Source organism: Castanea sativa, chromosome 2, assembly GCF_040712315.1.
Source record: "Castanea sativa cultivar Marrone di Chiusa Pesio chromosome 2, ASM4071231v1".
Taxonomy (NCBI): Eukaryota; Viridiplantae; Streptophyta; class Magnoliopsida; order Fagales; family Fagaceae; genus Castanea; species Castanea sativa.
The window spans coordinates 26,267,788-26,339,876 of NC_134014.1; the positions used below are offsets into that span (position 1 = coordinate 26,267,788).

At 36.4% G+C, this 72,089-nt stretch overlaps 2 protein-coding genes, 1 long non-coding RNA gene and 1 other non-coding gene across 4 annotated transcripts; 2 read left to right on the top strand and 2 right to left on the bottom strand.

Moving 5' to 3' along the window:
• Positions 1-8,328: 8,328 nt before the first annotated feature.
• Positions 8,329-8,838, bottom strand: LOC142624273 (uncharacterized). The gene is made up of 3 exons (XR_012842303.1): positions 8,768-8,838; positions 8,589-8,669; positions 8,329-8,390 (listed from the first exon to the last, which is right to left on the bottom strand). It is a non-coding gene; the product is annotated as an uncharacterized LOC142624273 (long non-coding RNA).
• A 9,701-nt stretch (positions 8,839-18,539) lies between these two features.
• Positions 18,540-31,750, top strand: LOC142623135 (3'-5' exonuclease-like). The gene is made up of 5 exons (XM_075796532.1): positions 18,540-18,977; positions 23,196-23,326; positions 23,449-23,610; positions 31,103-31,213; positions 31,307-31,750. The coding sequence occupies exons 1-5, from the start codon at positions 18,599-18,601 to the stop codon at positions 31,382-31,384; spliced, it is 861 nt and encodes a 286-aa protein (XP_075652647.1). The 5' UTR covers positions 18,540-18,598; the 3' UTR covers positions 31,385-31,750.
• A 10,608-nt stretch (positions 31,751-42,358) lies between these two features.
• Positions 42,359-42,467, bottom strand: LOC142626599 (small nucleolar RNA R71). Its single transcript, XR_012842586.1, has one exon. It is a non-coding gene; the product is annotated as a small nucleolar RNA R71 (small nucleolar RNA).
• Positions 42,468-42,524: 57 nt separating this feature from the next.
• Positions 42,525-44,522, top strand: LOC142625130 (uncharacterized). Its single transcript, XM_075798831.1, has one exon. It carries the CDS (start codon positions 42,525-42,527, stop codon positions 44,520-44,522), a length of 1,998 nt encoding a protein of 665 aa, XP_075654946.1.
• Positions 44,523-72,089: the final 27,567 nt, after the last annotated feature.

The following is a 72,089-nucleotide window of genomic DNA, read 5'->3' on the forward strand; positions in this document are numbered from 1 at the left end:
GGAGCCGCGTGCAGGATGGCAAGAGGATATCCAACAAACAACTAGAAGCTTACAAGTTGCGCTTCCGGATGCTCAATATGAGTATTCTACACATGTAGAGGATGATGATGTTCATGCCGATGGAGATGATGATGATGATGACGACGACGACTATGTTGATGAGACTACTGCCGTTAACAATGATGATGACGATGATGATGACGACGACGACTATGTTGATGAGACTACTGTCGTTAACAATGATGATGACGATGATGATGATGATGATGACGACGACTATGTTGATGAGAATCTTGCCATTAACGGTGAAGATTTTGCCGATAAAGATGACTATGAAGACATGATTGAGAGAGGGGACTTTCGGGACTTTGGGGACTTTGAGAGGGACATTGATGACGATGAGACATTGGACGGCGGTGAACCTGATGCAGACAATGTTATTAGTGTCCAAAACATTACAAACACAATCCCTGCCTACGCACCTCCTGCGTTGTCATTCTCTGCAAATACTTGGGAAAATATGGTTGATCCTTCGCATATTGAGATGCCATTTGTGTCTACTTGGAGAGAGGGGATGAATTTGTGCAAAGGGTTGACTTTTGCGAGTAAAGTGGAGGTGAAGCGCGTATTAACAATTTGTGCCCTCAAGGAAAACAAAAACTTTAAGATCACTAGGTCGATGAGGAAAAATTTTTGTGCGAAATGCGTGCATGAGTCGTGCAAGTGGTATGTCTACGCAGTTATGAAGCCCGAGCTCCAAAATCTATGGATGGTCACCGTGTATGTGGGTCCTCACACGTGTATACCGACTGGGGTGCGAAATGATGGTAGAATGATGAGTTGTAATTTTATTGCAGCAGAAATCCATAACAAGTTACTTGAGGATCACACCACTCAAATTAAGCATCTCAGATCTCTGATAGAGGCGAAATATAATGGCCATAAGCCTTCTTACTACAAGGTATGGGATGCGAAACAAAAGGCGATTGCGCTTATGTTTGGAGATTGGGAAGAATCTTACCAAAGGCTGCAAAAGTTGCTAATGGCGTATATTGATCAGGACCCGACTACCCAGTTTTGCTATCGTGTCACACCCACCGATGAAGATCACACCGTATTGTTGCATTATGTGTTTTGGTCTTTCGGTCCATGCATATCAGGATTCAAATACGCAAGCCGGTTATCGCATTGATGGGACCCATCCGTATGGTAAATATCGGGGAAAGTTGTTGGTCGCAATGGCAACCGATGCTAACAACAAGGTATTCCCTCTCGCCTTTGCCGTTGTGGATTGTGAGTCGGGGTCCGGTTGAAGGTGGTTTTTACGATGCCTCGTAGAAACGATTGGCCACCTGATACCCGACGACGACATTTGCATAATTTCGACCGACATCTCGGTATCAAAAACGCCATTGCAAACTGGCCTAAAAGGGATGATGGAAAAGCAAAGGTATTTCATAGATATTGTCTTCGACATGTTGCTAGCAACTTCAACACCCATTTTCAGAACTCGACTCTAAAGTCAGCGGCGTTGAAAGCGGGATATGCTAGTCAGGTAGTTAAATTTGCTACCATAATGGACTCCATTAAGCAGGTGGAAATTGAGGCCATTAGGAAGAAGAAGAAGGTGACGGGGAGGGATGGTAAGGAAAAGAATCAAGATTATCTTCCATACACATACCTAATGAGCGAGGATGTGGACATGTGGACCCGGTCATACGATGGTGGGAGACGTTTTGGAGCAATGACAACCAATATATCGAGTGTTTCAATGGTGTGCCGAAAGGTGCACGGGGCCTTCCGATGGCCGCGTTGGTTGAGTTCACTTGGAGCAAACTTGTTCAATATTTCCACGACCGGCGCAAAGAATACCATTATGAGTTGTCAGAGGGTAAGAAATGGAGTGAATATGCCTTATCCACGTGGGATGGAAATAAGCGTAAATCTGAGAAACACTATCTCAAGCCATTTAGCAATGAAGAGCTGATATTTCAAGTAGTTACCCAACTCAACGTGTCTAGCGCAGGAGGGGGAAACCACAGTTACGAAGTTCGGTTACGGGAAAAAACATGCAGTTGTGGGAAATGGCAAAATATAGGGATCCCGTGTTCACATGCAATTAGAGTATGTGACTATTTACATATTGATTCGACCACGTATATTCACCCATGTTATGGTTTGAACCATGCCCTTAACACTTATGAGCATGCATTTGTGGTTCCTAAGTCACAGTCATTATGGAGGGATCCCATGGGGCCAAAGTGGTTGCCTAATCCGGCATTGTTGCGGGCCAAAGGTCGACCGGTGAAGTCACGAATAAGAAATGAGATGGATGGAGTGAGGAATAAGGATCAAGAACCGGGATGGCGGAGGGAGGACGCAGATTTGATAGAGAGTCAACCGAATCTCACATGTGGACTGTGTCATGCTTCCGGGCATAACCGCAGAAAATGTCCGCAATCCCGCGGTGCTTCCACAAGCGGCCATGTTCCACACTAGGTAGGTTGGCAAAAATTTATGCATCGGTTAAATAATTGTTGTTCATTCGATGTTTACCTAATGTTTACTATCTTGTCTCCTAACGTAAATACTCTACGTTTTTCAGGCATCCTTCCATGGACGACGTTGTATTGGCTCTATGTGAACTTTTTGATTGTTGTTGAATGTACTTGTAATTCTCTATCCAATGTACCTCTATGAAGATTGTGATTTGAGTAGTATGGTTAGAATTGCAAATTAAGCGTGGTTGGACATGTTTAGAATGGTGATATATTGAGAATGACTTTTGTTGTGATTTGAGTGCATTTACATTGTAAAATGATGCCTGAAACAGAGCATTTTCTGCTGGGAAAAAAAAAATTTGCCCAGTAAAAATCGAGTTTTAGACACTCGAGTTTTGAGACAGGGCATGCCTCTCTACCTCTCTGCCTGAAACAGAGCAGTTGGGGAAAAAAATATTTGCCCAGTGGAACTCGAGTCTCTAAAACTCGAGTTCCTTTGGTTACGAGCTCCTTTAATACTGGAGTTATAATGGAAAATAAAATCGGTCCATTTGGTCTGATTTGGTCTTACTTGGTCTGATTTGGTCTAATTTGGTCTAATTTGGTCTGATTTGTTCTAATTTGGTCTGATTTGGTCTGATTTGGTCTGATTTGGTCTAATTTGGTCTAATTCGGTCTAATTTGGTCTTACTTGGTCTGATTTGGTCTGATTTGGTCTTATTTGGTCTGATTTGGTCTGATTTGGTCTGATTTGGATATTTTGGTCTAATTATTTGGTCTGATTTGGTCTGATTTGGATAATTTGGTCTGATTTGGTCTAATTTGGTCTGATTTGGTCTAATTTGGTCCATTCAGTCCACTTTGTTCCATTTTGGTCAGGAAGATCCATCTTTGTGTACTTACATATATAATTGGAGACAACAAGTTTAGGTTCAGAGCCCTTATTCAAAATCTAAATTTATTAAAACAAATTCTCAAGTTTGGGGGTCAGCTGTCCACCATTGCTACACTGATATTCATAGTGCTACATGTGCTGCTCAATAACTCGGCACTGTTGAACCCTATCTAGTCATATCATTCACACTCACGTCAATACACAGATCTGCATCATTTTGCAATGCACTGTTTTCAAGGATGCAGAAGACCCCTGAAAAGTTTATGATGCATTTAACACAACTCGGTATTGTCTTGTCAAGTTCATGTCAGATGAAACACATGCATGCTAAATACTCTTCACATGAATACTGTTCAGCTGAATAGTCATGGCGGTACACCGCAACTATCGCCGAATAAGAGAATCTCACCGTGACATTGGGAACATTTGAACAAAAAATTCGTGTAGTGGTTTTCCACTCGTATTGACATGACAAGCCCGAATATATTAAATTTTATTATTGAATACACGAGTGGAATGAGGTTATAAATGTACCACAATTCTTTTCTTATTCCTACACCACTAACTTTGTAGGTTGAGTAAGCTATGAGTCGCAACGCCTCAACATCATCTCGTACACGTAGAAACAAGTTTCAATCTACTTCAACAAATGAATCATCACAAGTTCCAGCAGATCAACAACTACAAACATACACAGACCACTATGGAGGGAAATGGGTTGGAAAGAAGAGAGATTTCGTTAATATGCCAATATACACGTACGAGAGTCTTGGAAGCGTTGGCCACATCATGGTCGGCAAACCTACAAAACTAAGTACAGATACCACCGCAATGGAGTTCACCGTAGCAGAACCACCATGGTCAAACCTATACGAGAAGAGGTGTGAGTTGGAGGTGTATTGTCGATGGCACGGGTTACGAGTTCCTAAGGCACGCTCAGCCGAGTTACCTAGAGATGAACCTGCCAACATACTTGCTCGCCTTGAACAAGAGAACAATCAAATGCAAAGGCGGCTAGACCGTTTTCATGCAGTCCAAAAAGCTAGGAAGCATCTAAAGGGGAAGGCGCAAGAGCGAGCCATGAAGTCTATTAATGAAATTACTGCGTTAGATGATGAAAGTGACATTTCAGACTTCTCAGATTCAAGCAATGATGACTTCCAAAAATTTCTACCTACGAACATTCAACGTTGTTGTTGATGTCTACACGTTTTGTGAACCTACTTGTATTAGTGTTGTTGTTGTTGTTGTTGTTGATGTTTACTTGCTCATTTTTTCCCTGCTGTTCGTTGTTGGTATGTTATGAAAAGGTGTACTTGTATTAGTGTTTGCAAGAATTATAAGTGCTTGGTGAAAATTATGGTCTAAACCGCACAACTGTGATGCATCAACACACAAGACGGCCAGCAAAACTTATATTAGATCAGCAACATTCATAGGCATTTTGCACATCTGAGAGAGAAAGGAGAGTTAAAAGAGTAAGGTTAGGGATCACAAAACATAAACTTACAACAATTAACAATTTGATGTGTGTAGTTTTCAGTGTTCTCCTTTTGATCATGTCACAAACTCTGCCTGGAGTTCCAGACACCACCTGATGGCCTAATTCTAGCTTTCTGATATCATCACCCACACTCTTGCCTCCAATGCATGCATGTACTTTAATACTTATGAAATTACCCATTGCCAATATCACCTTCTCTCGTCCGAGATGCCAATTCTCTTGTTGGTGACAAGATCAAGGCCTGAACCCTGTTTAATTTTAGACATTTAAAAAATAATAATAAACCAATATGATCATAAACCAGCTGTAACAGAAAAATGAAACCAAAACATAGAAGCATCCCAATAGCTCCTAGCTATAGAGGTAAGTCATCATGAAACACATGATAATGCTTAGAATGGTCCATTAAGTGATATTTTGTTTACCTCAAGAAGTCACATGTCCTGATCATTAATCGATTAAAATAGTGAAGATTGTAAATCCTTTCCATGGTCTAATCTAAACTTAATGACAGTGCAAATATGGACATTGTTTTTTTCTTATTTCTGTGGGGGTAGCCTGGTTGCTACAGGGACTGAGGGAAGTGTGCAATTTACACGCAAGCTTCTTTGCATTACAGACCTCTTGTATTGAAATTATTTTCCTGAATTCAATCATAGAGACTCTTTCTCTCTCTTGGCTAAAGCAGAGGATGTCTTGATTGAACTTAAATATAGTCCACTAAAATACAACATAATCCAGAAATTATTGCACTCGCATTATAGGCAACAGATGGAATGGGACACTCTGGTCATGTAGGTAATCAATTGTGCAAATGGATCTGAACAAAACTTTTAAAAACCACCACTTTAGAGTTGTAGTTGCATCGATAATTTTCGAGTTCCAAGAACTTGAAATTGTATATGTCAAATTTCTCTTATCGTTTGGCAGCGAATATATGAGATAACTTGCAATTACGAACAAATCCTAATATTAGGCAATGTGATTTCTTAATAAAAAAGAGGAAGAGAACAAAAAAATCAATTTGGTTTGGCTTGTTATTTCTGTCAAGTTTGCTAATCAAACATGATGGTTAAAATTTGCTTTTGAATTTTATTGCCTTGTCAATAGACCTTAAATTGTCAAAAATTTATTATTATTCAGACAAGTGATGAACTTCAAAAATTTTAACATCAATATACAACCATGGTCTCCCTTGAAAAAGTTATATGATTTCACCACTGAGCACAAGCTTTAGAAGAAAGAGCATCTTGTTATTAATTTATTGGACAGTTCACAATAAGTTCTGGAATAGAAACTCTTAAGTATTAACATAAATTATTACACTTTAGAAGTTGGCATTGCCAGATTAGCTGCAGTGCCGCTTTGCAAATCCTTCCATTGCTGAGTGACTGTTTTGATTTGGGTGAAAAAATTAACACCAGCCTTGCCTGAAAATTAAATAATAAAAAAATCAATTAAATACAAGTAACCACTACAGTGAAAGAAAAAAAAAATGTAGTTACAGATCAAAGGAAGGAAGATATTTTACCATAGAAATTGAGATCGCCTGCAAAAGATGCCTTACAACCGCAAATGAGAAGAACGGCAAAGGAACTGGGATAGGAACATTGATGCCAACTCGAGTCAAAACAAAAAAAGTTGAGAATTATGTATTCCACTTAAAGCAATCGGCATGGCAAAACTATAGTTTAAGAAACCAATACAGCCCAACAAAGAATTTATCTAAACTAATGCTAATTCAACCCACATATCTCTCTTCTTTTTTTATTAGTAAGTTATACACACAGTATAGGTTACAAACTACCAAATAAGCTAACTACAGGGTAAATAAGATCCGCTCTTGTATGAAAAATGAGCAACCGAGATGGAAGCACACTTCGGTTTTGATTTTGTTGTGGACGAGCTGGAAGTAAACTACAAAATGTGCCCGGTACATATACAAATCGAATAGTAGATGACGGGAATTGTTTGTAACTACTTACATGATGAGGGAGGCAAGCTAAAAGATTTACAATTAACATAAATTAGAACCCCCCCCGCTCCTTGGACTTACCGCCTATTTTCATTCTCAATGTCCTCTGCAAGTCCTCTCTCCAAAGGCTCGCGATCTACAAAATGAGAAGAGGTATAAGTGATCATATTGAACAGAATCATATGTGATTGTCCATGGCAACAAAATCAACTGAAATGGATCTCCTACCATGGTTATTTTGTTCTTTTTGTTTGGTGTTTCAGCAAAACATTTCATTGATGAAGATTCCACTACGGTTTCACAGAATGAAACAACGGGATCTGCTACCTAGATTTCAATTTAAGCACAAGAAGAAAAGGAATCGGCACGAAGTACACTCCTCAAAACATCAGAACATAAGAATTGATGTTATTGAAGTTAAGAAAGAAACACGAAAAAATAATTACCTTGACTTCTACTTCGAATAGAGCTCCCTAAGGTCCTTCATGATTGAATCCAAGTACAGCTCTCCGGTACCTAAAATAGTGTGCTCACCAGACTCCTCAACTTTGGTAATGGCTAGAGGATAGCTCTTGCTGATCTTCCTAAGACCCTCCACCATTTTAGGCAACTCACTTGGATTCAAAGGCTCGGTAGCTGTTTTCACCACCGGAAGAGTGTTGAACCGGAGAGGCCGGAATATGTAGACATCCTCATAACGTGCAACATCCTCATCACAAAGTGTTGCAGTTTTCATTATGGATGCATCCACACCTTCAATGAGAACCCAAGAACCAGCGAGAGCCTCGGCTATGGGTGTCCTATCTCGAGCTTGATAAACCCATAATTTTGTTACTTCTTTTACTGTCATGTCCTCCTCGTCATCCGGGGAATATCCTTCTCCTAATACTCGTACCGTCCGCCTGTCCTTATCCTACCACTATAAACCGTACCAAACGCATCAAAGACACTACAGTCCGACTTGGGATACAGCTTGGTCACATTGACCATCCTGCCGTACCACTTGCGAAACAAACATTTCCAGCAGCTGGATCTATAACTGGGACATTCCCGGCGTTAGAAGCAGCAGCATCTATGTTGGTATTAATGACTTCCAGAGTATGCCTTAGCTTATGGTAAGCATCCTTTGGGGGCAGCTTAGGTTCTCGTTATCACCGTCAACCTAGAACAAATTTTTTGATGTAAGAACTCAAAGGAGTAATGGAAGTTCATTACTCAATTATAAAATGACTAATACACAACAGATAGGCACTCAAAGAGAGAGGGAGCGAGAGAGTTACCTTGTTGATTACAACTACAATAGGTAGGCGATCTTGGATTGCATGGCGTATAGCCCTCTCTGTATTTACCTGTATATCACATAATATTATTAAGCACATTTAAATACCTTAAATACTGAGGCAGCCTGGCTCCAAGATGGTAAAACATTAAACTCGGTTATATTTGAACAGTGTTACCTTCACCTCTCCATGCTGCATCACATCCTCTAGCTGCAGCAGTTGCAGCACGCATTTCCTGGAAATGGATTGCTAGATACTAAAAACTTCTGTAAATTTATAGATAAGAACTCAAGATAAAAATTCTAAAAAAATGTTTCATTGTATCACATAAAAGGAACCAAAATAGTCTTTGCCAGATTATAATAAGACTGGCTTTATACTACTATATTAGATTCTAATATTTAAAGGAAATGTTAATGTGATGTATCATTACCCTAGCATCCACTTCATCTGAAGTTTCTTGAACAAAGGGGTGCTCAAGAAGAGTGGGCCAAGTTAGTCGGTTTTGTGGTACCTGTTTTTCATGAATTGAAAAATCATCTTAGAACTTTGACATCAATGGGAGTTAAAAACTATTAATCAAGAGTTCATTCACTTGAACCATAAAACAACCTTATTAAGCAAACCCCTCAAAAAGCTTTTGAAATTTTGACTCATATTGTCTGGATATTTAACTGGATCCTGGAATACGGCATTGAACATTAGCTTGTACCTTTATACAGCATAACAAATCTAAACTAACAACAAACTCACATGATGTTTGAGCAAATGTACCTTAACAATATGCCGGATGAGTGCATAAACGAATTTGTATAAAATGGGGGCTGTCCAACAAACAATTCGTACCCGTAGTGTCCATGACAAAATAGTTTCAATTCAAGAAGAACATGAAGGGAAAAGGAAGAGATAATGCTATAAATACCGAAGCAGTAATTGTTAAATTTGAGATTAGTCAATGTTATACTTATTTTTTATTTTTCCGGAAAGGCAACATGCTCTTTTATAGAGCAATATAAATTTTCTATATTCAAATAAGTCAATAATAGGGATTTTCACATAAGATCTATAATCAAGATGAAATTCCAAATGAATCGAGATAATAATAATAATAATAATAATAATTACCGCCAAAGAATGAAATTTAAGGATGTCTATAAAAGGAAGACTTCAAAGTATGCTAGAGTAAAAGTAAACAATGGGCTTGGGGAACACAAAACTACTCTACGTGGACTTTGCAACGACATCAATGTCTAAGCAAAAAACTATCAACAAATGTCCTTCTACAGCATTGGAACAATCCACCATGCAACTTAAAATAGATTATTCCCAATTCAGCACTTAAATTTATAATGACCATTCTTTCCTTTCTTTTCTTTTTTTTAATAGGTAATAAGAATAATATTAATCAAGATGAAAAAAAGAAGAAAGCAAATACAAGGTGTTCATGATGGTGAACACAAGAAAAAGCAACAAACAATAACAAGGAAGAAAACTTAAGGTGCAATTCTAAGAGAAGAAAGAAACTCAATGATAGAAGAACAATTCAAGGAGCCCCAACACCTAGACCAATCAAAAAGAGTCTTTTCGCATAGAGCTTGTAACTGAACCAGTGAATGAGGATCCTAAAGAATGAGCAAATTAGACACTATAAAGCTTCTGATTGCAATTCTTCAATTTCTTAGCCAAAATATTCTGTTTTGAATAAAATTTTCCTATCATTAAATAGAGTAAAGAGGCTCTCTTTGGCAGGCAAAAGAAGAAAGTGGTGTCATTAGTCTCTATTTGCAGTCCACGCATTAAGGTCTACAATTTCGTATCCACAACCAAAGCCTATGCCTGGACGGAAAGTAATAAATTTAATGAAAAGAAATGTTGAGTATCTTATGAAGATTGAACAATCCAGAATTTAATATGTTACATATTTATTAGTTATTGGACTAAAATTCATATTTTAAAGAAAAAAACAAAAGGAAAAAAATAGGGTGTCATGCAAAATCCCCTAAATAATAAATCAACATAAAGTTTAAATTTGAAAATATGATGAAAGCCGACAAGGGACTCATTTGGTCACCTTGTTCCATGTTATAGGTGTTTACTTGAACCCTACTTATCAAAAAAAAAAAAGGTGTTTACTTGAGCCCAAAGCCCGTGTGTGATTAAATGTGTTTCCTTTTGGTCAATGCAACACAAAACAAGGGTGCTTCATACCCCTTTTCCAGCCCAAGTGCAACTAAATGAGTCAAAACTCGAAGTAAACTAAAATAAAGAATAGAATGCAAGCAATCAATCAAATTAGAAATTCCAAAGTACAATCAATGAGATTTAACATACAGAATAACTCCAAGGGACCATAAATCAGCCGTGTGGTTGTAAGGCTGTTCCCGTACCAGTTCCGGAGCCATATACAGTGGAGTGCCTGAATAATATAGATAGAAGTTGTATTAGAACGCCTTAATTCCTCAAGGATATCATAGCATCTCAATAAAAGTTCACAAAATAGAAAGGTAACCAGAAATTTAATGCGAAGATTGGACAAACCTTTTATGGATCTCAAAACAACAGTATTCGTGGACATTGCACGTGCAAACCCAAAATCACAAAGCAGAGATAAATGAAAAATTTATAAGCCATGAACAACCACAAGAAATTACAAGAATTAAACATTTAATACAAAGCAGGACACGATATCAAATCATCAGACCAAATCTTTGGTGAAAGAATCAATATGTAATAACAGTCTCAAGAGAGTAAAGAGATAAAACCAATGAAAAATAATAGCCTACAAATAGACATAGCAATATCCCACCCCATGGATGGAAAGAACCAACAAATTAGTACATAGGTAATCAAATCCAAGATATTTTTCATTTATTGGCAAGTTACACGTGCAGCCTCTAAGTTTTGACAATACCTAGATATTAGTATAATACAATTCAAGTATCGTGCAAAAGCTACAGAAAAAAAATAGCAATGTAATTGGAGTATTGGACCAGAAGAAAAAAAATACATACAATCAATTAGTTAAATTTTGATTTAGTGAAGCCAATCCAAACAAATAACACAGAGACCTGATGGTAATTTATTCAGTTAAACCTAGTAAGGTTCTCTAAATTCAAAAAATAGACAATATTTGAAAATTTTAAACAGATTATAAACCTTCTAAACATTGTTTTTCAATAATCAACCTTCTATGCATTCAGTTAACAGATTTAATAAATAGATGCTCTTAAACATGTAGTGATGTTATCTCGACCGCTCAACCTTAACCACGTACCCAAAGCACCAATGAGAATGTTTTGTGGCTTCATATCACGATGGATGATACGGTTTGAGTGCAAGTAGTGCAACGCTCTCACCTGTAAATTCCACAAAATAAAGTTTCAATTGAAATAAGAAATACCCAAGTTGAACATAATAGTAAACCAAAGACTGGAAAAGAAAACAATCAATTAAGTCAGATGCAATAATCATGGGATCAAATTACCAACTGCTTTGCAATTGCTTGGACTTGTTCTTCTGGAAGGCACTTATCATCCTCAAGAATCTCAAATAGTTCACCCTGCATGAAAATCCAACGGCAACTCATGAATCTCAACATGCTCCACAATGTGTCTATATATATTTCCAAGATCATTTAATAGTTACATTAATATAAAGAATGAATTTTTGTTTTTGAGAGATCAAGAAGGATATGGTTACTTGTGCAAATTCTGTGACAATAAAGGACATTTAAATACCTTAAATAGTTACTGGTTACTTGTCCACTTAAGAATGCTTTTAAAACATTCGAATCCTAATCACTCTTCTTTTGGGCTAACTTACATAGTTACTCCCATAATGACAAGTAAAAAAAAGAAAGTGTTAAATGTAAGTAACAAGTAAAAACTCACCTTTCCCAGACTTGCCTACAATGGAAGCAACAAGAACAACCTATATCACAGATAAAAGGTGATTTAGAAGCACTATCACAAACAATTCAACAAGTAAAGAAATCAAAAAATTCCTAAAAAGCATGTGGCAAAAATGAATTAAAAAGCAACCAAGCTTGGAATTAAATTTTACTGTAACTCATTGCCTCACATTATCCACATCCACATCCACCACATTGCAGGTATTGCTTCTTTTTCAAGATTCACCAATTTTGCGTTTTTTAACCCTTATGTAATGTTTGGGCGCGGGGGGAGGAGGCTGTGGGGGCATCATCCTTAGGCTCATCATCGTGCTGCAAAGACATTAGATGCATACAATCAATATTCGGTGTAATGATAAGAATAAAGTGAACCACAAGATATATCATTACATTGTTGGTAATGTTATCATACCATAGAGCCGCCTTTGTGTCCTATTTTGTGTCCACCCGCCCCACAAGTGGGTGCTCTTCTAGTACGTTGTGGTCTACCTCGTGGGGGTGAGGGCTGCCGAGGGGGATGCTCGTCCGGTACATCGTTGTCAATCCCAACCGGAGGCCCTAAAGGGTCGGATGAGGAAGAGGTAGGTGGGTAATGATGCTCGTATAGCTAGGAGTGGGGATCATTGTCATGGGCAAAGTGGGTGCATTGGAGCTGGTGGGTGGGTATGAGGGTGTCTCGTGGTGCGTAGGAGGGGTCATATGAAAATCAAAACCAAGATCAAAACTAGGCTGCGAAGGAGGGGTGGGTGAAGGGACCTCGAGCCGAGGAGATGCATCCGGGATGGGTGGAGGAACCTCGTGTGGAGGAGATGCGTGTGGGATGGGTGCAGGTACCTCGGGACTAGTTACAACCCGAGGGGTTGTTGCACGCCGACCACGGCCCCTACTCCGCACTTGTGCTTGGGCTTGCCGTAGCAGCCGACCACGGCCCCTAGCCGCACTTGTGCTTGGGCTTGCAAGCACCTTGACCACGGGTCGATGTACTTCGGGGTGCCGGGTTTGTGCTTGGGGTTGCAATAGCCGTTGACTCGCCTCATGCCCATTGTTTGCCTCGCCCATTTGCCGCAAGACCACCACCAAGCCCAGCCCACATTATTTAGGACACGTCGGACATGGTTGTGTGCTCGGCCGCCTACAGAAGCATCTCCAACAGTGCTAAATGACTTTCAATCTAAAACGGAGAAAGAACCAGTACAATCAGATTTGATCAACTCAAATACTCAACTAAGAACAAAAAGTGTTATTAGAAAACTATATGTAATAAAAAGTCATTTTAATTGGAGGTCAGTCAGATCAAACCAGATTTATTTGAAAAAAGAAATCAATTGATTCTACGTTCCTACATGTACTGAAGAAAAAACAAAGTAGGCAATAAAATCTAATTTAACACATTACCGTTATATCTAATTTAGCGCTGTTGCGGTCGACATACTTTCGAGTGACCGAACGGTACCAGCGGTAATAATCATGATTGCGAGGCATCTCACCAATCTGAGGAGGTGCATGGCAAACTCGTTGTTGTCTTGTATCCCATGTAAGGATATACGGTCCATGCTCCTCCCTCCAATTCTTTTCCACCTTCCCACGTAAGTCTATTCTATGCAGTCTATCATCGTACACAACATGGTCGGGCCGCTCTTGCGCCAACCCAAACTGTCGAAGGACACGATCTGGGTGGTGTGTCTCTACTATGCAAAAACACACCAGTGGCACCCTTGCCGTCCACGTATCCCTCCTCGCGACGCGAAGTCGTGAAGGTGGCCGAAGTCCGCCTCATATGGCTGCCATATAATCTACAAGAGAAACAAAATACAATTATCATAGCATCTTAAAATGTGAAACAAAGGAGAATACATAGATAAAAGGAAAAACAAAAATTAAAATAGAAGATATGTTAAAGCAATGATTTCAACATATTCTTAAGGAAAATTAACATAACGTCTACGTAAATTTTGTATACTATTACCTGGTCCGGCTGCATTCTAACTAATTGCTCACGATAATGGATCAACGCCGTGCCGGATGGCCTACTCTTCGGGCTTGGCACCCGCACCCACCTACACTTACGATCGAATAACAAAAGATATTACCACTTAGTTACTAAGAATAGTACATTGCATAACACACACTAAGTATCAGGAAAATACTTACTTAAATGCAAGTGGAGCTTTTGGCCATGGGCCATAATCGCATCCAGGTGGAGGCTCTATCCTCGGGCACAAGAATGGCAACCTCGCCCATGCCCAATACCGAACCAATTGCAACGCCCCACCAATCTGCGATGCCTCTTTATCACTTGCCCGGCACAACTCCCTATACAACCATGCCGTGCAACCACTACCCCAACTATACTTTGGCGGATCATGAAGGTTCCGCAGGAACTCCAAGAACATCGATGCACCCTATCTCCCGACTTGTCCATGAAAATCTTATCCCCTAGTAGCGCTAAAATATAGCACCGGGCATACCGATGTACTTGCTCCTCCGTTGCATCATGAGGCGGTGGCTCGCAATGCGCTCAACAAGGCGACTAATGAGAATTCTTTGCCCCACCAAAGTTTTGTTGTCATTCTCCGGAACGCCAAAACCAAGCAACTCCACGCACGCTTGCCTCCAATTCCCATCCACCACGTAGTCGGCCCAACCAAGACCTCACCGTCTATAGGAAGTCCAAAAATGACCTCCACATCTTCTAGGGTGATTGACATCTCACCATGTGGAAGATGGAACGTATGAGTCTCCGGCCGCCATCGCTCAACTAGGGCCGATATTAGGCACTGATCTATCTCTCTCGGAAGGGACCCTAAACAATCCTTCTAACCCCACCAACTTGATAATATCAATCACCCGATTATCTTGCATCGTTATCTTTGCCATCTCCTTAGCGCGACCACGGCATGTAAGTGAGCCCGAGTCCCGTAAAATGGATAAAAATTATAGCGGTCGTTAGAATTAGATATACAACTTTCAAAGAACTTGCTAAAAGTCAAAGACAACGTAAAAATTAAAGCAGCTTGTTAAAACTAGATATTTCACCTCGCCATTCCAAATGTCCTCTCGATCGATGATTTCGTTGTCGCGTCAACAATGAAGGATCTTCTCGGACCAGGGCGCACAATCTCTCGGCTCCTCATCGATCCTGTGCTCCATACCGCAAAGAGTGCAACAATATTCCACAGAATTAAGTCTTCATAAATAACTCTAAGGTAACATTATTTGATGCCTCCTACAATAATTAAAAAGATACTAAGATGCTTCAAGTGATTGAATTCTAATGGTAATAAGTTATTTGAAGTGGGTGTCCAAAGTATGATAATTAGGTGGAATATTGTGATCTTAAGCGAGAGAAGCTTGTCTAGTGCCGACCAAAAACCACTTTCTATCCCCCGAAACATTTTTAATAAAAGGCATTCCAAGTAAAATAGTATTTTAACGGTATGTAAATATTGTCAGCTCATGACCCATTTTCCAAACAAATCAGACCACCATCAAATTCTACATAATAAGCTTCTCATACTTACTAAGGGAAATGGGGACGGTAGGAGGACGGATGGTCATAAGGTGCACATGTAGTGTATATCACTCGCCTAGTTACTAAAGGGAAAGAGAAACAAAACACTAACCGTAAATTCTCGTGACAGTCAAAGTGATGCTAATGAGTGAATCTATCTACTAATAGACATGGCAAAACAAATTTCCAGATCGACAAGAAATTTTTTTAGGGAAGCAATAAATCCGCTTACTACTTATATCAACCTACTTGGGTAGTAATGTGGAGTGAGACCACATGGTGCGTAGTGAAACTGCTTCATATCGAATAAAGCTTGACATTAAAGTGATTTGTCCAAGTGAATCTTTAAGCCATGATTATTTGATGGCTGAAACTAAAGTTTCAAAGAACAATTTAATGTCAATCGAGTTTGAAAAATGGTAGCCTTTACCGGGATCTAATTCTAAACTCGGTCTAAACCAACACATACCGCATAAATGTGAACAAATTTGGCGCTTGAACCGACAAATCTAACCAATTTTTTACATTTACTTTTTCATTAGCTAATGAACTAGTTCGTCCCCAAACCAATGACCTACATAGCAAGTATGAATATTGCTACTACACTTCCCCGCAAAATAAGATACTCAAAAACCCAAAATTTATCTCACTAAGGTATTTCTTTTAAGGATATAGAATCTTCAACCAAAAACTACAAACAATGACTTCAAAAAAATTGCGGGGCCTCTTAAAACTAGACCTAATTTCTCACACCTATTAATTCAAATATAAATCCGATCAAGATTGGTAGGAAGACTAAATTGTGACTGTCCCTTATGACAAGGTTATGACAGTGGTTATTAATAAGAAATAAATTATTAGTGGAAAAATGTTAATAGCTTTAAATAAAGGGATGTTCACATTGTGATCGATGTAAATTAGCAGCAGATCTAACCCAATTGTAGTCGAATTAAAAATAATATTACATGGTTTAGGGTGTTTAGCCGTGTAGTAATTGTATATTTCATTATGTTTTTCGTACATCTTATTGCCGCTATTTTGTATTTGGTTGGCATCTACCGAATTTATTTTTGGCATATGACCAATGCCATTAAATCTCTATACGTAGGAGAATAGAACTTGTGATTTAGGATATCAAAGCATCTCTAAGTTCCAAGTTTGATTTTAATTTATAAAATAAAAAATTTGAAACCGATGCAACATAATATAGAGAAGAACAAAACAAGTAATGAATTGGTCCAGATGCAAGAGATCTTCACCTTACCGTCTAATTGAATCAATACCGGTTATTTCACTTTAAAAATTAAATTATCTTAAGTTTAACAAATTTCAAGACTATAAGCAAGTAAGCAACCAAAATTCATCTTCATTATTATTTTCGCAATATTAAGAACGGCCTTGTCAAAGCACATAATGTACATATGCCAACCAAAAAAGCATAATCTACATATTGAGGATGGTCATAGTCATCAAAACCAAAGATGGAAACAAGGGCATCATAGACATTGAAACATTAAGGCAAAGAAATAAATTAGAATGAAAAAAGCTCGAACATTAACTATCATGTCAATCTAACTTGCCGTGCAAATGGCAAGCTATCCATATATTTTCTATAAACAACAGCAGTATGATTGCATGATATAAGGATGTATCAATTAACCCACTCACATGCCAAGATAAAATTTAAATGTTCAATTCTATTTCACATTAACTACTATGATCCCGCCAATGAGCTCTAGCTCAATTGGCACCTCCTTCCCTTGTAAGTGCTAGGTGGAGGGTTCAAGACCCTCGTAACTTAACAAAAAAAAAAAAAAAAAAGACTCCTGATCCCAAAATATCTTTTTGCTTATATGAAGTCCATAAGTAGAGAAAAAAAAATCTTATTAAAAGTCCTGTAAGACACAGCTTATACATATAACTAAATCTCCATCAATACCTTTTCAGATTTCAGTATCCAACCCTCAGTACCTATGTCGTAGTAATGCAACCATATGGATAGGTGGATACCATGATACAGCCTTGGCCAGTAATGATACCAACCCCAAAGAAATTTATAGAACGGGAAGCAAAAAAGGAAAAAAGGTAAAAAGATTAGGAGGATCTTACCTCTTCATCAATAAGTATCAAGCTCAGCATTGGCCTCTTAAAACTAGACCTAATTTCTCACACCTATGATGTTCACAAACCCATTACCCACATTAATTGCCCCCCACAAATTTTCACAACCCAGAATTGGTACCAAAGATCAAAGAAAAGATGGAGCAAAGAAAAGAAAGATGAAAGGAAATGGAGAGAAGGGAGAGAGGCTTACCGGCGGTGTTACGGCGGACCGGCAGTCGGTGTAGCAGCAGCTGAGAAGCGAGAGAGAGAGGGTTCTGAAAGAGGAGAAAGAGCGTTTGAAAGTGACAGATTGAGAGAGAGCGTTTGAGAGACTGAGAGTTGAGAGATTGAGAGTACTGAGAGTTGAGAGACTGAGAGTTGAGAGATTAAGAGATTGAGAGATTGAGAGTACTGAGAGTTGAGAGTTGAGAGATTGAGAGTACTGAGAGTTGAGAGATTGAGTGTTTCAGTTACGCGTTTGAAAGGTAAAGTGGGGGAAAATTGTGTGGATTTCGAGTCTTATAAACTCGATTTCTACGTGGCTAAATTCCGACAAACCTAATAACTCGAGTTTTAAAAACTCGATTTTTAATACATATTTCGAGTCTTATAAACTCGATTTCTACGTGGCTAAATTCCTCCAGGTGGAAACTTTGTCCACGTAATCGAAGAACAAACACGACAACTCGAGTTTTAAAAACTCGAGTTTTAATTAAATCTCGAGTTTCTAAAACTCGAGTTGTTAGTTTCCCACATACTTTCTAAACCCAGCCAACTAACGAAATCATTTGCACAGTAACGTTATTTGGAAAGGGTTTCCGTTTAACACACCTCAGATCTTCCTGTTTGAAAAAAAAAAAGAAAAAAGAAAAGTTAAAAGGCCAAATTGTTAATTTCCCTCCAAACGTAAAACGTAAAAATGGGGGGACAGGATGAGTGGGAAGAGGAGCAAGGGTTGACAGACGAAGATCTCCGAGCAATCGACGACGCAATCGAATCGGCTACCAAGAAACGACGCTCTGACGACTTTGTGGAATCATCAAATCCCCAAAGAAGTAGAAGTCGGCGGTTGCCAAGATCAATAGAGGCTCTCCAACGCCCAAATCCAAATCCTCTGTCTCGATGTGAAATGAGATTGTCAGTGATGAAGTTTGGGGGTCGCATTCTGTACAGCAAGACAGCCATCGATGTAGAGCACGCTGCAAACCACCTTCTTCACACCATCGCTAACTCCAAGTCCAAGAAGACTCAATTCGTTCTTGGATTCGACATTGAGTGGCGACCCACTTTTACTAGAGGTAACTGCACCGTTTTTTCTTTCAATTAATCTGTCAACTGGGATTTCTTTGTTTATTATATATAATTTTTGGACAATGAAATGATGGAGCAAATGGCTCTAGAAAGTAGAAACATTAACTTGTTCATTGCTATAATCATCTTGTTTTGTAATGCTATTTGCTGATACTTTGAAAGTCTTGGTTAAATGAGGTCTATCCTCCTTTTTTATTGGGTTGGAGGGTGAACATGAGTAGAAGTGAGTTTGCTCTATGTTATGGGATTGCAAAGGTGTATATCATGTCCTTTTTATTTATTTATTTATATGAGTTCAATTTTTCTTCATATTAAATTATACATATCTAAATATATATGAATTGATAAAAAGTCAATTCACATTAAAGAAAACAATAAATACCTATCAAGAAAGAAAGAAAAAAAAAAAAAAAACTCAATTCATAGCACCTCTTATGCCAATGTCCCAACATCTTCATATTTGAGGAGGAAGAGAGGTTGTTGCTAGAGAGGGAATTCACGAAGGAGGAAGTCATCCAAGTTCTAAGTGAGATAGAGGGGGATAAAGCCCCTGGTCTTGATGGTTTCACCATGGCCTTTTTCACAAATGTTGGAGCGTTGTGGAAAATGATGTCATGGTTCGAACAGTCTATGAATGCTTCTTTTCTCACTTTAGTTCCCAAGAAATGTAATGCTTTAAATATTAAAGACTTTCAGCCTATCAGCTTGGTGGGCAGTGTGTATAAGCTGCTATTTAAGATGTTGGCTAATAGATTGAGGGTGGTGTTGGACAATCTCATCTCTAAGTTTCAAAATTCCTTTGTCAGTGGAAGGCAAATTTTAGATTCAGTGCTCATTGCTAATGAATGCTTGAATAGTAGGTTGAAGAGTCATTTATTGGGCGTGATTTGTAAGCTTGACATTGAAAAAGCATATGTTCATGTGAACTGGGATGTCTTGTTTTATCAGTTGGGTAGGATGGGTTTTGGGGTGAAACGGAAGGGGTGGATTAAGGCTTGTGTCACTCTGCCTGTTTTTCAAATGGATTACTTGAAGGTCTTTTTGGAAGCTCACGAGGATTGAGACAGGTGACCCTTTATCCCCTCTTATTTTTCTTTTGATTATGGAGGTCTTAAGCAGGATTCTGAGGAAGACAAAGTAGAATGGTCTTATTCGGGGTTTTCATGTGGGACCAGTGAATTTTGTTAGTGTGCGTATCTCCCATTTGTTGTTTGTGGATGACGCTATTTTATTTTGTGATGTTTCTAGGGAGTAGTTGCTTTCCATAAGGTTGGCTTTTTTTTTGTTTTTAAACTTTTATGGGTTTGAAGGTTAATGTGGGGAAAAGTGAGATTGTCCATGTTGGGGAGGTGAATAATCTAGACTCTTTGGATAATATCCTTCATTGTAAATGGGTAGTTTGCCTATGTAATATTTGGGGTTGTCATTGGGAACTTCGTTTAAGACAACCTCTATTTGGAACCCTATTTTGGAGAAGATGGAGAAGAAATTATCAAGGTGGAAGTGTCTCTATTTATCAAAGGGTTATAGACTCATGTTATTTAAGAGTACTCTCTCAAGTCTCCAAAATTACTTTTTATCGTTGTTTACCATTCCTAAGTTGTGGCTGCTAGATTGGAGAGTATCAGAGGAACTTTTTATCAGGGTCTTTAGAGGGGTACTTCAAATACCCTTTGGTGGCTTGGGAAAAAGGTTTGCTTACCTATTGAGATGGGTGGTTTGGGGATAAGAAATGTGGTGTCTTTTAATCAAGCTTTATTAGGAAAATGGTTGTGGAGGTATGTACATGAAGTTACTCATATTTGGCGGAGAGTTATCTCCACTAAATATGGAGAGGGTCAAGGGGGGTGGAGTACTAAAGTATGTAGGAGGGCTCATGGATGTGGTTTATGGTGAAGTAGTCATAAAGGGTGGTAGAGCTTTTCTAAGCATTTGTTTTTTGTAGTGGATGATGGTACTTGTATCCTCTTTTGGCATGATAGGTGGGTTTGGGATAATACCCTTAAAATTCTCTTTCCTGAGCTATATGATTGTTTAGATAACAAGGAAACTTGTATTTATGAGGTTTTGTGTCTTCAGGAGGAGGGTGGAAATGTTAGAGTTTGGGACTTGAGATTTTATAGGGATTTTCAAGATTGGGAGCTAGATGTAGTTTATTCTCTACTTGATTTTATCCAAGCTTGTATTCCTCGAGGTGTAGGGAGTGATACTCTATGTTGGTGCCTCAAAGGTAATGATAAGTTTGACACCATGAGATCCAGGATATTCCTAATTCTTTGTTCCCTTGGCAGGGTATTTGGAATACAAAGGTTCCTAAAAGAGTGGTTTTCCTTTTGTGGACATCAACTCATGGTCAGATTCTTACTTTGGATAATCTCATGCTTAGGGGTTGCTCTTTGGCAAATCGGTGTTGTGTGTGCCATTGTAATGGAGAATCTGTGGACCATCTATTTCTTCATTGTCCTATGGTACACTCTTTATGGGTGTTTATGCTTTAGGTTTTTGGTATCCAATGGGTCATGCCAGGCTTTGTGGTAGGGTTGTTATTTTGTTGGAATCACTGGCTTGAGAATCATACTTTAGATACTTGGAATTTGATTCCAAGCTATTTGACGTGGATTGTATGGATGGAACGAAATCGTCGTTCCTTTGAGGACACTAAGAAGACATTAGTAGAGTTAAAAGATCTATGCTAGTGTAGTTTTTTTGATTGGTCTCAGTGTTAGGGTTTTACGGATTGTTCCTCTCTTTAAGAGTTTATGTCTTCTCTTAGAATAGCCACTTGATTTCTTTTTCTTTGTTGTCTGTTTTTGTTTTCCTGTGTTCATCATCATGAACACCTTGTATTTTTTCCTTTCATTTTTTCATCAATAATACTACTCTTATTACCTAAATACCAATCAAAAAAAGAATACTTTGAATTTACATTGGGAGACTGGAAAAATAAGGACTAACGAATTGGTACTGAAACAGTTAGCTGACTACCTTCTATTTGACTGCTTGGTGGTCTATTACCTTTTCTAACAGTTTGAATGAATTTTCCTCCAATAGGGATTATGCCAAAACCACTAAAAAGGACTCTTGAGGACAAATTAGGGTTTGTCTAATGTTTAGTTGTGGTGGGTTTAGGGTTAGGAAAGAAGAAAAATAAGAGAGAAGTTAGGGCTGTTTAGGGGTTGTGTAAACAGTATCCGCGAACAGTAACCTTAGAAAGAAAGAAGAGAAAATAAAGAGAAGAGAGAAGGAGAAAGAAACAACAAAGGCCAATAGTCCTATTGCTCAAAACACTCAATTTTATTAATCAACTCCTTTTACTCCTTGAATACATTAAGCACAAAATATATAGACTCTTACTTGTTCTAGTAGTACTAGGATTCTTACTAGTATTAGGACTACTATTCAAACGTAATAAATTAAATTAAAGCCTATGCATAAAGACCCATAATTGAATAAGACTAATTAATGAAACCCATGGTCCATAACTATGGCCCATACCCAACAATTGTAAAATTACTAAAATAGCCTTGACTCAAGAATAACCAAATAAAGTATAAAAACTTAATTAACTACCATGGACACTTATTCTTGGGCTTTGCCTTAGCCTTAGGCTTCCAAAGAGAATATCCTTTCTTTAACCATGTTATTATTCTGCCATCAACTCTATCCACAGTTCCTAGGAAATGGCAGCAGATGAGGCTGAGCCTTATGAATTAATCTCTGCTGTGCTTTATGACTGTGCAGATATTTTAAAAGAAAGTACCAGCTGAATTCTTAATGTTTGTTTTGGAATTTGAATACACATATGATTCAGCAATCAACTCTATCCACAATTCCCAGGAAATGGCAACAGATGAGGCAGAGCCTTATGAATTAATCTCTGCTGTGCTTTATGACTCTGCAGATATTTTAAAAGAAAGTACCAGCAAAATTCTTAATGTTTGTTTTGGAATTTGAATACATATTTGCAACACTCGCTTTAACACCTAGTCAACAGAAATTAAGACATCATGGGATATCCAATTGACATGCTGCTGTGTGGATACGAACCCAACTTTATGTTAGATTCAATCCAATTAAATAAGTGAGGGTATATTGCTCCTTTTTTTGGGTTTTTGGGGGGGAGGATGTTCTGTCATCTGTATCAAAAAGCTTTGTGAACATAGAAATTTGTTGCTTGGACATTGAAAGAAACCTTAACTCTGCAGGTGTTTCACCTGGGAAGGCTGCGGTTATGCAGATATGTGGGGACACTAGTCATTGCCATGTAATGCATATTTTTCATTCTGGAATTCCTAAAAGTTTGCAACTTCTTCTTGAGGACCCTACACTTTTGAAGGTTTCTAAGTTCTAACACATCTGCTCTTAGTTTTTTTTCTCTTCTTTTTTTTTGAAAATAAAAAGCTCTCCATTTGCTATGTGAATATATATAGTAGGATAATATGTTTTAGACATGCACAGGTTGGAGCTGGCATTGCCAATGATGCTGTCAAGGTTTTTAAAGATTATAATGTATCCATCAAAGCTGTGGAGGATCTTTCTTATCTTGCTAACCAAAAGCTTGGTGGAGGTCCCCACCAATGGGGTCTTGGATCCCTAACCAAGAAGCTTATATCAAAAGAGGTTATCTATCTGGGTTTCTCTGAGAATTGATTTCTGTATTATCTGCAACTCTTCATTGCTTATACTTATTATGCTGTCAGTGTTTTTTTATTTTTTAGAGCATCATGAAGGATTTTTAGTTATAGTTCATGCAAAATTCCACTTGCAGTTCATTCTCCACTAGGTGTCTCGTGTCTAACTGTTTATAGGTGGCAATTTTCCACTTGGAATTGAGTATTTGCTAGTTGCAATGCAGTGGTTCATTACAAACTTACAGCTAGCACTGTGCTGACATCGGTAGCCATTTATTAGGAATTTTGAAATGAACATGCAAGTAATTTTATTTGTATATTGTAGGATCTTTTTCGAACTTCATCTACAAGGCACTTAATTAGGCTAAAGTGCAAACTACACCTAAAATGTTTGGGGGCTTTGGATTTTTACACCCCTAAAGTTTCAGGATTTGGATTTTACCTCCTAAAATTATATTCCGTTTGCATTAGTAGGCTTTACGTCCATATTTTTTGTTTAGTACCCATATAAGCTTGCTACCCGTGTTTAGTTAATCCTATAAAATGATGCCACGTCATTTTTATTATGCCACACCATTCTCGTTATGCTGCATGGAATTATTTTATTGGACGAACAAAACTCGCGGTCCAAACATATGTGGCACTTAATGAAAATTATGGACAGAGGGTTGCTGATGCAAACAAAATATAACCCGCAGGAGGGGGAGACCTACTAGTGTCTCTTTTGGTTCTTTGGTCATTTAGAGTTGTATATTCCCATTCTGCCTGGTTCAGGTATCATAAGTCATATTGTTTTGATTTTTTCAGGAATTTTCAAAACTAGAGAAGGGGATTTTCCTACAAAAGATATAAAGGGCTTAGCTTTAAATGGGATGCTTGTGTAATTCCTTTGAGCCCCATATACACCGTCACCTCTTTTGTGACTGCTAAAGATATTTGGGATTACATAAGTAATCTTTATTATCAGCACGATTCTCCTCCTTTCTATCAGTTGCAACATGAAGAACATGCCTTAGCTTATGGGTAAAATAAAGAAATAAGTGTGCTATACTATTTATTACCGAAGGCTTAGGCTTCTATGGGACCAGCTGATGAGCATGAGGGACCCTTGCCTTTTATGGGTAAAATCCAAAATTTGAAACTTTAAGATCCAGAGACCCCCAAAATTTAGTGGTGTTGTTTGCACTTTAGCCCACTTAATTATAATCTAGGAAGCATGGATACGTTTTTTTTTTTTGCTGAAAGGAAGCATGGATACTTCAAAATAACTCTTGTACCTATATTAGATACGTATCAGATACATATATGGCAGAAGATGTATCAAATTTTTATCCATAAATGACAAAATTATTATTATTATTTTGGATATGTTGGGATATGGTATGAATACATTTGATTTAGGGGATAAAAGTGGATTTTTCTTTAGAAAACAAGGGATTAAAGGTAAAGATGTAAACTACAAGAATGATATGGGGTAGCAATATATCCGCAACTTGGGCTCCTATAGAATCACGGGGTAGCAATAACTCTACTTTCCACCTTTCTTGAACAAGGTGGCAATCCACTTCTATATCCTTAGTCCTCTCATTAAATGCAAGATTTGAAGCAATATGGATTACTGCCTGATTGTCACAATACATAGTTAAAGGTAACTACACATTAAACTATAATTCCTTAAGTAGGTGTTTAATCCACATAAGTTCACATGACGTATGGGTCATGGTTCTATACTATATTTAGCTTCTGCACTAGAGAGGGACACCACTTTGTTTCTTAATTTTCCAAGTAACCAGGTCCCCCCTGAAAAGGTGCAGTATCAGTTGTTAATCTTCTATCTGGGGGTGATCCTGCCTAATTTGAGTCTGTAAACGCTTCTAACTGTAAATGATCATTAGCCTTGTACAGAGGTCCATGACCAGGGTGTGCTTTTAGATACTTTACAATTTGAAGAACTACCTCTCAATGTGGTTGATGAGGAGCAGTAATATATTGACACAACACTCACTACAGTAATAATGAAATAGTTCAACTTGCAAACTAAACGACACTATCTCTCTAGATTAGATAACTCTTCCCCGTGATCCAGTGGAATTTAACACTTGCATTGTATGAGTCTCTACAAGTTTAGAGCCTATTAGTTCGTTCCCCCTCCCCCTCACCCCCAGAAGAAAAAAAAAAAAAAAATCCAACACGTATTTCCTCTACGACAAACCAATTCGCTCTCGCCTTATCTCAATCCACAAGAAATTACTTAGCTTTCCCATATCCTTAGTTTGAAATGAACTTTGTAGGAATTCGTTAACTCTACAATTTCCTTATAATCATCAACGGGGATAATTATATCATCAACAGAGTCTAAAAATAAGACCATTTCTCTCTTTGAAGTGGAGGAGAAGACAAATGATTAGATTGGTAGCAAGAAACTTGGGTGGTCGCTAACTTTTTAAGGCCATAGATAGCTTTATATAATCTGCACACCTTACCCAACTCCCCTTGAACAACAAACTTGGGTGGTTTCTCCATGTAAACTTCCTCATGCAAACAACCATGTAAGAAAGCATTTTTGACATGCAACTAAAACAACCAACGAAGATTAATGGTCTAGGATATTAAAATCCAAACTGAAGAAAGTTCGGCAATAGGGGAAAAAGTTTCTGAGTAATCCACCCTATAAGTTTGAATATGCTGCTTTGCAATTAGGCATGCCTTCAGGCACTTAACCAAACCATTTGTTTTACAGCAAAAAAAAAATTGAACCATTTGGTAAATATTTAACATTGTATACCCAACAAAAACCAACACTATACTTTCTTGAAGGAAGAGCAACCAAGTACCATTTTGAAGAAGCGTTGCCATCTCATCTTCCATAATCGTCCAACTAGGAATAGACAAGGTCTCCTTCATAGACTTGGGAATGACCATATAAGACACAGACGAGGTAAAGACATGAAATGAGGGAGATAAATGTGGATAGGAAACATAGTGGGAAATAGGGTGAGAGGTGCAAGTATGCTTACCTTTGCTCAAAGTAATGCTAAGAGAAGAAGGATCAGAAGATGGATCAGGAGAAGGATCTCCAGTCTGGGAAGGAGGCTCAATGGTAGGCAATCGTTGACTATGATATACCTATAAAGGTTTTGCAAGAATTGGGACAGGAGGGGAACAAGTAGGACTAGAACAGGGAGAGACTGGTGGCAGGAAAGGAAGGGGACTATCACCTCTAGAAGAAGAGAAAGGATAATAGGAGGTAGTTTCAAAAAAGGTGACATAAAAACTAACAAAATGACGACAAAGTTGAGGAGAATAACACTTATATCCTTTGTGTATATGAGTACCCAAGAAAAATATTTAAGAAATCAAGGGTCTAGTTTATCACCTCCATGGCCTAATATGTAAACAAGGAAAACAACACTACCACCACTAACAAAAATAGAGCCTTAGTGATGGAGGAAATTGGTGAAAGGAAAGCTGTTTTAGATAGCTAAGTTGCTTAGAGAAAAGAAAGAATGAATTAGCTCTTTAAGAGACACACTCTTGGAATAATACCTCATAGGTAGAGATTTCTTGGATTCAAATTCAACTAGTTACAATGAGGGCAACCTTGCTTATTTATAGTTATATAAGCAAGCTGCTGAGTTCATTACAAGAACCCACCATGTGGATGCCATGTGATTGGCCAAACCTAACAAACTTCTCTAACTAATTGATAGGCTATTGCACTTATCACTAACAATCTTATCAACAAACTAACTTTCTGTTACAAGTAAAGGGAACTACTTATCATACAACATAAGCACCAGTAAACAACTAGCTTTAAAAATGAACTGTATCACTTTGTTCCAAAATTTTTGGGGTTGGCAACGAAGCAAATACACCAAAAAATTTCAGGAGATAAATGATCAAGAGACATCATTTTGTTATGGGTATGAGCACAGGAAGACCGATAAATTATGCCATGGTCAAGAAGGAATTAAAATAAAACTCCTTTAAAACAAGGAATTGAAATAAAACAATATGAAAATATTCATGAGCATTATCAGATTGAAAAACATGAATGGAAGAATGTAAGCATCAAATTGAGTCTTTATTTCGATATAAAATGATTTAAGAATTGAATACAAATTTGACCTTTCCTTCATATGGCAAAAGGTGACTTCAAAGAAATTAACAACAACCATGACATAATATTGAAACCAAATATGAGGGGACTTTTATAGGACCCCAAATGTTTGAATGAACTAGGTGAAAAGGAATATTGGCTTAACTCTCATGTCTAGACACAAAAGGCAATCAATGGTGTTTACTCAATTTATAAGCTTCTCACTTTAACGACTCAATTGCATGACATGATGTCATTAGGCTGCAGGGATCTGTTTCTCCCCAAAGCACACAACAGTAGGGAAAACGCATCTTCACATTGAAGGGAGGCCTAATGAAACGGAGTCCTCATCTCACGAGTCCTACATCGCCCGGGGAAGCATGTGGTAATGTGCTTAAAAGGGGTGGCCTCCCTTTAATGTGAAGATGTGTTTTCCTCACTATTTTGTGCTTTAGGAGAAACAAATCTTTGCCGCCTAACAAAGTTAAAGAGGACAATATCATCATAGTTGGGGTGGGGTCATGACAGAGGGATTACCAAGACGACAATGATGTTGAAAATGTGATACTAATGATGAAAGGGCCACTGAATGAGATGAATCGTGAAAATCTAGATAGTATAGACCGTTGGACTTATGTTTTCTTTTGGGAGGTAAGAATATTGCAACAATTAAGAGCTTCTTACGAACATATAACACTAAAGATAAGGAAAGAGTAGGGGTAATGTGAGTAGTGCCCAAACTAGAAACAATAGTGGTTGAGACATCTGCCAATGTAGGAAAGGGAAGAGTTGAGGGTGTCCAAGTTAGAAAGCAGTCCTGGATTACCAATCATATGATCAATCACTCCTAAGTTAATGATGTAGGGTTCTTGAGTGGTGAGACAAGCAAAGGCAGTACCTATCTAAGCTAGAGTAGCAGTAGAAGAGGGTGCAGGAGACTGAGACTGTAGGGACACAAGGTGAGAGGACTCTTCCTCAAGAAAAACACTACTCTATTAGTGGAAAATGGTGGTGGAAAGGGGTTGTGAATCAATGTCCTCTTCCTGAAAAATGATCTTCTTATGATGACCACGTCCTCTACAACAACCTCCTCCCCAACCTTAGCCCCCATGACCACCATGGCCACTCCCCATAGAGGTGACAAAAGCAGATTTATCACTGGAGGGTAATGTAACAGTACTAGAATCAGATAACGAGGTCTGTCTAAGTCTACCAAAAGCTTCACTCAAAGAAGGGAAGTCTTTCCTATCTAAAATTTGTTCTTATCAAGGGTTGTGGAGAAGGCAAGTGACATGCATACACAATCTCTCCCTTTCTACATGGTTTTTACATCAAAGATGGGTTGGTAAAGATGAAGTTCTTCACATAGACCCTTAAATTTTCCATAATAGTCTTCCAAAGACAAATGATTGAGAGCAAGGGTGAAACAAGTTTGATAAAGGTCATAAATTTTCATAAGATTGTTAACACCAGAGTACAACTCCTTGGTATGTTCCCAAACAAGTTTGACAATTGGTAAGAAAACTAGACTCTAACTGATCTTAGACTCCATGCTATTCCACAAGCAACTCCTAATTTGGGCATCTTCAGCTTTCCAATCAGCATATTTAGAGCCTGTGGACCGGGGGGGGGGGGGGGGTGTCATCCGTGTAATGATATTGTTTTCTTCCCAAGAGAAAGACCTCAACATCAGGCCATTGTGCATAATTGCCCCCATTAACACAAATGGAAGTAATGGAAAACATATTGGGAGCAACAAAAAATTTGGTTGGATACCCATAGCACCACGCAAATACGTATCAGGAATTAAATGGAATCAACTACTATCACTACTGTTTAACACCCAAACCACTGACTGGTCTCCAATACTATCCAACCACAAAACTCCAAACACACAAGGCAGAAGCATGAACCACACAAGCATTGGATTGCGCATACAATAACCTGTATCACATTGCTACAAGCCTACAACTATAGAGCCATAGAACTAGAGGACTTACTAAAGTTTGAGAGGCACAAAATACCTGATTGGCACAAAAGAAGGTTCCCATGGGTCACTGGTAGTCAGCGGTGCTTCCAAGTGAAATCTTGAGAGCTATGGTGAAGTTTCTAGCCTATACAGATATGGGTTGTTGGGTTGCAAAATACTGAGATTTGGTTATGTTGACTTGACCCATCAACTCAACTGGGTTGTGGCGAAATAAGTATAGGTTTCAGAATGGCTATAGGAGCCTCGTTGGAGTCATAATGGCATAGATGACACAATGGTGCTCTCTTAATGGTGATGGGAGCCTTGTTGGAGTTTTGAAGGTTTTTTTTTTTGGAGTGACTGTGGTCAGCAAAGTCAAGGGTTGCTATTACCATACTCACCGGGGATTAGGAATGGTGGAGTCAACAACAGATGTTAGTGGCTGTGGCAGTAGGCGTCTTTGTGCTCTCATATCATGTTAGTCTTGGTAAGTGCGTTTAGGATTCATTAATATACCCTAACACATACTTAGTATTTATACTGATAGCTTTAGTACATTATTATAGATTTACCCTTAACAATTAAATACCACTCAACTTTTACAAATTTTATTTAGTTCTAAAATTGTGCTCTAAGACGGCATGGATGATACATATATACTGCTTCTGAATGGACGATTAATGATAAGTAGTATGCTTTTACAATTCACCTCATAGAATATTCTTCAATCTTTCCTTCTTCAATATCTTATCTTCTATCTCTCTCTTGTTAGTCCTAACCTAACCCATGGTTTCCTTAGTTGAAAAATTGTATGGACACTTTGAGACTGCCATAAACTGGCCAACACCACTTATTGAAATTTGACTGGTTAATAATATATAAATCCCTTCAAGATTCTTTGGATTGGATCTTGTTCAAGGTTTTGAAATATATGGTGCGGACAACAAATTTGACCAGTTAATACAAACTGATTTTGTTGGACCTGATTGATCGTGGTTGTTGTTAATTGACACAGATTGGTGCTATTAGAGATTTGATTGCTAAATGAATGTTATTTCCATATATGATGTAATTACATAATGATATAATGTAGGGACTCTATTTAAGGGTGCAAATTTCACTATTATAGGCAGTTGATCATGGATTAATGAAATTTGGATCAAAAGTTTTCTTCCAGTGCTTGATGTTAATACCAAGCAAGCTCAAGTGTTGATTCTTGGGTTCCTATCCTTATCCCAAGCTTGGAATTGGTTTTAAGAAACCCTAGGTGCTGTTTTCTAGGTTCTGTTTTTGTCACTTGGTGCTATTTTAAAGATTTTATCCCCTTTTTTTGTTCTTCCTCTCTCTCTCTCTCTCATTTTTTCCCAAACCCATGTTCCTCTTGAGACTTCATTGTCCTGCATCATAATGCAGCTTCGTAAGCCCAATAAAATTAAGCTGGGAAACTGGGAGACTAATTTTTTGTCAAAGGAGCAACTAGATTATGCTGCCACAGATGCTTTTGCTTCTTGGTATCTGTATCAGGTAATTTGTTATCATCACTTTATCATCTTTTTATAACTTTAAAGGCTCTCAAAACATTTGTGCTGCATAATAATTTTTTCCTTTGTTACATAGGTATTGGAAGGCCTTCCCAATCTAGAAGTTGCTGCTTGCCAAGGAAGTGAAAAGTTGGAAGGTGTGACGTCAGAATGACCTTTGCCGGTTATATCTGACTAATATTTTCTGTTCAGCTTATATGGACAGAATGACAATGTCAAATTAGTCTGATATCCAAAGCCGACTTTGGATATAGTAGAATGGAAGAAATGAATACACGTGGTCCACTCTCACTAATTTGCTGAGGATCCATAGCTTTATGTTGTTGTTGTATATGAGGCTTGATTTCATACTTTGATGTTATATAGAATTTTGCCTTCACTTCCTTTGAAGTGACAAAATTTTATTTGATTAAAAATGAATGGTATGTTTTAAGTGCATGATCACTTACATTGCAATATTGACTTGACAAGCAGCAGTGATTGAAAGTGAGCCTGATTTTGATACAGTGCAATTTAACCAGTTGCTTGGTTCTATTTACATAATAATTTGGAAAGTTCCATCCATGTATATTGAGAATATTTTAAAAAATAAAGTAAAATAAAATCATGCTTTTCCTCAATGCCATTGTTTAGTTTCTATTTTCTTCAATTTGTGCTGAAACAGGGAAATTGTGTTATGTTCCTACAAGTTCACAAATTCTTGACATAGGTGTGATTTTGCCTTTGCATGCGCTTCTTTTTTGCAAAAAATTGTTCTCCCCCCCAACCCCTTTTGGCTAGTTACAGGCACATCTACTACATGCTATATAAAATCTAGCTGATTATTGGGATTGGAATGGCTCAATCCCAACCATCTGCTTGAGTTTGATTTGAGCTTCAATTTGATTCTTTTTTTTTTTTTTGAGAAGTTTTTATTTTATTTTTGATCTACCTACCTAGTGATTCAATCTGGAAGTATACCGCAAGAAAAATTAATGGGTTTTTTTTCTGTTAAGATAAACTCCATTTTGGCTCTAGTAGCCTTTGTTTGAGCGATGAGGTTTTACGTGCTTGGCAGGTCTCTCTTGGGGTTGGATGGAACTTCTGACAGGCCTGGGAGTATGAGTTTCTAAGCCGTCTGGATTGGCTTTTATAGTGTCATATTCGTGGCAATTGCAGGCCCCTGTTTATGTGAGAACACTCTCCTTCCAATGCCTATTTTAAGATTTGAGCTTGTGAAGATGGTCAGCTCAATCTGAAGCCACAGTCTTACCTTATTTCGTGATGATCTAGCTGAAGCTTATGTTCCTGCTTTAACCTCTTCTACGCTTGGGATGGATCGGACTGCCTAGAACACCAGTCCAATAAAAGAAGGATGCATAATTCTCATAATCTATTAATAAATCATTGAAATAAAAACTAAATATGGCAGTTATTTTGCAAACACCAAATCTAGCCTTATGATTCTGTCATGCTCCAGTATGACTTGCAAAAGCTGAAATCAATATAAATATGGTGATACGATTTAGCATTTTGTTTGTTTTTGTTTTTAACACAAATTTTTTGGTATTGCTACTTATAACTATAACCGTATGTTCTATTCATGAAAGGATATACTATCAGGGAACTTATTAAGATCATTCGTAATTAGTTTCTTAGGAGATCTTCTAGTTCAAAGGCTTAGCAAAGAATTTATGCTTACAAAGTGCTTTCCTTTTAACACTAATCTAGTTTAATTAAGTTTCATTCAAGTATTAAAAAAAAAGAAGTAATTAGTTGTTAGTCGTGTTTGATTTGAGCCGTGTTTGCTTTGAATTAGTTTAGTGTTAGCGTGATAATCTGGGCTTTGATATGTTTCAGTTTACTTCAAACTAGTCACTAACCTGTGTGATGCATGGGGAAGTTATTGTGCATAAAGATGTAAACTATTCTTTTTCTTTTCCTCTTTGATTGTACATTAGCATTTCAGTCTTATAGTTTCCTATCCTTGATATGAAATATTAATCTTGATATGAAACATTAATTTACATAATGAAAAATAAAAATCAAACAAAAGATTAAAATAAAATGAAGAATTAAATCTATAACATCCTCAATTATCCATAAAATGTATGAAACACAAATTTAAAGAGCTACTTAATCAATATTTCAAATAAATTGAAAGACAACTTTAAAGTGTTTTTTTTTTTTTCTTCCTTTATGCTTCGTAGTAGTCACTGAACACCCTTTTGTTTTCCTTTAGTACAGATGTTGGTGTGAGTTGTGCATTGCTTTGAACATCAACTTTTTGAAATTTTGTAGAATCACCCCCTTGTTCACTTGATAAGGTGCTGCTAGATTCATTTGAAGCATCACTGATGTAAGCCTAGCAAAAGAATATGTTGAGGAATGTCTTACAACATATACAAGTTGAATAACATATTTGTAATTTTGCTATATTAAAGAATACATATTTCTATCATTTTATCAAGCTGAATTGCTTTGTCACTTTCTTCAAAAGATTCAAAAAAATTTTTGACGGTGTAGAATTCTCATCCATACTTGAGATTATAGTCATTTAGTTGTATTTGGAAAACAAATTTTTTTCCATTCAGATTTTCTATTTCTACAGGAAGGACAACTTCTTTGGACACCTAACAAAAGTAATATTTTTCAAATCGTACAATCAAGTAAAGTTTAGTAAATATTAAACACTAATTTTTATCTTCCATATTCTCACCTCTAAACATTTGTTCAAAAGGTCTTTCATTGATATATTTAGTAATTTTTCTGCTTTTGAATCAAATAAAATGAATATGGCCATTTTTGAGTTATCTTCAACCTTTAATTGAATTCTGTACCTGATAAGAGAAATGACATATGTAATGTTGATATCATATAAGTTGTTGTGCATTTTAATATAAAAGTAAACATTTCTATTTAGTGTACCTTGGGATTGGGAAGCATGCCTTTTTGTTGTAATTGTCGCAACATAAAAATTCATCTCTTGATTTTACCTTTTCACGATATATTTTGCAAGCGATAAAGTACCAAATAGAATTATCTATCTCAATGTTTATAATCTTTCCAGGGATGAAACCAAAATTTGAAGTTGGGGGGGGGGGGGCCAAAGTATAAACCCAAAAAAGTTTATAAGAATCAAAACTAACATCTACTAAAGCTTTGTTAAATTTCATCACGTTTATTAACATTATAATCTCATATTTTCACAATTTGGATTGAATACTAATTTAATCAGTGGTATTTTTTGGAATTTTGTTTGAAAGTTTTCACGAATTGGGACATTAACACTAGAGGCAATGCTGCATCATCAACTTCAAATTATTTGTGATTTTTTCTCTTTAAAAAAATCAAATATTATAGATAATTTTCCCATCATCAACAATTCAAGTAAAAGTTTTGTTATTTCCATATTATATAGCTCTATCGTTTCAAAATTTAGTCCAAAAAATAAACCAAACAAACATACCCCACAACCACAAGCTACAACAACATTAATGTTAATAAAATATTTTAAAAAAATAGTTAATAATTCATAAAAATAAACCTACAAACAAGCATTACTATTCACTGCACACATTTGATCATAGTTCCCACGAGCTTCATATTTTTAGATCAATATGCAATGGGCAAAAGGATGTTGCAGTTTTCTTTTTAGTTTTCATGGGTTAAAATGTAAAGATTTTGAAGGAAGAAGGCCAAAAATATATTTTTTAGGGGAAATTTTTGTATATAGTGCTATATATATATTTTTCAAATGGGGGGGGGGGGGGGGGGGGGATGGCCCCCCTCTGCCCTAACATGGGTCCGTCTTTGAATCTTTCCCTAAAAGGTGAAGACAGTTTCCTAGAAATTGAATTTTAATTAATAAATAACAATTAATTCATAATTTTGTAATTAAATTTTGTAAAAGCAGGTCTATAGTACATAAAGCAATGTTATAGACATAGTGTTATTGTTCAAGGTTTTCTTTTTCCTTACCTCATTATAAGAGTCCCACATAATTTTTGTTATTTTACTTATGGTTCTTCTGTTGATGTTCATCTCTTCTTGAATTGTCACTTGTGGTTTGAATTTTTTTGGCATTTGTACTATTAATAGGTAAAATTTAGAGAAAATTCAATTAAATTCTATGAATAAAATCCAATTTTGCACCATGTGTCACAAATTATTTATTTTTAGAAAGAGTTTTATTTCTTAATTTTGGAGTCAAATGTGGGACCACATCATAAATATCTATCAAAGTGATTTATTGCATACAAAAACCAAATAGTCTAGAATTAATGAGCATAAAATTTTTTATGAAAAAAAAGAGGATAATTTACATTTTCTACCTAATAATATTATTACAAGAGTGTCTAAAGAGTTAAAAAAAATAATTATGGTTAGTAATATTTAAATTATATGTGTAGGAATTATACTATACATCTTAATGTATATCTTTTAAATATAACCATGCACATGCATGGGGTTACAAGCTAGTATTACATAAAGATATTAGACATAGTATTACATAAAAATGTGAATTCAAAACAAAGCACTTATTGATCTTTGAAATTAGCAGTCTCAGGAATTTCCAAATCAATATAAACTCTTGTTTCACTTGTTGACAATAAGTTATAGTCTCCTGCCATGTATGGGAAAGCTATTAATTATGCAAAAAATATATATATATATATATATATATATATATATAACAATGATTGAAAAATTTAAGCTATCACTTATGTGAGGCTACTAAAGCATGCTTCTTATAATATTTTAATATAAAAAATCTCTATTTGGTGAAATTCACTTGCCGTAGCATTGCAGTATGTTTACTTTATTCCTTTAATTGCAAATATACCCAATTGTCACCTTTTAAAAAAACATGAAAAAAGCCACCGCTTTCCCTTGGTGCGGTGGTCATTCTGCAAGTATAAATGCTTGTGGGGTGTTGGGGGCAAGGGCCATGGTTTAAGTTTTCAGGAGGAAGCTTCACACACATATACACTTAGATTGGGCTAGAGTAGAAATTTTATCTTCTATTAAAAAAAAACATGAAAAATGAATGTGTCACTTCTAAAATATGATTTTAGAGAATCAACATGGTGACATGAATATACACATTTGTATGATTTAGAGGACAAATGATATGACACTCATTACAAAAACATTCCCAACTGCCATATATGCAAAAGAAGAGGCACTCAAAAAAATAAAAGAACTAAAAAAAGCCCAGTGGAGCTCAAAAGAGTACAATACTACAATTCAAATAAATCTCATCAAGAACAAAATATACCCATATCATTTTGTAATTGGATACACATGCTTTAAAGTAAAAAAGTCACATGCTTCTTAATGCTCCCAAATTTTACATAGGCACAATCCTAGAAACAGATATAGAATATAAAATAATGTTAGAATATAGAATAATGTTTGAGACCAACCAATTAAATTGCAGAAGATTGAAAAGGTAACACAAAAATTAGACTATATTAGTTTAGCAATTCAATGAAATTCTTTAAGAATCCTATATTATCCTTGATACTCAGGGACCATTGATTGGAATTGAGCACACGCATGTTCAAAAATTCAGTCCTACTACCGAAACTGAAAATCAAATTGAATTTCATGTTTCAAGTTGAGGAACTAACTTGCCTAATAACACAGTAATTTAGACCAAACAACAGTAACTTCAACACATACCATTAGTCTTAGCTCCCCCCAGAAAGTCAGACTTTAACATGAGAATCCAAGGAACATACCCACAAAATTTGTCAGTCTGAGATTTTTTTTTTAAAATGTTTTTTATTATTTATTTTTTTAGTGGAAAGTATTGGTCTGAGTAAAACAGGGGCTTCTTTCATGTTTTTTTTTTTCATCATTATTTGTAAAAATCGAGCTGTAATGATAAATAGCTACCGCATGCAACGGAAAAAAAAAAAAAAAAAAAAAAACTGAGAGGTGCACAATGGCAGCAAAGAAAAAAATTGATTCTCTTGCTTGATACATACATAAAGAATGACTTAAATAAGAATAATTCTAGACAGAATATTAAAGCTTGAATAAGGGCTAAAAAAATATAAAATAGACCCAACAGAATAAGTGGAATTATAGGAATAAAGTTGATTAAGGAGAGAATATTGCATCATCTTGGATTCCTACCTGTATAGATTATTGAATTTGAAAGTTTATAAAAATTAAAATTTTCATTTAGATACTTCATAGAATAAATGCTATTTTGCAAATGTAACATAACAAAATTGAACCCAAACAAAACAAAGCAACATAACAAAGATACAAAAAAGTAATTAGCTTGTCTTCAATTATCTTATAGGTAACATCTAATTTAACAAAATGGTAAGCAAATACAAAGTGGCTAAATCAATTTGGAGGAGACAAACACAAATATAAATTGGTGGTAATAGTACCATCTTCATTGACGGTTGTTTTTGCCAAGATATTCACTAATGGACTTCTACTTTCATCATTAGTTTTATATTTTCTATGTCAAATACTCCTTTCAAATGGCTCTTCATCTCTTGTTCTTGATTGGCCTAGGTTACATATCAATTATGAGTGACGCATTATCAGAAGAAGAAATTTTAATTTTTTAAAGAAAAATATTTTTTTTAATATCTTAATATCGTACTCCTTTTGTTTCTCTTTTGTGATAAAATTAATCTTCATCTCAATCTTGCATAAAAAGCAGACTCCATGCTTAGGGAATAAACTAGAAGCAAAACATTCATGAAAATTTAATTCATAAATAAAATTATAGGAAAAATATATATTACAAATTAACATTTATATGTTATAGAAAGGGGAAAAAATAGAAGAACAATATAGCATTCACGTACTAGCTTCAGAATAAAAAAAACATAAAAACATGATTCTTTGATAAAATACAAATTGTACATAGAAGTAATAAAAACAATGGAAATCTTGAGATGAAACAATTAAACCAATCATAAAACCAAGATTGAGATTGTTGAGTTAAAATAACTTGACCCTAGTTAATTAATTCAATTGCCCAAGTTGATTAAGTAGGTTCAATTGCATGCAAATCGTGCAGGTACCAACAAATCGCCAATTAAAGTAAATGCAGTGGAAATTAAATTGACACGGTGATTTTTTGACAAATGAGAAAAACCTCTCACAAGGCAAAAACTTCATCGTGTGATTTTAAGATTACCACTCCTAAGAATCCACTAATTTATAATCAAGCGGTTTCAAGTATTAGGAATCTTACCAACTACCTTGGCCTATCTCGAAGTACCAACCTATAATTGAACCTTCGCTCTAATAAGTAATTAAACTTGATCTTATAGTAGTCTTCTTTCCCTTGATGCACAAATCTCCAATTTGTGGCTAACATTTTGCACGAATCTCAGTACATGACTAACTCCAGCAACTTGAACGATGTTGTTGGTTGCAAAGTTCTCCACTTCATCAACAATGAAGATCAGGAAGTACTTGGTTACAAAACTCTATGGAGTACATACGCAATAGCTTTTCACAAAGAAACTAAGTCTCTAGGTCTCTACATCTGTGTGTTGACAGCGTTTAAAATAAGCCTTATATATGTTTAGGGGTTGTGAGAAAAGAAATCCTAAACAAATACAAAAGCCTGGGCCAAAATTCAGATCTAGAAAATTGAAAATCGTAGTTCTCGATAGATCGAGCTGCTGTTGAGCTATCTATCAAGCTTCACATTAAGTCTTGATAGCAGGCATTTGTCGAGCTATCTGTCGAGACTTAATGAACAGCTTTTCTCCATTTGTTTCTTAGACCAATCCTCATAACTTTAAATACGAACACTTGATATGTTTTGAAAAACATATTTCTTGATGTATTAAACCCATCTTAGATCTACCCAATTACAAGTAAAATGCATTTTGTCAAATGATTAGCCAAGTACATAAAATATGACCCTAACAATCTCCCTCTTTGGCAATCCATGACAAAACCACAAGCATAATTATGAGAGAAGTATAAAGCAGCAACTCCATAACTAATACAAAAAGCCAAAAGTACATAAGCCTAACTAATACAATGAGCTCTTGAAAAACTTTGCAAGAAAAGAGATTATGGGATGATAGACTTGCAACCTGTCTTATTTGAAACACTTAAACAAGATTCATCAAGCATCAAGTGTGAAACATTGACAAGTTATATAAGAAGAAACATGTGTATAAAGAGAAAAGAAACGACACATGTTAGACAAGGGTGAAGAAACATACATAACTACATCAATGTATGAGTAAAAAGGTCACAAGACCAAGGTACATGAAGTGAGATAAGAAACAACAAAACCTTACTGCATCCCTTAAAACACACTCTCCCCCTAACTAGTCTATCCTTATGCTAGCTATCCAAAAAAAAAAAAGACTACTCTCATATACAAAACTACTCCCCCTTTTTGTCACGAGTGACAAAGGGTGAATCACTGATCGGCCGTCATCTCATCATCAATCTCAGAGCAAGAAGCATTATCATCATCATCTCCACCGTCTAAAGAAGACTTAGCTGGCTCGAGTGAGGGAGAAGGAGCAAAACCACCAACGCGAGACTGGCAGCGAGTGATGTGACCAATCCTGGTGTTTATTAGACACATCTCATTAGAAAGATGGTCAAGATGACTACCAAAATCAGCACATATGAGTTGAAGCTGATCCATGATGGTAATGAGAGAGACCTCAGCTCCAAAAGAAGAAGAGAGAGGAGCAGATGAGGAAGAGGGTCTAGAGGCAGGAGTAGCATCTGCCAAAGTAAACTCCACACAAGGTCACTTAGTAGCCAGTTGTGCATCACTCCTCTAAATAGATTTCTTGCTGATGGCACCCATGACATAGAAAGGTGAAGAGAGAGGAATAATGATGTGCATGTGTGAAAGGATGTGTGTGATAGCTGAAGGAAAGATTAGTTATCATGTGTGGTAGTGTCTCAATAGCAATCAATCATAGATTCTATCATGTGTGAAGGAAAACCTATAGAAAGATCTTCCACGAGAGAAAGAAGAAAGCGAGCACAAGGCTCAGTGACAGTGTTATAGTGAGACTGTGAAGTGAGAACAAATGTCATCACCATATTAAGGATCCTTGGTGATGTGCATTGATAATAGCTTAATTTTGCATATTTATATCATTGTTAGAAAGCATTATCATACTTATTTTGAGGTAATTCATGCATTTTATATTTGGTTTTGGAATAATGGTGAATAATCAATTTTGTGCTTAATTGAATCTTATTGCGTGAATTTGTCTTTTGTAGGAGAATGGAATTAAATAAGTGGATTTGTGCAAAGAAGAAAGCTAATGGACTTTACTTTTACAAGGGCCATGATGAAGTTAAAGAAGGCCAACCCAATTAAATTTAAGTCCAATTGGAGCAGGGAATCAAAGGAAATTTGCATAAAATCCAAGTTCAATTCGGATTAGGATTCCAGCCTGCACATTAGTTAGTATTTTTGGCATAACTTTTGGGTCAGATGTCCAACCGAGATGATTCAAGTTGTGCTGGAAATTTAACTTAAAGGGCTACAACTTTGTAGTTTACCAAAAGTCCGAATTCTGACGTTAAATGGGCCAAAATTGTCGGTTAAGTGAAGCCTAAAAATCTGGAATTTTCCTCAAACGGGAGTTTAACTTGTAATAGGATTCCTTGACCTATTTAAAGGCTCTTTAGGGCAAAATTCAAGGGGGGCTAGTGCTAGGGCTGGGGGTTGAACATAGAGAGTGCGGCTACTTCTTTGGTTTTCTTCCATGACAGTTAGTTTTATTTTATTTGTCTAGTTTAATGTTTAGTATTTTATTCTTGTGTTTTATTTTAATTACTATGAGTAGCTAAATTTATAATTAGGGTTGAGGATGAAACCTTGTTAAGGATTATTAGTAATATTTATGTGATTTGATTTTTCCTACAATAGTTGTTCTTTAATGATTTAAATTGTTCTTCCTTCATATCAATTGACTAAGATGAGATTCTAGATATGAGTTCAATCATGTTTTTCTCATGATTTAGGATTTGTCTTAATTAATTGAATGCTTGGTTTATTAATTCTTGATTATAAAATTGGACATCGCTTGTGATTTATCTGTCAATGGATACAATTTATGATTTGATTTTTAGAATTGGATATATCTTGTGATTTTTTTGGCTATAGATACAATTGATGATTTGATTTTATACTTAAGAAGCGAAGAAGAACATGCTTTTGATTTTTAAAATAAGGATTTTAATGAGAATATTTTCCATGATAGCAAGATTGATTTCTAGATTATCATGTAGTAGTTGAGAAAAATTAATGATCATAAATATATGCTGATATGACTTACAAGGCGGATTCCAAAACCTTAATTCCTTTCCCTTGATTGTTTACATCTTTTTATTGCTTTATATCTTTTGCTTAGTTTTACTATTTGCTTAGTTTATTTATTTCAAAATAACCAATTTTTATTAAACTAGATTAGGATTAATTTGGTTAAGATTTGATTAATTTTCCTACGTTCATTCAAGTCCTTGTGGGTTCGACTTCGTTCTTGTCAAACTATACTTCGGTACGGTTTGTACACTTGCGAGTATTTTAAAATTTCACAACAAGTTTTTGGCGCCGTTGCCGGGGACTTGGTTAGGAAAATAAATTAAGTCTTAATTGAATTTTTTTATTCTACTAGTTGTAGTTAAATTTTATTTTATTTAAAAAAAATTATTTCTTTGTGCATGGTGTATGAGAACTTGGATACGTGATAAAGATAATCGTCTTGTTAGTTTTGATTATTCATCCACAATTTGAGAAACAGGAGATGATTCAAAAACTCTTAGGGAGTTGTTCTCACCCATAACCACCAACCCTCCATCTTGCATAGTATTGCCTGCAACCATTGTTGCACATTTTGAGTTAAAGCCACATATAATCCATCTTCTACCTACTTTTCATGGATTGGATAGAGAAGATCCTTATATGCATCTGAAGGATTTTCTTTAGATTTGTGCTACTTGTAAGTTCCAAAATTTCACTGATGACTCTGTTCGCTTGCGTTTATTCCCTTTCTCTTGAAGGATAAGGCAAAAGCATGGCTTAATTTGTTGTCACCTGGATCTATCACTTCATGGGAACTATTGGTCACAAAATTCCTCTCTAAATTTTTCCCAATGGCCAAGACCAATGCTTTGAGGAGAGAAATTGCAGATTTTTATCAGGATGAACAAGAGAAATTTTATGAGAGTTGGGAGAGATTTAAGGACTTGATCTTAAAGTGTCCCCATCATGGTTTTGAAACATGGAGACTAGTTCAATATTTTTATAATGGTTTGACTCAGCAAATCGTAACATGATTGAGTCCATGAATGGTGGTGGATTTTTGAGTCTTGTAGATGATGAGGTATACAAATTTCTTGAGAATTTTTCTGAAAGTTCACAACAATGGGATTTTTCCAACCGTAAAGAGAGATCTGCCCTTGCAATTAAGAAAGGAGGATTGTATGAAGTTAGTGAAGATTTAGACATAACAGCTAGGTTGGACAATCTTACTCATAAGGTTGAGGCTTTAGCTTTAGGTAGAGGGATGAATTCTGTCAATCATGTTCAAAGTGAAACATGCTCTATTTGTGCAAGTCTTATGCATACAACACAAATGTGTCCCTCTGCAGTTGGGTACCCTGATTTTTATACTGAGCAAGCAAATTCACTGAATAATTATGGAAAACCATTTGCTAGTCCATTTTCAGAGACATACAATCCAAATTGGAGGAACCATCCTAATTTCTCATGGAGGCAAAATCAGCCTCCCACAAATGTAGGTGGACAACAAGTGCATCAACAAAGTCAATTTCGTCCACCCACTCAAGCATATCCTCCCATTCCTCAATCACCTCCTAAGTTTGTAGCACCACCAAAACAACAATCATCTTTGGAGGAGTCTCTCAAAACTTTCATGCAATCAACTAGCCAAGCCATTCAAGAGATAAAAAATTCCACCCATTTGAATACTCAAGCTATTTCAAAGTTGGAAAATCAAATTGTCCAGTTAGTAACCCAAGTTGGAGAGAGGGAAAAAGGAAAGTTTCTTAGTCAACCTATACCTAACCCAAAAGGACAATATGCCATCAATGGTTCTTCTAGTTCTACTCATGGACAAGAACATATTCAGTCTATTACTACCCTTAGGTCTGGTAAGCAAGTTGATAATCAAGTGAAAATGCCAGAAGTGGAGGACGATGAAAATATTGTGTTAAAGGAAAAAGATACTCATAGTTCACATGATGATCATGGAGAAAAGAAGGACAACCCAGTCTCCATTCCAATTCAGGATCTTAGTTTCCCCCTTGATAAGAGTTTTGTCCCTAAAGCTCCATTTCCTCAAAGGTTAATCAATCCTCAGAAAAGTGCACAATTTGGAGATATTTTAGAGGTTTTTAAGCAAGTGCAAATAAACATTCCATTTCTTGATGCAATTCAGCAAGTTCCTGCTTATGCCAAGTTTCTAAAAGATCTTGTGACAATGAAGAGAAAGAAAAATGTCCCTAAAAAGGCATTTTTGACTGAGCAAGTCAGTTCAATCATTCAGAATAAATATCCAGTAAAATGTAAGGACCCAGGATCTCCTACAATTTCATGCAAGATTGGGGATCACCTCAATGAGCGAGCTTTGCTAGATTTGGGGGCAAGTATGAACTTAATGCCATATTTAGTTTATTTACAGCTAGGTTTGAGGGAGTTAAAACCAACAACCATGACACTTCAATTAGCTGATAGGTCTATGAAAATCCCTAGAGGTATTGTTGAGGATGTGCTGATTAAGGTAGATGCATTCTATTTTCCTGTTGATTTTGTTGTGTTAGACACTGAGCCTGCTCTAAATGCCAGTACACAAATCCATGTCATTTTGGGTTGCCCTTTCTTAGTCACATCCAATGCTTTGATCAATTGTCGAAGTGGTGTGATGAAGATTTCTTTTAAAAATATGACTGTTGAGCTTAATCTCTTTGACATAAGTAAGCAAGTACCAGATAATGAGAATATATGTGAGGTTAACATGATTGGGAACCTAGTCTATGATACTCTCATACAATCAAGTTGTGAGGATCCCCTAAAGGATTGCTTAACCCTTTTTTATTGCAATTTGGATATTGAAAAATCAATTGAGGAAGTCAATGCATTGTTGGATTCTGTTCCTCTCTTAAGTACTGATAGCTGGCAGCCAAAAGTGGTCCCTTTTCCACTTTCTTCATCTCCACTCCCATCTACTGTAAAACCACCAAAGTTGGATGACTTATGGGAACACCAATTGATAAGTATACCTCAAGAACACAAGGAAGCTATAGGTTGAAAAATTGCTGATATTAAGAGTATTCGTTCTTCTATGGTTATGCAAAGAATTCACTTGGAAGACACTGTAAAAGCTTCCCAACATGTTTTTGATCCAGGTAAGTTACAATCTCATTGGACTAGTCCATTCATAATATGCATTATTTATCTCCATGGTGTTGTTGAGGTTTGGATGGTCCTGTTTATCAGGATTGATCTCCAGTTGTGTTAAATCTTTTTGCAAAAAAAAAAAAAAAATCTTGTTTATTTTCTGTTTTTAGATTAATATTTGTGTTTATTTTCTTGTTTAGTTTTATTCTCTTTTGTTCTAGCTGATATTTGACAGAAATTAAAATTTATAACAATCAGCTTGATCAAGGTACGTCTCCTCCTTCTCCTTACCTTACTTCTTTCTACTTGGTTCTCATGTTGCATATTAATTTTTTTTTGGCTCTCTTTTCATTCAAGACATATATTTGAGAGTATCATTTTTAACATTGAGGCAATGTTTGGTTTAGGTTTGGGGGGGATGTATATAGATTTCTATCTTTCTGTTGTGTTTTGTTTAGTCTTAAAAAAAAAAAAAAAAAATTTTTGCCTAGCTTGAGGTCTATGTTTTGAGTTTGTTATACTACTCTTGCTTAAAGAATTTCATTGCTTTCATGCTCAATTCATTGCACATGCACGTAGCCACTCAGACACAACTTGTTGTTGAAGGATAAAAATGATTAGAAAATCTTGATGATAACAATGTGGAGACTGTAACCCTTGTGAGTTTTGAGCCAATCATTGAGCCAATCATTATTTTTTTAGGGCTATTTATTGTTTCTAATCTTAAAGTTCATTTGGAAGTGCATAACATGTTTTCCTTGTTGTAGTCTCATTTTTCTTTCTTTTGGCCAAGAAAAAAAATCTAATTTTATGCCACACTTGAATCTTTTGAAGTCATTGATGTTGAATGAACTATATTAGTCTTTGAGAGATGAGATTAGGCCATTTTTGTGTACTTTGAGCCATATATGTGTTTTTCTTTTGCTTTCTTGATACATTATCGCTAGTCACCCCATTGAGCCTTTTAATTAGCCTTTCTTTCTAAAGCCCTTATCCATAGTGTTTCAAGATAGAATTTGATCAGTTTGTTTCAATATGGTGGTTTGTGTAAGAATTCAAAGAAGGAAGGAAAAAAAAAGTCAAAGAAAGAAAAAAAAATTTCAAGAACAAAGAAAAAAGAAAAAAAGAGGAAAAGTGTCAAAAAGAAGAAAATAAAAAGGGTTTTCATCAAATTTTGAGAAGTGAGATGTAAGGAAGGAGTACTACTTTGAAGAGGATGAGTTGAAAAAAAAAATGTTGAATGAAAATTCCAAAAAGTGTTGACATTCCAACTATTTTGAAAACACTTCTTATATTTACCTTCACCCATTTTTATTTCATTCCCTTTGTTTTTACCCTAGATTACGTCCTAATAAAGTCCTTATTTGATCTTAAAGATTATGTAGTTCAGATATTGATATGACTGAGAAGAAAAAGGTGCGGTATAAATATTTTTGGCATCCTTTCATGAGACTACTTGTTCTTTTTTGATTAAGCGTTTTTCATGTGATTTATATGTGAGGTATTTGATTTTGCTTACATTATTCCGCTCACATATGTTGTTGAGAGTGTTACACCCCATTTCAGAGTGATTTTATTTGTTGAGTGATAACACCGGAAAGATTTGAGTTGAAACATACTTTCAAATAGAGATTCGAGACAAGTTTATTCTAAAACTAAGAGTATGTTTGGGTTGGCTACCACTTTTCACTCACATTGAGTTTTGATGGCATGAGAAATTTCTTTAGCATTTGTAGTATTTTTGAACTTGAACTAATCCTCTTTGCAAAAGGCAATTGAAAAAAAAAAAAGTTTGATTTTCTTTGTTTTGTTTATTTTAGTATTCATTCTCAGAATTTTGTGGGTATATTCCCTGCAAACCCTCATGAGACTACAACTCGTCCACTAGTGTAAGCTAGGAGTTTAAAGGCTCGTTACATACGCTAAATGCAATCGAAATTTCCAGCGAAAGTGGATTAGTTAGGATTTTTTTTTTCTTTGTTTTTAATTCCTTTGTTTTGTTTTACTCTTTATCTATTTTGCTCGAGGACTAGCAAAATGTAGGTTTGGGGATATTTGATGTGCATTGATAATAGCTTAATTTTGCATATTTATATCATTGTTAGAAGGCATTATCATACTTATTTTGAGGTAATTCATGCATTTTATATTTGGTTTTGGAATAATGGTGAATAATCAATTTTATGCTTAATTGAATCTTATTGCGTGAATTTATCTTTTGTAGGAGAATGAAATTAAATAAGTGGATTTGTGCAAAGAAGAAAGTTAATGGACTTTACTTTTACAAGGGCCATGCTGAAGTTAAAGAAGGCCAACCCAATTAAATTTAAGTCCAATTGGAGCAGGGAATCAAAGGAAATTTGCATCAAATCCAAGTTCAATTCGGATTAGGATTCCAGCCTGCACATTAGTTAGTATTTTTGGCATAACTTTCGGCTCTGATGTCCAATCGATATGATTCAAGTTGGGCTAGAAATTTAACTCAAAGGGCTACAACTTTTTAGTTTACCAAAAGTCCAAATTCTGACGTTAAATGGGCCAAAATTGTCGGTTAAGTGAAGCCTAAAAATCTGAAATTTTTCCCAAACGGGAATTCAACTTGTAATAGGATTTCTTGACCTATTTAAAGGCTCTTTAGGGCAAAATTCAAGGGGGGCTAGTGCTAGGGCTGGGGGCTGAACATAGAGAGTGTGGCTACTTCTTTGGTTTTCTTCCATGACAGTTAGTTTTATTTTATTTGTCTAGTTTAAATGTTTAGTATTTTATTCTTGTGTTTTATTTTAATTACTATGAGTAGCTAAATTTATAATTAGGGTTGAAGATGAAACCTTGTTAAGGATTATTAGTAATATTTATGTGATTTGATTTTTCCCACAATAGTTGTTCTTTAATGATTTAAATTGTTCTTGCTTCATATCAATTGACTAAGATGAGATTCTAGATATGAGTTCAATCATGTTTTTCTCATGATTTAGGATTTGTCTTAATTAATTGAATGCTTGGTTTATTAATTCTTGATTATAAAATTGGATATCGCTTGTGATTTATCTGTCAATGGATGCAATTTATGATTTGATTTTTAGAATTGGATAAATCTTGTGATTTGTTTGGCTATAGATACAATTGATGATTTGATTTTATGCTTAAGAAGCGAAGAAGAACATGCTTTTGATTTTTAAATAAGGATTTTAATGAGAATATTTTCCATGATAGCAAGATTGATTTCTAGATTATCATGTAGTAGTTGGAAAAAATTAATGATCATAAATATATGCTGATATGACTTACAAGGCGGATTCCAAAACCTTAATTCCTTTCCCTTGATTGTTTACATCTTTTTATTGCTTTATATCTTTTGCTTAGTTTTACCATTTGCTAAGTTTATTTAATTTCAAAACAACCAATTTTTATTAAACTAGATTAGGATTAATTTGGTTAAGATTTGATTAATTTTCCTACGTTCATTCAAGTCCCTGTGGGTTCGACCTCGTTCTTGTCAAACTATACTTCGGTACGGTTCGTACACTTGCGAGTATTTTAAAATTTCACAACACTTGGACTCTTAGCAAACTCAGTGGTGGAGAAATTTAGCATTTCTCCCCACACCATGGCATTCTCATAGAAGATTGAGGCCATCTTATCTCGAGAAACAAAATTGAGAAGACGGTGACTAGGGTAATTAAGATGATCAACCCTATGAACATGTAGTACCACGGAAATGAACTTTAGGGTGGCTACGATACATCTACCTCGGAATATCGTAGTAAACCTAGGTATAGAGGTATCGATGGTGTGCATGTTGGAGTGAAACTTCTGAGTGAACACATCGGGACACCTCTTGGGTATCTCACATAGAGAAGCCCAACCTCAAGAGCTAAATGCACCGGGTAGAGGAGTGTCTAGCAAGTCAGACAGAATGAGCTGGCATTCCAAATGAATCGCCTGGTCAAAGGAGTTCTTAATGAAGTCATCTCTCGCCTTCTCATAATGAAACCTCACAGAATCAGGAAGAGAGGGAGCAGAAGAAGAAGAAACATGACATTTCATCGGGTTCTTGGAGCGAATAGACTTTTTGGGTGCCATGAGAAAGAAACTAAACCAAGAGAGAGAAGAGAAACAGAGGAACATAGCAGGAGTATAAGGCATAGGAGAGAAGAAAAGAACGAAGTGCAATGCATGAACAAGTTACGTGTTAAAGAAAATTGCATCATGGGTAAAAACCCAATCCAAACTACAACACCCGCAAGGTATAATTAGTCACACAATCCTAGAATGCATGAAATATTGTTATAATGAACATAGAATGCAATGCATGAGCATGTGGGATCATCTTAACAGAACCCAACCCAAAAAACTTAGCAAAACCACAACCCCCCCCCCCCCAAAAAAACTAAAACCTAAAACCTAGGTCACAAAAAATGCATGAAAAATGAAAAATAAAGAGACAGAGTGTTTAGAGAGACTTACCAAAAAATTGATGCTAGGATAAGGTCGATGAAGGAATGGTGTTTGGGTTGAGAGAAAAGAGAAAAGAATTGGGATATTTGAGTAAAGAGCAAACTGAGTCGAACCTCAAGTATATATAGAAACAGGCAGATCGATAGATCGAGAAGGTATTGAGGAGGTGTTGAGAACTAAATCTCGATAGATCGAGGAGGTATTGACAGTAAAATAGTCTTAATAGATCAAGGAGGTTTCGAGTAGCAATCGAGTAGATGGAGACTTTAGAGAAAAGGCTCGATGGATCGGGCTATTTGTTGAGAGGTATCGAGAAAACCCAGAAATTTTTGATAAATCGAGGAGGTGTTGTCGAGTTGCTGTCGAGCTTTTATTGAGAGATTAGTAAAGTTGTTTTTCAAGGAGGAAAACAACAAGAGATGAATGCAATCAAGATAGACACCAAAACAAGCAATCAAAGAGCATGTTAAGCAGTCAAACACATCATCAACTCTAGATGCAAAGCATTCCTAGATCAAAAACGCACTAAACAATTCTAGCCAATTTTATTTCAAAAATTAGTTTAGATAGTTTAGAGAGCATATACTACCATATGTATTCCTTGTGATGACTAAATCACATTGTACTTGTACAATAGTATCAATAGTAGCAAATAGTATGAGTGTTGTGTGTGAAACTTTGCAAGAGAGCATAAGCAACTCATTATATGAAGTTAATGATATATGTGTAGGAAAAATATAGTTTGTATCGCATACAAAACATGCGTAGCGGAAAAATTAATGGATCCACTTCGTTCGCAATTGATAATATGTGCTATGTAAATTTCAGAATTTAAGAACAAGCAAGCGTATCTTGGTGTGGTGAAATTCAAAACTAAAAATTAGAAGTACTTGAGAACACTTTTAATCTTCATTCTAATTCCACTTATGCCCAAGAAGTGTGGTTTCTCAATTAGTTTATACGTATATGTTCAAGGGAGAATAAGAGAGTGGCTTACACTCACATACACACCATTTTCATACATTACAAAATTTTGTATGTTTCTCTTCTTATATATAACTGACTATCTAATTGGGCTAGCCTTTTGAGCCATTTCAATTAGGCTTTGGTATGTGGCTTGGAGTGGGACCAAAAGGGACAAATAAGACACTGGCTCCAATGGGTTTTGGGTTATTCTATCAACTCTTGACAATCACAAAATTACCATTAATTATATTTAATACCACTGTATAAATATAATTGTACTCTAGGCTTTATTAATAAATTATATTCCAAGACTTTATTATACATTCAACCCCTTTATTAAAATATTCGTAGTAATACAAAGTCATCAATGTTGGCTGCCACTTTAAAGATTACTACATCTTAATTCTTGAGCACCCGGTTTAATCATTTAAGTTATTTATCATATATTTATGAAATCCAATTTCATAAATATATACTTTAGTAATTTCTTACTAAAATGGTTAGGCCTAACACTTTAAATAACCAAACCCATTAAATTTATCTCAAGGGAATATTTTATATCCTCGTTAAGAGATTATGAATTTCATCTTGAGAATATATGTTCCATCAACATCAAATGTGGCTGCCTAACATACTGAGGTTTTGATCGTAACTTTAAATCTCACTCTTGATATATCAAAGCAACCTACACTTCATGATCATGTTCATTATTCTCTCAAGATTGAGAGTTCATATAAATAGAAGTCCTGAGATTTATTATTCATTTGACAGTCGTTAGTAGAATAATAAATCTCACAGCAGGTTCAATATGTCTTAACACTTAGAACATATCAACTAGAAGTCTCCACTTCCATGATCAAGACAAATCATCTTAGTTGATATGTTATAGTCTTCGCAAATGAAATGCCCAATTTCATCACCGACTATGAACTAAAATTCTGAATTTACAAAGAACTTGTGATTTATATCTTCTGTGACTAAATCACATAAATCACATACTATGCATCTCATGGACTATATGATAATGTCCAAATATTCATGTTACCATTATTTTAGATAATAATAAAATAACTTTATTAATCACAACATAATATCATACATAATGTCATACATAGCATCATACAATAGGATATAAAGGGAACATATCCTAACAATCTCCCACTTTTCCTAAAGACTATTGTGCATTAATCTAACTCCCATTCACTCCAAATGTGACTCAAAAGTCCTTTGGGGCAAGGCTTTGGTAAAGGGATCTGCTAGATTATTTGCACTATCAATCTTTGCTACTACTACATCTCCTCTAGCAACAATATCTAGAATGATGCGGTACTTTCTTTCAATATGCTTTCCTTTCTTGTGATTTCTTGGATCATTAGATTATGCAACCACTCCACTATTGTCACAGAAAAATGTGATAGGAACTTGCTCCATTCTCATAACACCAAGATCATAAATAAATTTCTTGAGCCAAACAACTTCTTTTGCTGCTTCATAAGCAGCAACATATTCAGCTTCCATGGTGGAGTTGACAATACAAGATTGCTTAACATTTCTCCAACTTATGGCTCCATCTCCCAAGGTGAACACACAACCTAAAGTAGACTTTCTGAAATCAAGACCTGATTGAAAATCTAAATCTGTATAACCAATGAGAATCAAATCCTTACTATGGTAAACAAGCATATAATCTCTTGTTCTCCTTAGATACTTAAGAATATGCTTTATAGCTTGCCAATGTTTTAAATCCTGAATTTGATTGATATTGGCTGACCATGCCAATTAAATAACAGATATCTGGTTTAATACAAAGCATGACATACATGAGACTTCCCATTATGAAAGCATAAGGAATTTGTCTCTTCATATTTTCTTTCTTAAGAGTCTTAGGCCTTTGATCATCAGACAAATGAAGTCCATGTCTGAAAGAGAGTAATCCTCTTTTGGAAATTTACATGCTAAACCGTTCTAGAACCTTATCTATATACCCTGTTTAAGATAAGCCTAATATTCTATTCTTGTGATCTCGCCAAAGCTTGATCCCTAGAATAAAATTAGCTTCACCCAAGTCCTTCATATCAAATTGGCTTGACAGCCAAATCTTTACTGATGACATTACCCCTACATCATTTCCAATGAGTAGAATATCATCAACATAAAGCATTAGGAACACTACTACTTTATCTCGATATCTTTTGTACACACATGGTTCATCTAGATTTTGTTCAAAATCGTATGACTTGATTGTTTGATCAAATCTGATGTTCCATTATCTAGATGCTTGCTTAAGTCCATAAATGGACCTTTTCAACTTGCATACCATATGCTCTTTGTTCTTAGCTGCGAAACCTTCCGGTTGTATCATATAGATTTCTTCTTCAAGATTGCCATTAAGAAATGCAGTCTTGACATCCATTTGTCAAATCTCATAATTATAATAAGCAGCAAAGGATAAGAGAATTCTGATAGATTTAAGCATAGCTACTGGTGAAAAGGTTTCTTCATTATCAAACCTCCTTTTTGTGTATACTCTTTTGCCATTAGCCTTGCTTTAAAGGTTTCAACCTTTCCATCTATCCCTCTCTTCCTCTTGTAAATCCATTTGCAGCCAACAGGTTTAATGCCATTAGGCGCCTTTACAAGATCCCAAACTTAATTGGAATACATTGAATCCAATTCTGATTTCATAGCTTTGACCCAATGATGTGCATTTATATCTTTCATTGTCTCTTCATAAATGTTAGGATAAGATTCATCCTCTTCTAAGATAGCTTCGTAAGTTTCTCTTAGACCTATAAATCTTATAGGTGGCCGAACAATTCTCCCACAATGACGAGGCACTTGTGTACTAGTCATCTCATGAGTAGAATCTTGTAGTGTATTTAATACAGCCACATCATCCCTAATTTCATCCATTGGTTATTTAATTACAGGTTCATCTATTTTAGCCAAGACAACTTTACTTCTAGGATTAAAATTATTTACATAATCATCTTCCAAAAATATGGCATTGGTGCTAACAAACACTTTGTTATCCTTATGATTATAGAATAAATAACCCTTAGTTTCCTTTGAATACCCTAAAAACATGCATAATTCTGTTTTTGCTTCCAACTTATCAGACTTCCCTTTCAACACATGTGCTGGATATCCCTAAATGTGGAGGTATTTCATACTAGGCTTGCGCCCACTCCACAATTCCTTAGGTGTGTTGGGAACTGATTTTGATGGAACTAAATTTGAAATATGCATTGCAATTTTTAGTGCATATCTCCAAAAGAAAATTGGTATAGTTGAATAACTCAGCATGGACCTAACCATTTCTAAAAGAGTCCTCTTGAGAGGTTCCAAGTGCAGTCAATTGGGATACAATCCCATTTTGGGTTAACTAATCCTTGAAATCTCCAAGAAGGTATTTTCCACCTTGATTAGACCGAATGACCTTTATGCGTTTACCCAATTGATTCTCAACTTCAGCCCTAAACTCTTTGAACTTTTCAAAGGCTTTGGACTTTCGTCTCATTAGGTACACATAACCATATCTTAAGTAGTCATCCGTAAAAGTGATGAAGTACTCATAACCTTCTTTTGTTTGGGTTGACATAGGACTACATACATTTGTATGAACTAATTCAAGAAACTCTTGGGCTCTTCTACCTTTTGCATTAAAAGGTCTTTTGCTCATTTTGCCCTCCAAACAAGATTCACAAACTGAAAATCCATCAAATTTCAATGGCTTTAAGAGTCCACCTTTGATCAGTCTTTGAATTTTGTTTGAATTAATATGACCCAAACCCAAGTGCCAAAGATATGCATCATTAGTAGAAGGAAACTCTCTTTAAAGATTTTACATGAGAAATTATCTAATTCAAAATTGTATAATTCATGCTTATCAGGAGTTAAAATGTAAAGACTATCAACAATATTGCCAGAACAGATAAACACTTTATCCTTTTTTCATTACAACATTGTCTTTCAAGATAACATAATATCCATGTCTACCTAAATAAGTTGCAGAAATTAAATTCCTAAGAACATTAGGTATATACAAACAGTCTTTCAATATTTAAACTCTAGAACCAAAACACAAATTAAACACTCCAATAGCCATAACTGGAATTCTGCTCCCATTAGCCAAAGTAAGAAACATTTCCCCTTCATTCAACTTTCTAGTCTCCTGGAACCCCTGCAAGAATTGCAGATATGATTAGTACAACCTGAATCCACACACCAAGAATCTGTGAGATTTTGTATTAATCATATTTCAAGAAAGAATGAACTTTTCATACCCTTATTCTTGTCAGCTCTGAATTTTGGACAATTCCTCTTCCAATGACCTTTCTCACCACAATGGAAATACTTTCCTTTGGCGTAGTCCTTTTTCTTTCCCTTGTTGGCATCTCCTAAGGCAACTTGTTTACCATCTTGCTTGGTGAAGTCCTTATTCTTCTTCTTTTTACCCTTGCCTTTTGACTTAGGTTGAGAAGAAGAAGCTTCAACTATATTAGCATCAACACTAGACCAAGAATGCCTTCCACAGCCACCAAAATATTCATTAATTCAGACAATGTATAAATCTTTTTGTTTATGTTATAATTAAGTCTGAATTCCTTGAATGATTCTGGTAGTGATTAGAGTATCATATCCACTTAGGATTCTCCATCAATATCGGCACCTAAAACCTCCAGTGTATTTAGATGAGAGATCATCCTAAGACAATGCTCTCTTACTGAAGTACTTTCAAACATTTCGGTATTATAAACCTGCCTCATAGTTTCTTGCCTAGCAAAACGGCCTTGCTCACCAAACATTTCCTTCAAACTTAGCATTAGTTCTGAAGCTAGTTCTACATCCTGCATTTAATACTGTAGAACATTTGAGATAGATGCTTAGATATAACACTTGACTATTCATTAGAATTCTGCCAATGATCTTATCGTTGTTTTTCCTTAGTAGGAGCATCTAATGATGGGAAGTTAGGACAAGGTTCATAAACCACAAATTTGTGCTCTTTTGCAGTGAGAACAATGTCCAAGTTTCTTTTTCAGTTAACATAGTTGGATCCAGGTAGTTTGTTTTGATTAAGAATAGTAACAAGTGGGCTAAAAGATGCCATGATTTAAATTTGAAAATAACAAACATGAATATAATAAGTAGACTGGACATTATTAATTTAGCATATAAAAATATAGTATGGAACCTTAATAAAACCATAACATAAAATATGTAATGACAACCCAATCCCAAGTTTATAATTCCTTGGTAGCAAGTATATTATAAACAACATGATTGATTGAGAGCTATTTTCATTATTAGTGCTATCATGATAACTCTTATCAAACACTAATAATATGTTGTATTAACTTTAGCCTCTAAGTAAATAACGAAATATAGCTCATTTGGGAGGTTAACATTACACTTAGTCTAGTGTACACCATAATCTAGAATCATGTGTAGTCACATTTCATCTCCTTTATAGTATTTAAACTTGTTGTACCATGAAACAAAAGCCTCACCTTTGGGATCGCGAGGCATATACGCCAAGACGATGTGCTTGTTCACACTACTTTAAACGGATAAGTTCAATCTTGTAGTATTATGAAGTAAACACCCTCCTTTGGGATCACGAGGCATATACGCCAAGACAAGGTGCTTACCCACAATACTATGAACCGATAATGGGGGCTATGAAATCCAACCCTTGTATCTCACTCCCATTAGATATTTTAAAAGAAAGGTTTTTATTTGGAAATCATGTGTAATCTCATCACACATAGCCTTGCTCTTCATCTATGTTTTAACACTTAGTGAAATTTCAAAAAACAGTTCATTCGATTGATCGAATGTATTGCTCGATCGGTCGAAATGTTCAACAAATTCATTTTGAAGTATTTGGATGACTCGATCGACTCTCGATTCCTGTTCGATTGATCGAAAGGCAAATCCGATCGAGCGAAAGGAATTCTCGATCGATTAAAAAATTGAAGAAATTTATCACAAAGTCTCGAGATGACTCGATCGATTCTCGATTCCTGTTTGATAGATCGAAAGGAACATTCGATTGATCAAAGGGAATTCTTGATCGGTTGAAACTCATTAAAACTGAAAATTTTCAATTTTTTCTGGTAACCGTTTTTGATGTTTCACTTGAACAAAACATAGTTTCTTGATCACATTAGAATGAGATTGAGATCAAAACTTAATTTCATTGATGCTATAGTCTTAAATTTTAATCTAACATACTTAATATCAAACTTAAACAACATCATAACATCAATATTAGTTTTTATCAAACAATAATTTCAATAACAATGCAAAAAATTGATTGTAGAATCTTTTAACATCATGAAATTAACTATCTTTGATTCCAAAACTCACAAAAACATGTTAGATAAACTCCAAATTGAAGACCGCTCTGATACCAATTGTAGGAAAAACATAGTTTGTATCGCATACAAAACATACGCAGTGGAAAAATTAACGAATCTACTTCATTCGCAATTGATAACATGTGTTATGTAAATTTCAAAATTTAAGAACAAAAGAGCGTACCTTGGTGTGGTGAAATTTAAAACTAAAAATTAGAAGTACTTGGGAACACTTTTAACCTTCACTCCAATTCCACTTATGCCTAAGAAGTGTGGTCTCTCAATCAGTTTATACATATGTGTTCAAGGGAGAATAAGAGAGTGATTTACACTCACATGCACACCATTTTTATACATTACAAAATTCTGTATGTTTCTGTTCTTATATATAATTGACTATCTAATTGGGCTAGCCTTTTGGGCCATTCCAATTGGGCTTTAGTATGTGGCTTGGAGTAGGACCAACAGGGACAAATAAGACACTAGCTCTAATGGGTTTTGAGCCTTTCTATCAACTCTTGACAAGCCCAAAATTACCATTGATTATATTTAATACCATTATATAAATATAATTGCACTCTAGACCTTACTGATAAATTATATCCCAAGACTTTATTATACGTTCAACCCCTTCATTAAAATATTCGTAGTAATACAAAATCATGAATGTTGACTGCCACTTTAAAGATTACTACATCTTAATTTTTGAGTATCCGGTTTAATCTTTTAAGTTATTCATCATATATTTATGAAATCCAATTTCATAAATATATACTTTAGTAACTTCTTACTAAAGTGGTTAGGCCTAACACTCTGAATAACCAAAACCATTAAACTTATCTTAAGAGAATATTTTATATCTCCGTTAAGAGATTATGAATTCCATCTTAAGAATATATGTTCCATCAACATTAAATGTGGCTGCCCAACATACTGAAGTTTTGATCGTGACTTTAGATCCCACTCTTGATATATCAAAGTAACCTATACTTCATGGTCAGGTTCATTATTCTCTCAGGATTGAGAGTTCATGTATATAGAAGTCGTGAAATTTATTATTCATTTAACAATCGTTAGTAGAATAATAAATCTCACAGAGGTCCAGTTCAGTATGTCTTAACACTTAAAACATATCAACTAGAAGTCTCCACTTCCATGATCAAGACAAATCATCTTAGTTGATATGTTAGTCTTCACAGGTGAAATGACCAATTTCATCACCTACTACGAACTAAAATTCTGAGTTTACAAAGAACTTGTGATTTATATCTTCTGTTACTAAATCACATAAATTACATACTATACATCTCATGGACTATATGATATTGTCCAAATATTCGTGTTACCATTATTTTAGATAATAATAAAATAATTTTATTAATCACAACATTAAGTCATACATAATGTCTACAGATGCCCCACTTTTAATTCGTGAGCTTTGCTAACAAAATCAAAAAAATAAGAGACAAAACATATTGTTTCGATGGATGGCTTGGCCCAACCCACGCACATGACACACATCACGCATACATAGGGCGGGGTGCAACTCCGAAGAGTTTTGTGGGATTTTTTATGTTTGAAATCTCACCTTTGTTGCTCGGGAAATGAGCAATGATGTGTTCACTATCTCAAAACTTGTTTTACCGATTGCAAGTAAAAGATGAGTGACTCACTATCTTGGATTCACTAAAAAGAAAAACAAAGGTGCTCTTATGAGCTCAAACAATCAAACAAAGGTGCTCTTATGAGGTCAAATAATCAAACATGGGTGCTTTTTCGAGCTCAAACAATCAAACAAAGGTGCTCTTATGAGCTTAAAAGGATATATATCTTTGGTGTCCTTCTGGGGCTTTTTCCTCAAACTACTCCAGGTGGTACTTGTCTTCTATCTTCATCTCTACCTGTTTTGGTGAGGCTCTTACCTCGGGTTAACCTTGGTCTCTATCTTCATCTCTACCTCTTCTATTGCGCCTGCTTGTTCAATTCTCGTAGTATATGTGCGCAAAATTTGTATAGTGTGCTTGCATGTTTAACTCCCGAAGGATATGTGCACAACTTTTGACTTGTATAGGATTTGTGCATGCATATTCAATTCTTGTAGGATATGTGCACAAAATCTGCCTTGTGACTTTCTGGCTTGTGTAAGATCTATGCTTGCATGTTCAATTCTGGTAGGATATGTGCATAAAGTTTGCCTTGTGACTTTTTGACTTGTGTAAGATTTGTGCCTGCATGTTCAATTCTAGTAGGATATGTGCACAAAATCTTCCTTGTGACTTTTCAATTTGTGTAAGATTTGTGCCTGCATATTCAACTCCCAGATGATATGTGCACCACTCTAACTTGTACAAGATCTGTGCCTACATGTTCAATTCATGTAGGATATGTGCACAAGATCTGCATTCTGACTTTCTTGACTATTTTTGGGTGAAAGATCCACTGGGGATGTGTAAGACTCATTGGGGAGTATGATTTTGTTGAAAAGTGCTTTGGGTAATGATTCTGACTTACCACGAAGTCTTCATGGTGCATGACTCACTGAGGAGGAGGTAGTTACTAGGGATTTTTCTGATGGTATGCTGTTCACTGGGAAACTTCGTTCCACCGAGGAGATGATTATCTTCTTCTTGCTCATAAATCACTGAGGATTGATGTTGACTCCACCCTTGAGGGGGTTTTACCAAACTCTATTGGGGAAATTTTGTTTTGCAACTTTCGAGGGAGCTACTTCTATGCCTTGGACCCATGGGGGAACCCGTCTATGATACTGGATTTAGTTGATGATCTTGACTCATAGAGGAGTATTCATGATGATTTCTGGTCTATTGAGGAATGTTTGGTACCTTTGATCCACTGGGGATATTTCTGATGATTTCGATCTACTGGGGAATGTTCTTGATGCTTTTGATCCACTGGGGATGCTTTTGATATATGTTGATCCAATAGGGATATTTTTGGCCCTTTTTGGATGTATTTTTGAATTTTTCCTTGCATTTAGCCTTATGGGAACTCTATGGGGATTTTTTATTTTTATTTTTGCTAAACTACACGTAGTTTAGTAGGGAGGCCTGAACAACGTGTAGTTTAGTCACTAGGTGTGTTCTCACCTCTTCATTTTTCTCCAATGGTTACCAACCTTTTTTTTTATCTTTTCATTCTCTTCATCTCCCTTATCGCTTCACATTCTTTGACTCTTCAACTTCTTCCCTCTTTTTTTTTTTTTTCTCTTTAAAAGTTTTTGCCCTCTCTCTTTTTTCCTCACAATTTGACTACCATATTCTTATTCATCTCAAATTCTCTCTCAAACTCTCTCATTTCCTTTAATGGCACCCAAGTCTCTGAAAAGTTCCTATGTCCTCTCCACCAACATTCTCCATCTCACCCGTTGGAATGGAACGGTAAGGCTAACGGCGGCCCCTCCTTTGATGTACATATCACAAAAACACATTTCAGAAGGTGCAAGGACTGGATCAGTAAGTTTTTCAAACTTTCCTTATATTTCAAGTTTTCCTTTGATCTTTTATTTTAATCCATTTTTATGCCTATAAATGCTTGGGCTTTGCTTTGGGATGAGTTTAGATGAAAACCTGACATTTTAGGAGGGATAGGAACATGTTTAGGCTGAGTTCTAGTTGAGAAAACTTGGAAATGTCAAAGAGCAACCTTCGGTGTTCGTTCTTGCATAAGTAGAACCGGGCCTACGTACGCAAACTTGTTCTCGTGTATGCCGCCTGAATTCATGCGTACGCAAGCTTGTTCATATGTGCGTGTATCAGTTCTTCAGTTCATGTGTACGCATAATATTTGCTGTGTATGCATGCAGTATTATACGTACGTAGGGTCCTTCTTGCGTATGCATGGCGCTAGGCAAAAACCCTACTTTAGTATTTTAGCACCTTTTCTACCCATTTTCTCATCTATTTGGCATTTTAACATCATTCTTCACCAATTTTTGAACTCAAACGCATGTTTCATGTCACATTTCATCCTATTATGCACGTAATGTCATTTTCTCACCAATTCTTCCACCTAACCATGAATCTATTTCCATTCTTTTTTGCAAGTCCCAGCCCCATATTCCGGTAGGGGAAGCAACAGCGAGGTCTTGGTATGGTGTTCTGTTCTAAATGAGGAGGTGTGGGGCTATGTCCATGTTGCAGTTTTTGAGCTCGTCATCCTTTTGATGCCTGAGAGGTCTGCTAGTGCTGTCTTGGGGCAAACCTTAGGTAAGAACTGGTGTGGACACTACCCACAACTTCCACATTGCTGGCTAGGAGATGACTATCACTCCTTATGACTTCCACCGCATAATTGGCTTGCGGTTTGATGGAGCCCTGATCAGTCTAGAGGATGAGTCAAGTGTTCAGTTGGGTGCAGACTTGCTAGGGAGGAGGTATGCTATTGAGACTATCCGTTACACTAATCTTGACGCGGACTTTATGCATCGTCCACAAGAGATGGCTGAGGAGCGCCTTCGGATGGCTAGGGCCTTTCTGTTGTTCCTGGTGGGGGTGTACCTATTTGCCATAGGTGGGTAGACGTTGTCTTTGAGGTGGTTGGCCCTATTTTGAGACTTTGAAAGGGCCCGAGTTGCCAACTGGGGTTCAATATGCTTGGCTTATCTGTACTCCTTTTTGGACACTTTTAGTCGAGGTGCACTACGCTAGCTGGTGGGGCATTGGAAGCTCCTTAAGGTTAGTTTCTCTCTTTTTTCTCTTGTAGTTCATGCATTCTTATTCTTATAGTCATACATCCACATGCCATCTAGGTTAGGACCATATACTATATTCTTACTAACCGCATTCATACCCATATCTTGCCAACTATTGTCTTGCAAATTGCCAATCTATCTCTTGCAAACTATACCATATCTGAACCTTGCAAACTATCATCTTGCGAACTGTACCATAACCTCTTGCAAACTGTCATCTTGCAAACTATTATTTCTAAATCTTGCACACTGTCATCTTGCACACGGTTATCTTACAAATTGTAATTTTTGAATCTTGTACACTACTATTTTTTTATTGTGTTGGGCTGTGAAGTACGGTCTCATTGCTAGAGGAGGATCATTCTACTTCGGGCTCACCTAGATAGGCTCTTTCCATTGTTTGCATGCTTCTTTAGGGTTCTCTTTCTAACGTCATATGTTGTTACAAATCAGATGGAGCCCTTGGGCTAGAGCTGCCCCTTTAGCGGACCTAGGCCTGGAGGTAGCTGCCATAGTTACTTCTAGTCTCTCCCTAACCTTTGAGGGTGGTGGATTAAGGGTGATTTATTTGACGGAGTAGGTGTGTTGCCAGCTAGCGAGGGAGGATGCACATTGGGTTCCTGTGGACCCTCTAATGTTCATGCTTGCTCCTTGTTCAATGATAGATATGGAGTACAGCCAGTGGGGGCCAGGCATTCCTTTAACTGATCGGGTTATAGGCAAGTCAGATTATGAGGAGTTCAGTGGGACTCACCTCATGCCTTTTATCCTTGCTCTGGTATTTGGTCTTGATCTCTTATTTCTCTTTAATCAGTCATCATCTACATTCATGTACCTTAGTAACACTCAAATGAAACACTTGTGCTAGGAGGGCCTTGCTACTAGTGCTATTATTGATCCTTCTTGTTTACCTTGGTTGGTCTATGCTTATGGCCCCGATGGCTTTGCTCGGGAGCATACTGTTGGCCGCAATACAAATGTCATGGGGTACCCCTTCCCTAAAGGCACTCGAGCGGTACGTTTTCTTTCATCCTTGTTCCTTTTTTCCCTATTCTTGCATCTAAAACTTGATCTAATAATCTTTCCTTCAAAATTCAGCCTCTGTCTAGGAGCATGAGGAGCTTGTCTTACTTGCAGGAAACCTCAAACTAGAGTTGACTAAGTACTCTTGATAGCTGTACGGAGGCGGGGATGACAAGGATGATGATGATGGTGGTGGTGATGGTGCGGGAGGTTCAGAGTTAACTCTGAGCCATCAACAGAGGAAGAGGCGCTTCCAATGATCCTGTAGATAGATAGACAAATAGACAGATATAGCACCTTCGGACATGATCTTCTTGATAATAAAAGGACTAGACCATCTTGGCTTCATCTTTTCACTCGGATCAAAAGTTTCATCTCTAAGCACCTTTAGAACCAAGTCCCTTTCTTTAAGGTTTCTAGGTCTCACCTTTTTGTTAAATGCTCTAGCAATCCTCTTTTAGTACCATTGTGCATGGTACCGTGCCCTAACTCTCTTCTCGTCTATCAAGGCCAATTGCTTAATATTTTGTTCCACCCAATCTTCCTCTAGGACCTTAGTTTCTACTAATACCCTTAAAGACTGTATCTCTACCTCAATGGGAAGTACTGTTTATCTACTGTAGACCAAGGAGTAGGGGGTTGCTTAAGTTGACGCACGGATAGAAGCGTTGTAACCTCATAAAGCAGATGGAAGTTTCTTGGCCTAGTCTTTGTATGTCACTACCATCTCGGCTAGGATGTTCTCGATGTTCTTATTGGCTACTTGTATGGCCCCATTGGTTTGTGGTCGATGTGGTGAAGACTTGTGATGCTCAATGGGGTACCCCATATCGGCAAATGATGTTATATTCTATGAATCAGGCCACATGCTTGGCTTTTAACTGTAGAAGGCCGCTTCCGCCCATTTGGTGAAGTAGTCAATTGCCACTAGGATGTACTCATGTCCATTCGAGGCCTTAGGGGCTATCCTTCCAATCACATCAATGCCTCAGACTGAGAAAGGCCATGGAGAGGTCATGCTGTATAGCTCACTAGGTGGTACATGATTCAAATTTACATGTGTTTGGCAATTCTGACAACTCTTCACAAAGTCTACACAATCAATCTTCATCATGGTCCAAAAGTATCCTATCCTTAAGATCTTCTTGGCTAATATTCTCCCATTCATATGAGCACTACAAATCCTTTGATGAATTTCTTCTATAACTTTTTTTGCTTCTACTTTCTATAGAGTTGACCTCCACATAAGATGTATTTCATTACCATCATCCTAATCGAACAATGCTCTCTCTTGTTGGCACCATTCGGATATACCCCCAATTCCAAAAATTTCACAATGTCATAATACCGAGGAACATGTTCCTCTTCTATATCAAAGACTGAAGCCTTGGCCTTCTCTTTGTGTACCATCCCATAACTTTTTTCAATCTCTAAGTGTCGCATCCATACTCCTTCGGGTATTTCAACCATGGAAGCTAAAGTAGCTAAGGCGTCTGCATACTGATTATGAGCTCTAGGATGATCGTGTATTCAACTCTGTCAAAAGTTTTGGTCAAATCCTCTAAGTACTACTGATAAGGTTTTAAGTGCTCCTCGTTCATTTTCCACAACCTTTATGCTTGAGCTATAACCAAAGTTTAATCTCCAAAGACCTTGGCCTCTTTCACCCCCAATTCTTAGAGGAGCTTCCATTGCGGCGATACAAGCCTCATATTCCGCCATGTTATTGGTTGGCTTAAAGTTCAACTTAACCGCTAAAGGTATGTGAGATTCTTTGGGAGTGATCAAGAGTAATCCTATCCCATTTCCATATTGGTTCACGGCTCCATCGAAATACATCTTCCATGGCCCTATCTTAACATCCAAAATATCCTCATCCGAGAAATTTTCTCTACCATCCTCTCCTTCGCGGGGTTCTCGGCACAAAAAACTTGATACAATACTCCCTTTAATAATTTTCCTTACTACATACTTCAAATTGAATTCTAGAAGTAGGATCAACCATCTCTACAATCTTCCTGTCAAAGTGGGCTTCTCAAACGAGTATTCAATGGATCCATCTAAGCTACTACCCATATCTGGAAAGGTAGAATGATGTGTCTCAACTTCCGTACTAATGGTTTTACATGCATTGAGGGTACTAAGATAGGTGGATGGAGGATATACTCCTTAACAAGCTCAAAAGCTTTCTGACATTCATCATTCCATTAATGGGCTTCATTCTTCCTCAAAAGCTTAAAGATGGGCTCACAAGTGGAAGTGAATTTGGCAATGAATCGACTAATGTATTGTAATTGGCCCAAAAATCCCTTTATCTCCTTCTCACTCTTTGGTGGAGGCATTATTAATATGGATTTGATCTTTGATGGGTCAACTTTTATCCCTCTATCACTTACTAAAAGCCTAGCAACTTCCCTGCGGTTACTCCAAAGGTGCATTTCTACGAGTTCAATCTCAACCTATACTCCTTGATCCTTTCAAAGAACTTCCTCAAGCTAACAATGTGACCCTTTCTCTCCTTGGATTTCACAATCGTATCATCGACATACACTTCTACCTCATTGTGCATCATATCATGTAACAAGGCTGTGGCCATTCTTTGGTAGGTCGCACCCGCATTCTTGAGCCCGAATAGCATCATGGTGTAGCAATAGATTCCCCATTCTCTAGTGAAGGTAGTTTTGGTCGTATCCCTTGGAGCCATCTTGATTTGGTTATATTCTGAGAAACCATCCATGAAAGATATCAAGGCACTACCAGCGGTATTATCCATTAAGACATCTATTTGAGGAAGAAGGGAGTCATCCTTAAGGCAAGCTTTTTTCAAATCCCTAAAATCTACACACATTTTCACCTTCTCATCTTTCTTGGGTACGGGTACAACATTGGCTATCCACTCGGCTTGGTGTATGAGTTTGATGAACCCTACATTCAATTGCTTGGTAACATCTTCTTTGATCTTTAGAGGCCATTTGCTTCTCATACGTCTCAATTTCTACTTGACGGGCACCATGTGAGCATGAATGTCGATGTGATGTTGAGCTATCTCGGGATCGATACTGGGCATATCTTCATAGGATCATGCAAACACCTCTTGAAATTCGGTGGGAATCTCTTTGAGATCTTTTCTTTCTTTTTCATTTAGGTTTGAGCCAATTTTAATTAGACATGGATGCTCATCATTGCCCAAATTAAGAGTTTCAAAAGTTGGTTTTATAGGTTCAATTTTCTTTTCCAATTGTTTATTAATTCATTTTCAAATTCATTTGAATCATTTAAGTGTAGAATTATAATATTATAGGACACATCAAAATAAGCTTAATCAGAATTCATCTTATTAAAAATGTTGAAGAGTACATTGGGACTTGCTTTACACACTTTCTTTCCCACATTATGAGAAAACCCAACCCAAGTCCAATTATTAAGTTGCCCCACAATAGGCATGATGAATTCTGTCTTCTTTCTTATTCAAGGCTTGTCACTCTTCTCCTCGTTCTCCTTTAGCTCAACGGACCAGTCCTCCTCTTTCAGAGATTTCCATACATGCATAGTTTTGGTTATGTCATACAGATCCTCACCCTCATTAGGAAAATCTCTTCCCACCTCGTCAAAGAACCAGTCACCGTCATCTTCACTCCAATAGCTGATCACTTCATCATCTCCTTCCTCTTTTTCTTCATTTTGATTCAGCACGAGGTATTGGTCGTCGTCAGAAGAAGGGTCCATGTTGCGTTCAAGGATGAAGTAAGCTAGGGTGACTTGAGTTGTCTCCACCTTTGAGGTCCATTCTGGCCAACCATGATCTTCCCACAATCCCGCGTCTCTCGATTTAGAGAAGTCATTGACATGGGCCCTCTTAAATTGTGGCATAAAGTTGGGTAGAAGTAGGTGGACCTTCCCTTTTGTCATCAAGCAGTCGATGTCTTCTTGAGCCAGCTCGCATAGTCAGCCTTGTCTTCTTCATCTTCCTTTTCTTCCTTTAGCTCATCTTCTTCCCTCTTGGAGAGGTGGCTTATCATCTTCTTAAGAACTTCAACTTGCACTTCCACACACTCGAGTATCTTTTGCATGGGAACTTTCCCACTTGAAGTGTCCATTCTTTCCTCTCGTGGGGTTTTCTCTTTGAATGTCTCACCTTCCATTGGACTTGAATTAGAGTTGGAACTTAATCTAAAAATAATTCTCGTTTTATTAAGTCCATGTCCCAATTGAATGTTCCTTTTAGATTTAGATGTTCTTAGAAAATATTTAAGTCCATTTTAATGAAGGTCCAATTACAAAATCTCCCCCTTTCCTTTCATGGACTTTGCCTCTTTTTTCATTGGGCTTTGGTCCATTTACAACAAATGCTCTCATCTTTCCCTCATGGGCTTTCATTAGAATTTACTTAGAGATTTTCAACATTTTGTCTCAACACATGGGCTTACAATATATTCATCACCTTTGGGCTTTTCTCCTTTCATTTCATTATCATTTATTATTTTTTTGAATTAGCCCATTAGCTAGAATATATTGTAGCCTTCCTTTCAAGGTCCATGAAGTTCTCATCATTTTGGGCCTAGGCATACAACAAAGAGGCCCAAGATTACGGAAGTTCATATTGACTTTGTAGGATCTTGGATGCTATATCCAATCATACTTGTTACCTTAGGCCCAAAGTCCTTTTTTTCATAAGGGCTTTTGGAATTGGGCTTATGATAAAAATTAAGCTATGGTCTTATGAACTTTTCAAGTTAAGACATACTTTGGATTTAGGGATAAGCCTATTACATGTGAGAACTTTTTTTCTTTTGTCCCATTTTTCTTAGGATATGCCATAACTTTAGGGTCATCCTTCCATTTTTACATCTTTTATTTGTCCTATAGAATTGGATGAGCACAAGATATATGGTTGAACAAATAAGATATACATAAAGGGTATCCTCTTTTGATAGGATCTAAGATCTCTCTAAGTGTGAGTACGCTCCCTAAGGCTAAATGGATAGATAAGTAGGTCACTCATAACTAAGTGGGCCATGATTCCAACCGAAGGCCTTAGTGGACCTTTGTGGATTGGTGGTAAACCGTTAACATACTTAAAACCCATTATAGGAAATGACACACATTGTGAGTTGGTGGGATGAACTTCAAAAAACTTGGGGCCGAATGGAGCCTTACATCTTCCCACTCATCACTAAACAAGGTTAAGGGACAAACGAACCATGTCATATGTGTACAAACAAATATTAAATAAGCCTTTATTAAGGTTAAGACATACGACACATAGGAATTAAACTTACAATCCCCAATGGAGTCACCACTATGGATGCAAGGGAGGGTCGAAATGGAGTCACCACCGAGTTTTTGCAATAGTCTAAGACCATATATATAGTGTCATTTCGAGGAATGACCTTTTGATCTTACTACCAAAGATATGGGTTTGGAGTTAAGGTATGATCTTGGGAAGGTTTTAGACACCTAAAACCGTCCAACTCTAAGGTTGGCTTCCCACATTATGTCTTATGTCTTAATCCTATTAAAGGCATACTCAACATTGTCATCTAACTCCCATACACGCTAATCATACATCTAGCAATCAACATGGCATCAAACATCCCTAACCATACATCTATCACGCTCACAAACAAAGCCTACCATACATCTAATCATGCATATCACTTCATCCAAGACCCTAGCCTTCATCTAATCATGGCATCTCCTAACATACATCTAGCATGCTTCATCACAAATCATATCACATCATAGCATACCTTAATATACATCTCATCACATCATCCTAGCATTCATATAGCATGACATCATATCATAGTAAAGGCAGCAACATGCATAATCAAATCAAGGCAAAAGCATAAGCATAAGAAAAGATCAAGCAACCATGTGATTAAGCATAACTCATCCAAACAAGCATATTCACCAAAAACAAGATCATATCACAAATGCATGAACATTTCCAATGCATGACTTACCTCTTACTTACCTTGCAACAACTCATGTGAATGCATATTCATGTGATCAAAACAATAAAAACAAGATAAACCCTAATTCTAACATATGATAGCAAACCAAGCAATTAAACATGTGAAACATAGGCATTGAAAGCATAAAAGCATAGGAAAAGAAGCTAAACAAACAAACATGTGAAGGCAGAATCAAAACAAAAGAACAAGCCTGCGTATGCATACTCAAGCCTACGTACATAGGCAAGATTATGCGTACATAGGTTCTTGCCTAGAAACCCTAAAAACACCAAAAACAGGGCAAAACCTCAAAACGGAAATTCTAACAACCTAAAATGCATTCCAAACACACAAACTTATAAACCCAAGCTAGATAAACATGCTAAAGTATATAAAAACAAGACAAATAGAAAGACTAAAGGCAAAAAATGAAAGAAAAGAAAAGGGAAAGTTTAGACTAGATACCTCAAAGAAAAGCTCTTCAAGCTTGGTTTTTGATCGTTCCCCTCAGTCAACTTTATTCACAATTCAATAAAAAAGTGATTAGTGAAGATTAAACTCAAAGATCATGGCCAAAAAAAGGCCCTAATCAAAAGAAAATTGACTTAAGGGTGTTTTATGAAAAACTCATTTTTGATTCACTATTTCTAGTGAATCTTAGTGTTTTTCCATGGAAATTCTGTGCCTTTTGAAAATATACCATGTAAGGCATTTTATAGTGTGAAAAAAGGGGTTGGAACAATCCCCAAACGATGTGAGATTTGTTCCAAACCTTAACACAAATGCAGAAAACTTGCCTTGTTTAGGTTTCTGGAAATCGCTATGCTTGCGCAAGATCAAGCTTGCGTGTAGGGATGGCAATTGCTGCCCGACCCGCGAGCACTCGGCTTGGCTCGACCCTAATGGGTCAAGTTTTACCCGGCCCGATAAAGAATAGGGTTGGGGTATGGGTTAAAAAAACCTGAAGCAAGTCTGGGTTTTTTATGAAATTCGGCCCGAAACTCGACCCAAACTTGGACTCGAACCTGACCCGGTTATTCTGAAATTACTAAAAACCCCTACTCACATCTCATTACTCATTTCAACTCACGTCTCGCCCTCATAGAAGCGCACTCATGCCTCAATTCACGCTTCAGCTCACACCTCACCCTCACAACCACAGCCGCCTCACTCACTCTGAGTCTCACACCTCACACAGTCACACGGCCTCCGTCTCACTCACTCTTAAGCACAACCGCCCAAGCATTTGAAATCCGGCCCAAGCTCTCTACCTCTCACCACCGATCCAAGCTCTCTGCACCGTCAGTCCAAGCTCTCACTCACTCTCAATCTCATTGCCGGCCCAAGCATTCACCACCGGTCCAAGGTTTCACTGCTGTCCCCAACTGTCACCGCTTGTCTGTTCTCTCCTTCTCTTCAATTTTTTTTCTTACATATTTCATAAAATGTTTTTTTTTATTTATAGTTTTTCCTTTGTTTTCTCTACTTAAAAAAACTATGGACTTCAACCATTTTGTGCTACCTCTAGTTATTGTAGTTTAAAGACTTGAAATTCTAAGACTTTGTGGTGTAACTGTAATGTACTGTGCTCTAACCTCTCAATTTCTTGGGAAAAGGGGATGACATGTTTGATCCTGTTCTCTTTACAGTGTGAAATTTATTAATTAGTTCTGATGCCTAGCAAAGCCATTTCATGCATGAAATGATTTACAACTATGAGAGCTATGAGAAATTCTACATAATTCTATAGGGTGATTGAATTCAATTTAGTGTGCAATGTTTTTTTAGTTCCTTTATTTACAAGAAAGGGAAACTGTGTGATGTTAAATTTTTGGGTGTATAGTTTGGTTTGTCAATATATGTTAAACTGTTAAAACCTTGTTATGTTAGCTATAAAAAAGTGAGTGGGACATTTCATTTTTGATGAGTGAATAATTGAGTGTAGTTTAATGGAAAAATAAATTCTATGGGAAAATGTTTTTCAAAGAAAGTGTAATTGTTTAATGGAAGAAATTGTTTTTTGTTTTTTGTGTTTGTTGTGAATGCAATGCCTAAAATAGAGATGGGAGACACAAACAAATTTGGTTCTCCCTCGCCAAGCGGCTCTCCCTTGAGAATCAGACGTTGTCCCTTGCCAGCTATACGGTCTCCTTCGCCATTTTCACGATCTCCCTTGCCATTGTCGCCTTCTGGCAGCTCACCCTCAAGATCATCATCACCTTTATGCCCATTAAACAACGAGTAAGTGTTTAAATTTGCAGTTAATCATGTCTAATTATGATTAGGTTGATAAAATTTTTGAATCTGTGTAATTATGAATTTGTGCCCATTAATCAATGAGTATATGTAATAATGAATTTGTGAATATTTTTTTTGATTGATAGAATTTCTAACTCCCAAACTTTTGAACCAATTAGGAGTCCGAAATCCCCAATGGTGGACTTAGTGGGAGATGACTTAGAGGTAGAGGAACAAGAAGGGAGTGAAGGGACATGGGAAGTGGGAGAGCAAGAGGGTACAAATGAGGATGAAGATACAAGTAGAAAAAGAAATACTACCTCAGAAGTTTAGGAGCATTTTACAAGGAAGAAAGTTGATGGGAAATTTAAAGCCAATGCCATCATTGTAGCAAGCTTTACTTGGGTGACTCTAGCCAAGGTACAACCCATTTGCGTAATCATTTAGCAAGATGTCCACGGTTAAAGTTTAAAGACATAAGGGATATGTGACAAGTGTTAATTAGACAACAAAATAAGGTGGATGAAATGATGGGTTTAAATGTTTACCAATTTGATCAAGTCAAAGTGTGGAATAATCTTGCTCATATGGTCATCCTACATGAATACCCACTTTCAATGGTTGACCACATTGGGTTTAGAGAATTTGTGAACTCTCTTCAACCTTTTTTTAAGCTTATCTCAAGAAACACTTTGAAGAGTGGCATTCTTAAAATTTATGATAATGAGAGGGAGAAAGCTTTAAAGATGACGGACAAGAATGGAAGTAGGATGACAATTACAATTGATATATGGAGTTCAAGTAAAAAAAAGAGAGGGTTCATGGTCATTACCGCTCACTTTATTGATCAAACTTGGAAGTTGCAAAACCGGGTTTTAAGGTAATTCTTTTATCTATGAATGTTAAATCTATTAAACCATATGAATTTAGTTTATGATATTGTGATGCGAACCTCAATCGACACGCTTTGAGACCCAACAAAAATATTGGAATATTTAACCCAAGAAAGCTAAAAATCAGATTTATGATAGAAACCCTGACCCAACGTTTATAATCGAAACGCGAACCAAAGGTATAAGTTGACATTGACCCAATGATTATAAAGAATCACGAACCAAAGGTATAAAGTTTGAACGCCACAAGGAAGAATCCTTGATAAGTTCATAGTTCTTGAAGAACCAAAAGAGAGCAAAGCCTCACCTTTTCTGAATTTTATTCAATAATTTTCTGAAAAACGTTTACAGACTTCAGGGCCTATTTAAGGACTCCACAAAACTTGACAGACAAGAAAATATATTCTAAAATAACTCCTAATTGATACCTTACCATATCAGGAATCAAATTTGACCTAAAAAGCATTAAATGCACCTAAAAACAAGGAAAATACCTAAAAATCGTACTAAATAATAAAACCCTAAATAAAAGTTGATTTGGTCTGAAATTAGCAGATCCAAAATAGGAAAAAATCTGTCTTAACTGATACAGAGCTGGAAAGTCAATCAGCCATTAATTCATGCCATAAATCACTCCCAATTAAGTCAGATCAGCCCTAAATAGCTTGAATTAAATTTACTACACTTTCATCTTCCTTTGGGCCAAGCTTGGAATATCCTGCGTTAGAATCAGCCCAAATCTCTTGAATAAGCCCATTAAGTGCTTCTTGGATCTTGCTCTTGTAATAGGCCCAACTGGAACATGCAATGGATCCTTGAATGCTTGTTGATTCTCATCATATTGGGTTAAATTGAATGTTAAAAGTT

Coding starts and splice junctions, on each gene's coding strand:
- LOC142625130 (XM_075798831.1), top strand. CDS start 42,525: ATGATTGAGTCCATGAATGGTGGTGGATTTTTGAGTCTTGTAGATGAT.
- LOC142623135 (XM_075796532.1), top strand. CDS start 18,599: ATGGGGGGACAGGATGAGTGGGAAGAGGAGCAAGGGTTGACAGACGAA. Junction 23,327..23,448: donor AGGACCCTACACTTTTGAAG/GTTTCTAAGTTC, acceptor AGACATGCACAG/GTTGGAGCTGGCATTGCCAA. Junction 31,214..31,306: donor CTTCTTGGTATCTGTATCAG/GTAATTTGTTAT, acceptor TTTGTTACATAG/GTATTGGAAGGCCTTCCCAA.